Source organism: Triticum aestivum, chromosome 5A, assembly GCF_018294505.1.
Source record: "Triticum aestivum cultivar Chinese Spring chromosome 5A, IWGSC CS RefSeq v2.1, whole genome shotgun sequence".
Classification (NCBI taxonomy): domain Eukaryota; kingdom Viridiplantae; phylum Streptophyta; class Magnoliopsida; order Poales; family Poaceae; genus Triticum; species Triticum aestivum.
In genome coordinates, this window is record NC_057806.1 from 30,126,068 (window position 1) to 30,198,156 (window position 72,089).

At 44.6% G+C, this 72,089-nt stretch overlaps 1 protein-coding gene and 1 long non-coding RNA gene across 5 annotated transcripts; one reads left to right on the plus strand and one right to left on the minus strand.

Moving 5' to 3' along the window:
• Positions 1 to 28,179: 28,179 nt before the first annotated feature.
• Positions 28,180 to 30,907, minus strand: LOC123102104 (uncharacterized). 4 transcript variants are annotated; one of them, XR_006448749.1, is made up of 6 exons: positions 30,561 to 30,906; positions 30,066 to 30,213; positions 29,711 to 29,962; positions 29,013 to 29,587; positions 28,769 to 28,838; positions 28,181 to 28,652 (listed from the first exon to the last, which is right to left on the minus strand). It is a non-coding gene; the product is annotated as an uncharacterized lncRNA (long non-coding RNA). The 4 variants fall into 4 exon arrangements; XR_006448747.1 differs by having other exon boundaries at positions 28,180 to 28,652; positions 28,769 to 29,587; positions 30,561 to 30,907; XR_006448748.1 differs by lacking the exon at positions 28,769 to 28,838 and having other exon boundaries at positions 28,183 to 28,652; positions 30,561 to 30,905.
• Positions 30,908 to 38,578: 7,671 nt separating this feature from the next.
• Positions 38,579 to 40,175, plus strand: LOC123102106 (heavy metal-associated isoprenylated plant protein 35). Its single transcript, XM_044523387.1, has 2 exons — positions 38,579 to 38,869; positions 38,968 to 40,175. The coding sequence occupies exons 1-2, from the start codon at positions 38,782 to 38,784 to the stop codon at positions 39,891 to 39,893; spliced, it is 1,014 nt and encodes a 337-aa protein (XP_044379322.1). The 5' UTR covers positions 38,579 to 38,781; the 3' UTR covers positions 39,894 to 40,175.
• The last annotated feature ends 31,914 nt before the right edge of the window (positions 40,176 to 72,089 follow it).

Consider the following 72,089-nt stretch of genomic DNA (forward strand, 5'->3'; position numbering starts at 1 on the left):
GTCCCAGTCCCAGTCAAGCGATGAAATCCATGTCGCGCGTACGTAATTACGCACTGAAAATACCATGGACATAGGCGGGGGCACGATCAGGGCACGTCCCACAATGCGGCTTAACCACCCTAGGGGCTGTATATCTTTATCATTTCTTTTCTCTTTCAGGGCCTAACTCTCTGGAATCCCTTTCCGGTAGTATGATTGCCGGACACATTACGGGAAGCAACAACCAAGGCGGCAAGAAGCTAAGATGTACACGGGAACCCCCAGGTGGTCTCTAATAATAATACCCACTTTCTACTATCCATATGCAGCTTGCCCTTGGATAGGACATTTCGAATAGTCCTACTTTCTGCTTATTGCACTACTTGTACCAGTATGCTTCGACGTATTATTTAAATAACAATGCATAGCATTAGTCTATTATTGCATTATCCATTCTTTTTTCCTTTATGTCCATTTACGACAATCCGCACCCGTAAATTCGGGTACGGTCAGTACGCCAGGGGCTTTCGTTTACCTCATAATACGGCGCGAGAAGTCTGAACACTTTCGACAGTGTGGCACCCCGAACTTATAGCATTATATGCATCAGCTCCGAATCATGTCTTGGGTCAATAGTTGGGTTTGCCCGGCTCCCATGCTTTGGTGCCTTACATTCCGCTATATCGGCTAAGGTAGCGGTGGGAGAACTACTGAGATTGTGTCCCGGTTCTTCCGGACGAGCACCTCAGTAGAGAAAGCCGAAAACTGATTGTCATGATAAGGCGAGAGACTGGCCGCTATTCGAGAGGTCTCAAGTCCTTAAAGACTTTTTCTGCTTCGGGCGAGGAGTCGGCCTTGTCCGGCTTAGGCATGTATAGCGCCCCAAATTCGGCCTTCCGAATACCAGGGGCTTCACCAAAATTTAAAATTGTAGACTTCTATGGCTAAGTGAGAGTGATAAAGCATTATAGTCTGATTGCCTGGTTCGTTGCGCTGAACACCTCCCTTGAAGGACCCAAAATTGGGGGTAAAGAGTGCGCAGGTTTATCCCAAACACCCCAGTACTAGTTACATGGGGGCAGAAGCCAATGACTGGCCAACTCTTAGATTTTGTAAACGGCCGCACAGAAGGTAATATTTTAAGTTCAAAAAGCGTTGCATAGCGCAGATGAACTTGTTTCACATTACAGGATCACACAAGCATGTTCATTCAAAAATCACATCCCTGGCACATTCATCCGCCACAAGGCGGGAACCCTTTAGGACACTCTCATAATACATCTCGGGGCAGCGATGCTCCTTGCCCTCCGACGACCCCTCCCTCACCAGCTTCATGGGTCCAGCTTTGCCCAGTGCACCTTCGCCCGGGCAAAAGCTCTGCGCGCACCCTCGATGCAGGTGGACCACTTTATGACTTCCGTGGGCAGGCATCGACGAGCCACCCCACCAGACCGAAGTAGCTGCCAGACAGGGGCTCGCCAGTCCACATCTGGACTATAAGGCCCCTCATGGCTTGTTCGCCCGCCTTGTGAAGCTGGACCAACTGCTTCAGCTAGTCGCTCAAGGGCACGGGGTGTTCGGTCCCAGTAAACTAAGACCAGAACAACTTCTCCGTCGAGCTCCCCTCCTCAGCTCGGTAAAACTCTGCGGCATCCAGTACACTGCGGGGAAGATCTGCAAACGCTCCTGGAGAGCTCCGAACTCGGGTAAGAAAAAGGAAAGTTTCCTTCACATGCTTGCTTTGCATAATGAATGCCTTACCCGCGGCTATCTTCTTCACCACATCAATCTCCTGGAGGGCCTTGTGGGCTTCAGCCTTGGTGCCCCGGGCGCTTTCGAGCGCCTTCTCAAGCTCGGACTCTCGCATCTTAGAGTTAAGCTCCAAGGACTCGTGTTTCTTGGCGAGAGCCTTGAGCTCTTGCTGCACCTCGCCCACTCGGGCGTCTTGTTTATCCCGCTCAATGCGCTCCTTGGCCGCTTTGTCTTCGGCCTCAGACAGTGCCTTCTTCAGGGTCGCCACTTCGGTCGTGGCCCCTGGAAAATTCATGATGATCCTATTACTTTACACCCGAACTACTTTTATTTTATATAGACAAGGTATTGCTTACCTTTGCTCTCCTCGAGCTACCTCTTGGTAAGGCCAAGCTCGTTCTCGGACCGCTCCAGGTCCTACTTCAGCGCAGAGACCTCCGCGGTACGTGCGGCAGCGGCCAGCAGTGAAGCCTGCACATACACATAGATATATTCTGATTAGACTCCTGGGTCATCATTTGATCCTCTATTCGGCCTTTCTACTCGAACACCGAACAGAGCATCAGGGGCTACTATCTATGCAGCAATATTTTCTTATATTTTGATTGCTTACCTCAAAGCCTGTTAGGAGGCTGGCGCAAGCTTCAGTCAGTCCGTTTTTGGCGGACTAAACTTTCTTGATCATCGCACTCATGATAGTACGGTGCTCTTCATCGATGGAAGCGCCGCGAAGCACTTCTAGCAAGTTGTCCGGTGCCTCTGGATAGACAGAGGACACCGGCATGGGCGGGGTCGCCTGCCGGAGTCCGGAACCACCAAAGATTCCGGTGCAGTGTTCAGCTGGGGGCCGAACCTGGAGCCCATGGGAGTCCAGCTCCCTTTGCGCCCAGGGTCCGGAAGTCGCCTCGAGGCGCCCCTAGGACTACCTCCCCTTGGCCCGGCGCCTGTTGAGACAACACCTCGATGTTGTCCACAGGGCAAGGGGTGGAGGCGGTCGGAAGAGAACCGTTGTTCATATCCGACGAGTCCAACGAACCGCTCGACGAAGATACGTCGAGATGAGCTCGGGATGGACTGCATAATCATGTTTGGCATGAGGAGAAGCAGTGCAGTAAAACATACCATGAATTACTATGGTGTCCGGATACTTACGACTTCGCCAGGGGCTTGACCCTGGGTAGCCACTCGCCGCCGCTGTAGGCGGCCATTGTGGAGCAGTCCGGAGGGAGGGTCCAGCCCTTCTTGGACCCTTCGGCCTCCCCGGTTGGTTCGGCCTTCCTTTTCTTGTCTCCCTCAGCTGGGGGGATAACTTTCCTCTTCCTCCTCCTCGTTTTCGTGGGAGGAGGACGCGTCGGAGTTATCGGACGATGAGTCCGATACAACCTTGCGCCGGAGACCCTTTCGGGTCCTCGCGGCCTTCTTCTTGGCCTTCTTCACCGGCACCTCGTAAGGTGCCGGAACCAGCATCTCCGTCAGGAGAGCATCTGCAGGATCTTCTGGCAGGGGGGCAGGGCAATCGATCTGCTCCGCTGTCTTCATCCAGTCCTGTTAAAGGCATGGAAGGGTTAGGTCCTGGACATGATTAAACTGGGGCAAATGGATACCTTGTGAAATATAAAAACTTACCGGATTGGCACGGCGCTTTGCGCTAAGTCCGCGGTCCTCCGTGAGGGAAGGAGGTACCTCGGCGCCCTTGAACAGGACCCTCCAGACGTCCTCGTGCGTCGTGTCATAGAGCTCTCGCAGCGTCTGGTGCTTGGCCGGGTCGAACTCCCACAAGTTGAATACCCGTTGTTGACACGGGAGAATCCGGCGGAAGAGCATGACCTGGACCATGTTGACGAGCTTGATTTTCTTGCTCATCATGTTCTTGATGCAGGTCTGGAGTCCGGTCAGCTCTACCGAGGAACCCCAGGACAGGCCCTTCTCTTTCCAGGAGGTGAGCCGTGTGGGGATTCCGGATCAGAATTCGGGGGCCACCACCCAGTTGGTGTCGCGCGGCTCGGTGATGTAGAACCACCCCGATTGCCACCCCTTTATGGTCTCCACATAGGAGCCTTCAAGCCAGGTGACATTAGGCATCTTGCCCACCATGGCTCCTCCGCACTCTCCTTGCTCGCTGACCACCACCTTTGGTTTGACATTGAAGGTCTTTAGCCACAGGCCGAAATGGGGCTTGATGCGGAGGAAGGCCTCGCACACGACGATAAACGCCGAGATGTTGAGCATGAAATTGGGGGCCAGGTCATGAAAATCCAGCACGTAGTAGAACATGAGCCCGCGGACAAACGTGTGGAGAGGAAATCCTAGTCCGCGAACGAAGTGGGTAAGAAAAACTACCCTCTCATGGGGTTCGGGCATAGGGATGATCTGCCCTGCATCTGGCAGCCGGTGCATGATATCTGTGGCCAGATATCCGGCTTCTCGTAACTTTGTGCTGTTCTCCTCCGTGACGGAGGAGACCATCCACTTGCCTCCCGCTCCAGACATGCTTGGAGTGGTTTGAGAAGAAAGACGCGAACTTGGGCGCTGGAGCTCGAGTGTGCGAGAGTGGGTAAGCAAGGAGGAAGAAGGCGTGGGTGAAAAGAGTGAATCCTAACCCTTTATAAGGGCGGAAGAGCCAATGCGCCACCCCACTTGCCTAGAAAAATCGCTTATTCCCCAAGCGCCGTAATTGATGGCGCGGTTGGGTTACCCATGTCCGTATTGATGAGAATCCCATAATAAGGGGAACACGATCTTTGCTTTGACAAGACGTGTCAAGAAAACCGCGTCACGATATGTGCGGTGCTGGTTGAGAAAAACGGTTCGAATGATGACCGGGCCATGGCGTGATGTCATGCTATCAAAACATGTCAGCAGATTAGATTTGTGGAAATATTATTCTCTCTACGGTGGTATGTGGAACCTGTTTTGCAGAACCGAACACTATCCTTGGGTCCAAAATCTTCTATGGAGTATTCGGAGGAGGAACCCATCTTGCAATGCCGAACTCGTCGTCATTGAAGCCTGGTTCACGGGCTACTGAGGGAGTCCTGGATTAGGGGGTCTCCGGACAGCCGGACTGTTGGACTATGAAGATACAAGATTGAAAACCTCGTCCCGTGTCCGGATGGGACTCTCCTTGGCGTGGAAGGCAAGCTAGGCAATACGGATATATAGATCTCCTCCCTTGTAACCGCCTCTGGGTAACCCTAGCCCCCTCCGGTGTCTATATAAACCGGAGGAGTTAGTCCGTACGATAACATACAATCATACCATAGGCTAGCTTCTAGGGTTAGCCTCTACGATCTCGCAGTGGATCAACTATTGTAATACTCATATCATCAAGAACAATCAAGCAGGAAGTAGGGTATTACCTCCATCAAAAGGGCCCGAACCTGGGTAAACATCTTGTCCCCCGCCTCCTGTTACCATCCGTCTTAGATGCACAGTTCAGGACCCCCTACCCGAGATCCGCCGGTTTTGACACCGACAACAGGTTTCCAATCTATTTTATTTTGCAATCTTTACTTTCAATCTATATCATAAAAATACCAAAAATACTTATCTTATTATTATCATCTCTATCAGATCTCACTCTTGCAAGTGGCCCTGAAGGGATTGATAACCCCTTTATCGTGTTGGTTGCGAGGTTCTTATTTGTTTGTGTAGGTATGAGGTGACTCGCGCGTGGTCTCCTACTAGATTGATACCTTGGTTCTCAAAACTAAGGGAAATACTTATGCTGCTTTACTGCACCACCCTTTCCTCTTCAAGGGAAAACCAACGCAGTGCTCAAGAGGTAGCACCCACCATTATCAATACTTCATGTATATTCATAATATTCAGTTTGCTTTATCATATTCTTGCTCGTTCTTCGATTGCTTGCAGGAATAGACCTTCATGGTCAGGCTGGCCGTGCTTCCGGCATCGTCAGTAGCCTCAGGAGATTGGTTTAGAGAATGCTAAGGTGCAACGTCGTGCACGTTTGTAGTCGGACCATCAAAGTCTACTCCACCAAATCGATAGTTATTATCTCATCGAAAGATCGGGACACCCTCGCCTCTATCAAGTGGTATCAGTTTTCAGGTTGCTCGGTGAGAATTTCCAGTTTTTCCTATATTAGATTTATTTTCTTACCTATTGTCCAAGAAAAAGCCACAAAAAAATTTAGATCTATTCATCCTTTGTCCAAGCCAGTCTAAGCATTTGCAATTTTCTTTTCATTGCTTGCATAGTTGAATTATCGGTTGCATCATCGTGTCGACTTGCTGGTCTTAGTGTCTAGTTCATTTAGAGTTTCGAGTTCTGTTCACATTAGTCACGCCGCCGCTGCATCGTTATCCCTTCCGCTATCCACCACCCATCCATCAATTTCCACCACGTGCTACCCACCGTTCATTGTCATAATCATAGTTGAGATCGTTCGCATCTTCACTTGATCCAATCTGCATCTTATCTAATTTGTTTTGAAAAGAGGGAGAGAGAAAAAAGCCAGAAAAAAACAAGAGAAAAAAGTAAAAAAAAGTCAGAGAAAAAAGAGAAAGAAAAAGGAAAAAAAGTGTGAGGGAAAAAAAGAGAATAAAAAAAACAAAATTTGTATCTATCTAGACTCAATCTCGTAGTTGAATTCGGATTGGAATCGGTTTTATGCACTGTTTAGTAAAACAGGCATAACTTCCTCATACGAAGTCCGTTTTGGCTCCGCGAGTACTCAAATGAAAGCTAGCGACGAGCCACATCTAAATAGTTGCAGAAGCTAGTTCAATATTTGGCACCTCAAAATCGGCTTGCCCTCGAAGTTCACAAACACAAATTATTTCAGTTTTTCAAGCCAATTTTAGAATTTTTTTACTCCTCATATCAACTCAAAATTGAGTGATTCCTTTTGCGTTTGAAAGCTTGAGGTAATACCATTCTTGAAAAAAATTATCAAAAAATTAGCACAAACTTTTCCAGAGGAAAGTTGGAGAGAAAGTTGTTGATATATCCTGCTTGGCTGTTATTTCCATCATTATCTTTACGGCTATTGTGATCTTCACTTATATTTTGCTGTCCAGAGCTACTTCATATCCTTTATTGGTGCTAGTTGTGCTACGGCGTGAGCTCATTAGTGTTATAGGCTCGTGTCTCTAGTCCGGTCTAGCCTAGGACCAGCAAAGTAACATCGTTGAGCGTTTATTCAACATTGCATCTCTGAATTGATTATTGCTAATATTTTGCTACCATATATTTAAGCCTTCCAAGATCCACATATTTCTACACCGTATATACATACATTCCCCTGGCAATCGCTTTACTCAATCTTCAGAGTTATTTGACACTGCTGGTTGCTTGTCACCAGCTGCTGCTTGGTAAGAACTTGTAAGATATTGATATTTGCTTAACTATGAGCGCTTTACCACCACACCCCAGTAGTTCATAGGAACATTATTCTTGAATTTTGTTTCTTGTTTCTACTAATCATGACAGGGTTTGAAGATAGAAGTTCTTGGACGACGGATACATCTTCACCATCACAAGAGGTGAGACAACACACACAAGCATATAATCAGGTTATCTCTTTACCATCATTTGAGGGTAGATTTAATCCTGCTATTTATCTAGCTTGGGAGCTAGAAGTAGGACAAGTTTTACTCACCATGATTTTTCTAAACTTGAGAGAGTACAAGCTACCACTAGAGCATTTACTGGTTTTGCTTCTGTTTGGTGGAGTGTACATTGTAAGAAAAACAATGATCACCAACCCACAACTTGGAATGTTTTGAAAGCTGTAATGAGACAACAATTTTTTCCTCCTTACTATTATCGTGAATTGCTTCGCAAATTGGAACAATTAAAACACAGCAGTAACACTGTTCATGCTTACTACCAAGAGTTCAAATCTTATATGCATCATTATGACATAGAAGAATCTGAGGATGATACAATGAATAGATTTTTTGGTGGTTTGAACCATGATATCCGTGCAAGATTTCACTATATTCTTCATTGCATTACTGGTATGTATGTTCGTGCTTGTACCTTTGAGAAATAGATATAGAAGGATGCATTGGGTGACTACAACAACTATTATTCTAGTTCATGCTCACCACCGCCGGTTGGTTCCTCCACCGTTGCACCTACTAGAGCAGCCCCATCTCGGATTGTGAGCGCGACATCACCTCAAGAGAATGGTACATTGTCAATGTCCGTACCTACATCAACTACGTCTTTGCGACAAGGTAACAGGAAAGGTATTGACGATATAACTTCACATGAGAATGATGCATGCCTAGTTAACTTGAATGCATCATGTGTTGAGTTACCTCTTGATTTGAGCATACCACCTATTTTAGAGAATCTTGTTACTGTCATGAATGTGTCATGTGATCAAACAACTGAAATACCAACAATTTTTAGTGCACCCATTGAATTAACTGTTGATGCAAAAAAACAATGTTTCATCATTTTGATATGACCTCTAATTTTGGCGATGATTCTATGTCCAATGAATTATTGCATGTTTCCTTATTTAAGCGTGTTGTAGCATGTAAATTTGATGCAAGTAAGGTTTATTCACCAATGTTGGGATGGTTTAATGATGAACATTGTCAATCTTTTGAAATGAATAAGAGCTTCACTTATATGTGCAAACTGAGTTGCAATATTTTCATGCCCTCTACTTCTTGTGATAATTTTTTAGCTTTAGATTTTATGAACTATGAAAGTTACTCATGTATACATGTGTCATATGTGCAAAAATAAAGGGAGATAAAAATGGATGACATATACATATACAACATGTACACCTAGTCTCTTTTGTTAGCCACATTTTAGATTAAGCAACGCCGATGACGGCTTTCTTTTCAAGAATGGGAGGATGATGAGGACATAACTACCTTGGATACAACCAAAAATATTGCATATATGTATATTTGTGAGGTGATTTCTAATGCAAACTATGCAATAATTTATTTATGTCATCCAGGACAAAAATACTTTAGAGACTTTTGTGTCATGTCTAATTGCAGGTGTATCAGATATTTGTACAATCCACATATGAAGATAAGGGAAAAAGAGAACTTTAGGTGATTTTCAAAAGGTCCTCTCACGTCACTTTTGGGCCAAGAGAAGATAGAGTCCAAGTCTCTCACGTTCTGAATTCAGATTCGGACTTCACAGACATACCTGACTCAAAACTCCAACAACTTTTTCATACGGACTCCGAATTGGGTGATTCTTTTTTTTTGAAAGTAGATTTCGTGCTCTTTATAACACAGGTGGATTCACCTTCAAATTCTTCGGAGTGTTGATTTATGGATGAAACAATCTGACGTTGTAGCAGAATTCGAGTCAAACTACAAGCCCAAAGGTGTTGCATCACCCCCACTTGGGTCCATGAGCCTTGTACGACCTAGGGTTAGTTTTAGGCTGCATTGGGACGTCCTCCCACCTCTTTGGCTGCCACTCCTTGCTTCTATAGAACTAGATCCATCTAGTAGCTTTTTCCTTGGGATTTGTTTAGTTAAAAGTTAGGCATTGCAACTTCGTGTACTTCGTTTGCATCCAACGATCAGACCAAGACCGCTTACGGATCCCCACCATTATCAATACTTCATATATATTCATAATATTCAGATTGCTTTATCATATTCTTGCTCGTTCTTCGATTGCTTGCGAGAATAGACCTTCGTGGTCAGGCGGACCGTGCTTCCGGAAACGTCGGTAACCTCAGAAGATTGGTTTAGCGACTGCTAAGGCGCAACGTTATGCACGTTTGTAGTTGGATCGTCAAAGTCGACTCCACCAAATCGATAGTTATCATCTCATCGAAAGATCGGGACACCCTCGACCAAAAATATTGCATACATGTATATTTATGATGTGATTTTTAATGCAAACTATGCAATAATTTATTTATGTCATCCTGGACAAAAATACTTCACAAAATTTTGTCTCATGTCTAATTGCAGGTGTATGGGACATTTTTACAATCCGCATATGAAGATAAGTGAAAAAGAGAAGTTCAGGTACTGTTCAAAAAGTCCTCTCACGTCACTTTTGGGCCAAGAGAAGATAGAGTCCAAGTCTCTCATGTTCCGGATTCAGATTCGGACTACACAGACATACCTGACTCAAAACGCCAACAACTTTTTCATGCGGACTCCGAATTGGCTGATTCTTTTTTTTTTTTGAAAGTAGATTTTGTGATCTTTCCAGCACAATTTGATTCACCTTCAAATTCGTCTGGAGCGTTGAGTTATGGATGAAACAATCTGACGTTGTAGCAGAATTCGAGTCAAACTACAAGCCCAAAGGTGTCGCATCACCTCCACTTGGGCCCATGAGCCTTGTACGACCTAGGGTTAGTTTTAGGCTGCCTTGGGATGTCCTCCCACCTCCTTGGCCGCCACCCCTTGCTCCTATATAAGTAGATCCATCTAGTAGCTTTTCCCTTGGGTTTTATGTAGCTAAAGGTTAGCCATCGTTGCAACTTCGTGTACTTCGTTTGTGTCCAATGACCAGACCAAGACCTCTTCCGAAATCACACTTTTATCAATACTTCATCCATATTCGCAATATTCAGATTGTTTATTCATATTCTTGCTTGTTCTTCGATTTCTTGGAGGAATAGACCTTCGTGGTCAGGTTGATCACGCTCCCGTGTGGTCAATAACCTCTCCGAGTTGGTTTACCGATTGCTAAGGCGCAACGTCATTGCATGTTTGTAGTCGGATCGTCAAAGTCGACTCCACCAAATCGATAGTTATCATCTCATCGAAAGATCGGGACCCTCGCCTCTATTAAGTGGTATCAGTTTTCAGGTTGCTCGGTGAGAATTTACAGTTTTTCCTAGATTAGATTTATTTTCTTACCTATTGTATAAGAAAAAGCCACAAAAAATTTAGATCTATTCATCCTTTGTCCAAGCCAGTCTGAGCCTTTGCAATTTTCTTTCCATTGCTTGCATAGTTGAATTATCGATTGCATCTCGTGTCGAGTTGCTGGTCTTAGTGTCTAGTTCGTTTAGAGTTTCGAGTTCTGTTCACATTAGTCATGCCGCCGATGCATCGTTAGCCCTTCTGCTGTCCATCACCCATCCATCAATTTCCACCACGTGCTACCCACCGTTCATTTTCATAATCATAGTTGAGATCGTTCACATCTTCGCTTGATCCAATCTGCATTTTTTCTAATTTGTTTTGGAAAGAGGGAGAGAGAAAAAAAGACAGAAAAAACGAGAGAAAAAAGTAATAGAAGTCAGAGAAAAACAGAGAGAAAAGGGAAAAAAGTGTGAGGAAAAAAAGAGAAGAAAAAACAAAATTCGGATCTATCTAGACTCAATCTCGTAGTTGAATTCGGATTGGAATCTATTTTGTGCATTGTTCAATAAAACAGGCATAACTTCCTCATACGAAGTCCGTTTTGGCTCCGCGAGTACTCAAATGAAAGCTAGCGACGAGCCGCATCTAAATAGTTGCAGAAGCTAGTTCAATATTTGGCACCGCAAAATTGGCTTGCCCTCCGAAGTTTACGAACACAGCATATTCCAGTTTTAAAGCCCAGTTTTATAAATTTTTGACTCCTCATATCAACTCGGAATTGAGTGATTCCTTTTGCGTTTGAATACTTGAGTCAATACCATTATTGAAAAAATTTATCAAAAAATAGGCACAAACTTTTCCAGAGGAAAGTTGGAGAAAAAATTGTTGATATATCCTGCTTGGCTGTTATTTCACATCATTATCTTTACGGCTATTGTGATCTTCACTTATATTTTGCTGTCCAGAGCTACTTCATATCCTTTATTGATACTAGTTGTGCTACGGCGTGACATCATTAGTGTTCTAGGCTCGCGTCTCTAGTCTGGTATAGCCTAGGACCAACACAGTAACGTCGTTGAGCGTTTATTCAACATTGCATCTCTGAATTGATTATTGCTAATCTTTTGCTACCATATATTTAAGCCTTCCAAGATCCACATATTTCTACACCGTGTATACATACGTTCCACTGGCAATCGCTTTACTCAATCTTCAGAGTTATTTGACACCGCTGGTTGCTTGTCACCACCTGCTGCTTGGTAAGAACTTGTAAGATATTGATATTTTCTTTACTATGAGCGCTTTACCACCACATCCTAGTAGTTCATAGGAACATTATTCGTGAATTTTGTTTCTTGTTTCTACTAATCATGACAGGGTCCCAAGATAGAAGTTCTTGGACGACGGATACATCTTCACCATCACAAGAGGTGGGACAACACACACAAGCATATGGTCAGGTTATCTCTTTACCATCATTTGAGGGTGGATTTAATCCTGCTATTTATCTAGCTTGGGAGCTTGAAGTTGAATAAGTTTTTACTCACCATGATTTTTCTGAACTTGAGAGAGTATGAGCTACCACTAGAGCATTTACTGGTTTGCTTCTGTTTGGTGAAGTGTACATTGTAAGAAAAACATTGATAACCAACCCACAACTTGGAAAGTTTTGAAAGCTGTAATGAGACAACAATTTTTTCCTCCTTACTATCGTCGTGAATTGCTTCGCAAATTGGAACAATTAAAACAAGGAAGTAACATTGTTTATGCTTACTACCAAGAGTTCAAATCTTATACGCATCACTGTGACATAGAAGAATCTGAGGATAATACAATGAATAGATTTTTGGTGGTTTGAACCATGATATCCGTGCAAGATTTCGGTATGTTCCTCGTTGCATTACTGGTATGTATGTTCGCGCTTGTACCTTTGAGAAACATATATAGAAGGATGCATTGGGTGACTACAACAACTACTATTCCAGTTCATGCTCACCACCGCCAGTTGGTTCCTCCACCATTGCACCTACTAGAGCAGCCCCACCTCGGATTGTGAGCGCGACATCATCTCAAGAGTATGGTACATTGTCAACGTCCGTACCTACATCAGCTTCGTCTTTGTGACAAGGTAATAGTAAAGGTATTGATGATATAACTTCACATGAGAATGATGCATGAGTAGTTAACTTGAATGCATCATGTGTTGAGTTACCTCTTGATTTGAGCACACCACCTATTTTAGAGAATCTTGTTACTGTCATGAATGCGTCATGTGATCAAACAACTGAAATATCAACAATTTTGAGTGCACCCCTTGAGTTAACTGTTGATGCAAAAGAACCAATGTTTAATCATTTTGATAATCACCTCTAATCTTGGTGATGATTCTGTGTCCAATGACTTATTGCATGTTTGCTTATTTAAGCATGTTGTAGCATGTAAATTTGATGCAACTAAGGTTAATTCACCAATGTTGGCATGGTTTAATGATGAACATTGTCAATCTTTTGAAATGAATAAGAGCTTCACTTATATGTGCAAACTGAGTTGCAACATTTTCATGCCTTCTACTTCTTGTGATAATTTTTTGGCTTTAGATTTTATGAACTATGAAATTTACTCATGTATACATATGTCAGACGTTCAAAAATCAAGGAAAGTAAAAATGGATGACATATACATATACAACATGTACACCTTGTCTCTTTTGTTAGCCACATTTCAGATTAAGCAACGCCGAGGACGGTTTTTTTTTAAAAAGGACAATGATGAGGACATGACTACCTAGGATACGACCAAAAATATTGCATACATGTATATCTGTGAGGTGATTTCTAATGCAAACTATGCAATAATTTATTTATGTCATCCTGGACAAAAATACTTCACAAACTTTTGTCTCATGTCTAATTGTAGGTGTATGGGAAATTTGTACAATCCACATATGAAGATAAGTGAAAAAGAGAAGTTCAGGTGTTGTTCAAAAAGTCCTCTCATGTTGCTTTTGGGCCAAGAGAAGATAGAGTCCAAGTCTCTCACCTTCTGGATTCAGATTCGGAATACACAGACATACCTGACTCAAAACACCAACAACCTTTTCATATGGAGTCCGAATTGGGTGATTAATTTTTTGTTTGAAAGTAGATTTCGTGCTCTTTCCAGCACAATTTGATTCACCTTCAAATTCGTTCGGAGCATTAAGTTATGGACGAAACAATCTAGCGTTGCAGCAGAATCCGAGCCAAACTACAACCCCAAAGGTGTTGCATCACCTTGATACGTCTCCAACGTATCTATAATTTTTGATTGTTCCATGCTATTATATTATCTGTTTTGGATGTTAATGGGCTTTATTTTACACTTTTATATTATTTTTGGGACTAACCTATTAACCGGAGGCCCAGCCCAAATTGTTGTTTTTTTGCCTATTTCAGTGTTTCGTAGAAAAGGAATATCAAATGGAGTACAAACAGAATGAAACCTTCGGGGGCGTGATTTTTTTAACAAACGTGATCCAGAGGACTTGGAGTGGACGTCAAGCAATCAATGAGGCGGTCACGAGGCAGGGGGCGCGCCCTCCCCCCTTGTGGGCCCCTCGTTGCTCCACCGACCTACTTTTTCGTCCTATATATATATTGACATACCCCGAAAACATCCAGGAGCACCAAAAAAACTCTATTTCCACCGCCGCAACCTTCTGTACACAAGAGATCCCATCTTGGGGCCTTTTCCGGAGCTCCGCCGGAGGAGGCATTGATCACGGAGGGCCTCTACATCAACTCCATGGTCCCTCCGATGATGTGTGAGTAGTTTACCTCAGACCTACGGGTCCATAGCTAGTAGCTAGATGGCTTCTTCTCTCTCTTTGGATCTCAATACAAAGTTTCCTCGATTCTCTTGGAGATCTATTCGATGTAACTCTTCTTTTTGCGGTGTGTTTGTCGAGATCCGATGAATTGCGGGTTTATGATCAAGTTTATCTATGAACAATATTTGAATCTTCTCTGAATTCTTTTATGTATTATTGGTTTATCTTTGTAAGTCTCTTCGAATTATCAGTTTGGTTTGGCCTACTAGATTGATCTTTCTTGCAATGGGAGAAGTGCTTAGCTTTGGGTTCAATCTTGCGGCGCTCGATCCCAGTGACAGAAAGGGAAACGACACGTATTGTATTGTTGCCATCGAGGATAAAAAGATGGGGTTTATATCATATTGCATGCGTTTATCCCTCTACATCATGTCATCTTGCTTAAGGCGTTACTCTGTTCTTATGAACTTAATACTCTAGATGCATGCTGGATAGCGGTCGATGTGTGTAGTAATAGTAGTAGATGCAGGCAGGAGTCGGTCTACTTGTCACAGACGTGATGCCTATATACATGAACATACCTAGATATTCTCATAATTATTCGCTTTTCTATCAATTGCTCGATAGTAATTTGTTCACCCACCGTAATACTCATGCTATCCTGAGAGAAGCCACTAGTGAAACCTATGGCCCCCGGGTCTATTTTCCATCAGATAAGTTTCCAATCTATTTTATGTTGCAATATTTACTTTCAATCTATATCATAAAAATACCAAAAATACTTATCTTATTATTATCATCTCTATCAGATCTCACTCTTGCAAGTGGCCATGAAGGGATTGACAACCCCTTTATCATGTTGGTTGCGAGGTTCTTATTTGTTTGTGTAGGTACGAGGTGACTCACACGTGCTCTCCTACTGGATTGATACATTGGTTCTCAAAAACTGAGGGAAATACTTACGCTGCTTTACTGCACCACCCTTTCCTCTTCAAGGGAAAACCAACGCAGTGCTCAAGAGGTAGCAGACCTCCACATGGGCCCATGAGCCTTGTACGACCTAGGGTTAGTTTTAGGCTGCCTTGGGACGTCCTTCCACCTCCTTGGCCGCCACCCCTTGCTCCTATATAAGTAGATCCATCTAGTAGCTTTTCCCTTGGGTTTTTTGTAGTTAAAAGTTAGCCATCGCTGCAACTTCGTGTACTTCGTTAGTGTCCAACGACCAGACCAAGACCATTATGAAACCCCACTTCTACCAATACTTCATCCATATTCGCAATATTCAGATTGCTTATTCATATTCTTGCTTGTTCTTCGATTTCTTGCAGGAATAGACCTTCGTGGTCAGGTTGATCGCGCTCTGGCGTGGTCAATAACCTCTCCGAGTTGGTTTAGCGATTGCTAAGGCACAATGCCATTGCACGCTTGTAGTCGGATCGTCAAAGTCGACTCCACCAAATCGATAGTTATCATCTCATCAATAGAACTAATACCACTTGATAGAGGCGAGGGTGTCCCGATCTTTCGATGATATGATAACTATCGATTTGGTGGAGTCGACTTTGACGATCCGACTACAAACGTGCACGACGTTGTGCCTTAGCAATCGCTAAACCAATCTCCCGAGGTTACTGACAATGCCGGAAGCACGATCAGCCTGACCACGAAGGCCTATTCCTGCAAGAAATCGAAGAACGAGCACTAATATGATAAAGCAATCTTAATATTATGAATATATATATATATGAAGTATCGATAACGGTGGGGATCCATAAGCGGTCTTGGTCTGGTCATTGGACACAAACGAAGTACACGAAGTTGCAATGGCTAACTTTTGACTAAACAAATCTCAAGAAAAAAGCTACTAGATGGATTTACTTATATAGGAGTAAGGGAGGCAGCCAAGGAGGTGGGAGTACGTCCCAAGTCAGCCTAAAACTAACCCTAGGTCGTACAAGGCTCATGGGCCCAAGTGGAGGTGATGCAACACCTTTGGGCTTGTAGTTTGACTCGAATTCTGCTGGAATGTCAGGTTGTTTCATCCATTACTCAACACTCCGGCAATTTGAAGGTGAATCTAACTGTGTTAGAAAGATCACGAAATCTACTTTCAAACAAAAAAAGAATCACCCAATTCGAAGTCCGTATGAAAAAGTTGTTGGCGTTTTGAGTCAGGTATATTTGTGCAGTCTGAATCTGAATCCAGAATGTGAGAGACTTGGACACTATCTTCTCTTGGCCCAAAAGTGACGTGAGAGGACTTTTTGAACAGCACATAAACTTCTACTTTTCCCCTATCTTCATATGTGGATTGTATAAATGTCCCATACACCTGCAATTAGACATGGCACAAAAGTCTCTCAAGTATTTTTGTCCCAGATGACATAAATAAATTATTGCATAGTTTGCATTAGAAATCACCTCACAAATATATATGTATGCAATATTTTTGGTTGTATACAAGGTAGTCTGTCCTCATCACCATGCCGCCATCTATTTATATATATAGAAGTAGTAGTCATCCATTCGTGTGTCGGGTGCGCGTGCGACTTGGACTTAGACTTGGATCCAGCTTCACTGGATCGAGCTAGTAGATCAAGTAGGTAGGGAACAACTTTGCCGAGCACTTGTTGTCCGCTATTGTGTTGTGTTGTGATAATGGTGAGACTAAATCCAATCAAACCCACTAGTTGTGCAGATATATAGAAGATTTTCTTAATGGGGGGCACCTCACCATATTCCTCCACTCCATTCACCACGGCGGAAAGATGTACTAGGTATACCAACGAGCGGATCCAGGCAGTGGTGGAGCAGGTGCCACAACTAGCCAGTCCAATCTAACCCACATGTGAGCAATCTGATTATTTTCATCCAACGATTTTGTTCACATCAGGCAGGAAGTAAAGAATCAGTCTCATCTCAGAAAGCAGGGGTTGTATGACTGCAAAACTCTGTATTCCTTTTGCCATATCATTTGCCATGTAGTACAAGAAGATCACACCTTAGGTGCCATGCCGGCCTCTCCACAAAATTGTGAGAACCAGTACTCCTCTTCTTTTTTCGAAAAGGGGGGACTCCTAGCCTCTGCATCAGAACGATGCATACATCCATCTTATTAAACAAATAAATAGTTCCAACAATGTCTTAAAGTCTCAAAATGAAAATAAAGAAGAGCTCACACAGAGCCAAAAAGTACTAGAAGACAAACTAGCCAAACGAAGGACGCCATAACCGGCTGGCAAAAGAGAGATAGGTAAACTAATTGCCTATCCTATTACATGACCGCCATCAAAACCGGTTGAAGATATCCCGTGCTACCATCTCCCAGCGGATAGATCCAGTAACCAAACGCTCCCTAGCCTCCATCGGAGTGAGTAGCGACCACAAATGGATCAACATCGTGGCTCAGAAAATAACATGCAAAAAATGAATGTGTGTTATCCTATTAAAAACCAAATCATTTCTGCAATTCCAGACTGCCCACAATAAAGCACAGACTCCTATGCGAATATGTCTCGCTGTTTTAGGATCTATCCCGTTAAGCCACGTTCCAAATAACGTGTTGACAGAACTCGGTGGAGTAATATTAGAAGCAATATGGAATGTCCGCCATAAAACTTTGGCTAGCGGGCAATCAAGAAAAAGGTGTTTGATCGTTTCATCCTGATCACAGAAACTACACCTAGTAGGTCTTGTCCAATTACGCTTTGTCAAATTGTCCTTAGTTAATATAACTTGTTTATGGACAAACCACATAAACACTTTGATCTTCAAAGGGACTTTGACAGCCCAAACATGTTTGGTACTAGGAATCGAGCTTGAGTTGATAACATCAACATACATTGATTTAACTGTAAATACTCCAGACCTAGTAAGCTTCCCGGGTAATTCATCGGGTTGTTGAGAAAGTTGAACCTCCATCAGTCTACTTACCAAATGGAGCCATTCTTCCCAACGATTGCCCACTAGCGTCCTTCTGAACTGAATATTAAGGGGGTGGATTGAAGTACCATTTCAACGAACACCTCACGTTGTTGAACAATACGATACAGAGACAGGTATTGAATGGCTAGGGGTGTCTCTCCGAGCCAAGTATCCTCCCAGAATCGTGTAGTAACACCGTTACCAATAATAAACTTTGTCCTGTTAAAGAAGGTTAGTTTGACTTTCATCAGCCCTTTCCAAAAAGGTGAGTCAGTCGACCTTACTGTCACCTAAGACAAAGTTTTGGTGTGAAGATACTTGCTGCGGAGGATTTGTGCCCAAGTGGCATCAGTCTCACTCGATAGCTTCCACAGCCACTTGCTGAGAAGACATCTGTTCTTGACCTCAAGATTCTCAATCCCAAGACCCCCTTGGTACTTCAGTCTATAGATGATATCCCATTTGGCAAGATGGTATTTTCTTTTTAGTTCATCACCCTGCCAGAAGAATCGTGATCGATAGAAGTCCAGTCTTTTCCTAACTCCAACTGGGACTTCGAAGAACGACAAAAGAAACATAGGCATACTCGTCAGAACCGAGTTTATCAGAATTAATCGGCCTTTGTATGACATGAGCTTGCCCTTCCAGCAACTCAGTTTCTTTTCAAATCGGTCTTCGATGCACTTCCATTCTCTGTTTGTCAGCTTACGATGGTGGATTGGTATTCCTAAGTATGTGAAAGGTAAAGCCCCCAATTCACACCCAAACAATTGCCTATATGCCTCTTGTTCGTCATTGGCTCTACCAAAGTAGAACAACTCGCTTTTGTGAAAGTTAATCTTTAATCCGGTCAATTGTTCAAAGAGGCATAACACCAGCTTCATATTTCTCGCTTTGGCCAAGTCATGCTCCAGAAAGATAATTGAGCTCTTTAATAGCCCAATAAGCCTTATGTTCTAGTTCAAGAGGTAAGTGACATGCTTTTCCATAAACCATTTTATACGGAGACATACCCATAGTATTTTTATATGCAGTTCTATAGGCCCATAATGCATCATCAAGTTTCTTGGACCAATTCTTTCTAGATATATTAACAGTCTTTTGCAAAATTAATTTGAGTTCTCTATTACTCAATTCTACTTGACCACTAGACTGTGGGTGATAAGGCGATGCAGTTCTATGATTAACATCATACTTAGCAAGCATTTTACGGAAAGCACCATGAATAAAATGTGAACCACCATCAGTCATTAAATATCTAGGGATTCCAAACCTCGGAAAAATAACTTCTTTAAGCATCTTAATAGAGGTGTTATGATCAGCACTAGTAGTTGGAATAGCTTCTAGCCACTTAGTAACGTAATCAACATCAACTAAAATATGTGTATATCCATTAGAGGCAGGAAATGGTCCCATATAATCAAAGCCCCAAACATCAAATGGTTCAATAACAAGTGAATAATTCATAGGCATTTCTTGACGTCTACTAATATTGCCAATTCTTTGACATTCATCACAAGATAAGACAAACTTACGGGCATCCTTGAAGAGAGTAGGCCAATAAAAACCGGATTGCAATACCTTATGTGCAGTTCTATCTCCAGCGTCGTGTCCTCCATAAGCTTCGGAGTGACACTTGCGTAGGATTTGTTCATGTTCATGCTCAGGTACACAACACCTAATAACACCATCTACTCCCTCTTTATAAAGATGTGGGTCATCCCAAAAGTAATGTCTTAAATCATAGAAAAACTTTTTCTTTTGCTGGTATGTGAAACTGGGTGGTATAAATTTAGCAACAATGTAATTAGCATAATCAGCATACCATGGAGCAGTATAAGAAGCATTTATGACATTTAATTGTTCATCAGGAAAGCTATCATCAATAGGTAGTGGGTCATCAAGAACATTTTCTAACCTAGACAAGTTGTCTACAACGGGGTTCTCAGCTCCCTTTCTATCAATAATATGTAAATCAAATTCTTGTAGCAAGAGAACCCATCTAATAAGTCTAGGTTTAGCATCTTTCTTTTCCATAAGATATTTAATAGCAGCATGATTCGTGTGAATAGTTACTTTAGAATCAACAATATAAGGTCTGAACTTATCACAAGCAAATACAACTGCTAAGAATTCTTTTTCAGTAGTAGCATAATGTCTCTGGGCGTTGTCTAGAGTTTTATTAGCATATTGAATAACATTTAATTTCTTATCAACTCTTTGCCCTAGAACAGCTCCTACAGCATAATCACTAGCATCACACATAATTTCAAAAGGTAAATTCCAATCAGGTAGCTGAACAATAGTTGCAGAGATTAATGCTTTCTTAAGTATTTCAAAGGCTTCTACACAATCATCATCAAAGACGAATGGTATATCTTTTTGTAATAAATTAGTCAGAGGCCGAGAAATTTTTGAGAAGTCCTTAATGAACCTCCTATAAAATCCGGCATGACCAAGGAAGCTTCTTATACCTTTGATGTCCTTGGGACACGGCATCTTTTCAATAGAATCAACTTTAGCTTTATCAACTTCAATGCCTCTTTCAGAAATTTTGTGCCCCAAGACAATACCTTCATTAACCATAAAGTGGCATTTCTCCCAATTCAAGACAAGGTTAGTTTCTTCACATCTCTGCAAAACTCGATCAAGGTTGCTTAAGCAATCATCAAAAGAGGATCCATAAACGGAGAAATCATCCATGAATACCTCACATATCTTTTCACAAAAATCAGAAAATATAGCCATCATGCATCTTTGAAAGGTAGCAGTTGCATTACATAAACCAAAAGGCATACATCTATGAGCAAAAGTACCGAAAGGGCAAGTAAAAGTGGTCTTAGATTGATCATCAGCTGACACAGGTATTTGGGAGAAACCAGAATAACCATCTAGAAAGCAAAAATGTGTATGTTTGGATAATCTTTCTAGCATTTGATCAATAAAAGGTAAGGGGTGATGATCTTTTTAGTAGCCTTATTTAATTTGCAGAAATCAATTACCATCCTATAACCTGTAATAATTCTTTGCAGAATAAATTCATCTTTATCATTAGGAACGACAGTAATACCTCCCTTCTTAGGAACACAATGGACGGGACTTACCCACTGACTATCAGCAACGGGATAAATTATACCTGCCTGAAGGAGCTTTAGTATTTCTTTTCTTACCACTTCTTTCATCTTAGGATTCAGTCGTCGTTGGTCATCAATAACTGGTTTGGCATCTTTCTTCAAATTTATTTTGGTGTTGACATAGAGTGGGACTAATGCCCTTAAGATCATCAAGAGTATATCCAATAGCAGCACGGTGCTTCTTCAGAGTTTTCAATAATTTTTCTTCCTCATTCTCTGAAAGGTTAGCACTAATAATAACATGATATATCTTATTTTCACCAAGATAAGCATATTTAAGAGTATTAGACAATTGTTTAAGCTCAAACACAGGATCACCCTTGGGTGGAGGAGGATCCCCTAAGATTTCAACAGGCAAGTTGTGTTTCAGAATAGGTCCCTGTTTAAAGAATACTTCATCTATTTCCCTTCTTTCATTCATAAACATATAATTTTCATGATCTAGAAAATATTGTTCTAAAGGATCACTAGGAGGTACGGCAATAGAAGCAAGACCAATAATTTCATCTTTACTAGGCAATTCCTCTTCACGGTGTTGTCTACAAAATTTAGAAAAGTTGAACTCATGAGACATATCATCTAAACCAATAGTAACAACATCCTTTTTAAGAAGGGTCTACCAAATATAATGGGACAAAAGCTATCTTGTGGGGAACCAAGAACAAGAAAATCAGCAGGATATTTATTTTTCCCACACAAGACTTCAACATCTCTAACAATCCCAATTGGTGAAATAGTATCTCTATTGGCAAGTTTAATTGTGACATCAATATCTTCTAACTCAGCAGGTGCAATATCATGCATAATTTCTTTGTATAAGTCAATAGGTATTGCACTGGCACTAGCACCCATATCACACAAGCCATGATAACAATGATCTCCTATTTTAACAGAAATAACAGGCATACCTACCACATCTCTATGTTTATCTTTAGCACAAGGTTTAGCAATTCTAGCAGTTTCACCACAGAAATAAATAACATGCCCATCAATATTATCATCCAAGAGATCCTTAACAATAGCAATATTAGGTTCAACTTTAACTTGCTCAGGAGGTGTATAGGTTCTAATATTGCTTTTACGAACCACAGTTGAAGCTTTAGCATGATCTTTTATCCTAACAGGAAAAGGTGGTTTCTCAACATAAGCAGTAGGAATAATAGAATCATTATAAGTGATAGTCTTTTCTTCAACTTTAATAGGTGCAGCTACTTTTACTTCAATGGGAAGATGATATTTAAACCACTTCTTCTTAGGGAGGTCAGCATGAGTAGCAAAAGATTCACAGAAAGAAGCTACTATCTCAGAGTCAAGTCCATATTTAGTGCTAAATTTACAGAAAACATCGGTATCCATAAAAGATTTAACACAATCAAACTTAGTTGTCGTACCTGACTTCTTACCTTCGTCGAGATCCCAATCTTCAGAGTTGCATTTAATTCTTTCCAATAAATCACATTTGAATTCAATAGTCTTCATCATAAAAGAGCCAGCACAAGAAGTATCGAGCATGGTGCGATTGTTATCAGAAAGCCGAGCATAAATTTTTTGGATAATCATTTCTCTTGAGAGCTCATCATTGGGGCATGAATATAACATTGATTTAAGCCTCCCCCAAGCTTGAGTGATGCTTTATCCTTCGCGAGGCCAAAAATTATATATATAATTATGATCACGATGAACAAGATGCATAGGATAAAACTTCTGATGAAATTCCAATTTCAACCGTTTGTAGTTCCATGATCCCATATCATCACATAGCCTATACCATGTCAATGCGTCTCCCTTCAACAATAAAGGGAAGACCTTCTTCTTGATAACATCATCGGGCATACCTGCAAGCTTGAATAATCCACAAACTTCATCCACATATATTAGGTGCTCATCAGAATGTAATGTCCCATCTCCTGAAAAAGGATTAGCTAGCAGTTTTTCTATCATACCCGAAGGAATTTCAAAGCAGACATTTTCATTTTTAGTAGGTTCAGTAGGTTCAGTAGGTTGGGGAACAACTCTTTGCTCTACTGGTTGGGGTGAAGTTACCCCGAACAAGCCCCTCAGAGGATTACTTTCCATAGTAACAAGTGACAGTAAATTTCAGCACACTATATAAATTTTTCCTTACCAAATTCCACCTACCAAAGACGCTTCACTCCCCGGCAACGGCGCCAGAAAAGAGTCTTGATGACCCACAAGTATATGGGATCTATCGTAGTCCTTTCGATAAGTAAGAGTGTCGAACCCAACGAGGAGCAAAAGGAAATGATAAGCGGTTTTCAGCAAGGTATTCTCTGCAAGCACTGAAATTATAGGTAACAGATAGTTTTGTGATAAAATAATTTGTAACGAGCAACAAGTAACAACAGTAAATAAAATGCAGCAAGGTGGCCCAATCCTTTTTGTAGCAAAGGACAAGCCTGGACAAATTCTTATAGAGAGAAAAGCGCTCCCGAGGACACATGGGAATTATCGTCAAGCTAGGTTTCATCACGATCATATGATTCGCGTTTGGTACTTTGATAATTTGGTATGTGGATGGACCAGTGCTTGGATGTTGTCCTTACTTGGACAAGCATCCCACTTATGATTAACCTCTATTGCAAGCATCTGCAGTTACAACAAAAGTATTAAGGTAAACCTAACCATAGCATGAAACATGTGGATCCAAATCAGCCCCTTACGAAGCAACGCATAAACTAGGGTTTAAGATTCTATCACTCTAGCAACCCATCATCTACTTATTACTTCCCAATGCCTTCCTCTAGGCCCAAATAACGGTGAAGTGTCATGTAGTCGACGTTCACATAACACCACTAGAGGAGAGACAACACACATCTAATCAAAATATCGAACGAATACCAAATTCACATGACTACTAATAGCAAGACTTCTCCCATGTCCTCAGGAACAAACGTAACTACTCACAAAGCATATTCATGTTCATAATCAGAGGAGTATTAATATGCATATAGGATCTGAACATATGATTTTTCACCAAATAAACCAACTAGCATCAACTACAAGGAGTAATTAACACTACTAGCGACCCACAGGTACCAATCCCAGACTTGGAGACAAGAATTGGATATAAGAGATGAACTAGGGTTTGAGAGGAGATGGTGCTGGTGAATATGTTGATGGATATTAACCCCCTTCCGATGAGAGGATCGTTGGTGATGATGATGGCGATGATTTCCCCCTCCCGGGGGAAAGTTTCCCTGGCAGAACAGCTCCGCCAGAGCCCTAGATTGGTTCCGCCTCGTGGCGGTGGAGTCTCGTCCCGAAAGCTTGCTTATGATTTTTTCCTTAACGAAGGAATCCATATAGTATAAGATGGGCATCGGAGGGCCACCAGGGGGCCCACGAGGCAGGGGGCGCGCCCAGGGGGTAGGGCGCCCCCCCCCCCCCCCACCCTCGTGGCCAGGGTGTGGCCCCCCTCTGGAACTTCTTGCACTCAGTATTTTTTATATATTCTGAAAATGACTTCCGTGAAGTTTCAGGACTTTTGGAGCTATGCAGAATAGGTCTCTAATATTTGCTCCTTTTCCAGCCCAGAATCTCAGCTGTCGGCATTCTCCCTCTTTATGTAAACCTTGTAAAATAAGAGAGAATAGGCATAAGTATTGCGACATAATGTATAATAATAGCCCATAATGCAATACATATCGATATAAAAGCATGATGCAAAATGGACGTATCAGGCCCTTCCATGACCTGATCGGCGTCGCCGCCGTTCTCCGGTGAACAACGCGATGGACCATCTCCTTCCTCTCGCCCGCGTGAAGCCCAACCCTCGCTGGATCGTCCACCGGCAAGACCTTATCGACCATCGTGGCTACCCCGTCTTCGTCATAACCAGAGTTGAAAAACTCACAAATCAGATCTGACGGAGTCGGCGACGTAAGTGAGGCCGACGGATCCTCTCCGTCACCGTCCACATCCTCCTCATCCGATCCGGCCAACGCCCAGAACCGGCCGCCGACGCACGAGCAAGCCATAGTTGTCGAGGGCAGCGTCCCGGCGATCGCCGCCCTGGTCGCCCACGGAGTCGCCTGCGTCCGCGCCCCCATCCAGTTAGCCAGGTGTGCGCGGCGGTGCTGTTCCTGGCTCACTAAGTGAGGTCCTTCCAATTGGTTATCTGATAGGAGTAATGACGATAAAGAATGACAATATCCTATCTGAGGTGGAATGCTTCCAGTAAATTGATTGCTACTTAGATCCAGATGTGACGGAAGAACAAAAGATCCTACTTCGAGAAGGTTGAAGGGATAGAACCACTTATTATTTGATTGTTGACTCCTCTTCTGTCCTGACAAATTCTTGAAAAAAGCAGCAAGACCCAATCCGGTCAAGAATTCTTACCGTGACTGCTCTGAGGAGGTTCTTGTTCCACCGGTACCCACAAGTACAAAAATATGTGGTACCCACAAGTACAAAAATTGGCAATTCCGGTGGCATTTCCACCCTTGTGCAGTTTTTGCTTTTGTCTTCAGTTGTAGTTTTCCTACTCTGGGTTTTTATTTGCTTGTGCAGATGGAGGCTTTTGCATCGCTTGATGCAAACCTGCAGAGTTGATTCACCCACTCGCAGCTAGTGAGTGTCGAACCTTTGATCTCCATGCGACTTGGACTTGGGACGCCGGGCGACGGGAGGAGGAAATGATTTCCCTGTGACCGTTGTGAGGAGGTTTGTGTCTGAGACAAGCATATGAACACATCGATGCCTCCCTTGGTAAACAATTTTGGTTCCAGATTTCGGTTGTCTTCCCGTCACCAACCCTGATCAAGCCTTGCAGCAAAACATCTCTACCCTCAACGACACATCGCCAAATCTGGGATGGGCTACTTCCAAGTTGTGCATGTAAGGTATTTGTATTAGGATAGTATTTTGCTTTCAATATTTTGGCACTCAAAGTATCTGGTTGCTGCAAAATGCCTATCTTGCAAGGAGAGAGAGGTTGAACAATTATATATCCTGAAATCCTGGACCAACGTGTTGCCTAATGAGACCGAGATATAGATACTTATTGTTTTTGAGCTAGAGAGTTACATGGGCAGGCCCCTTGTAGCTCCTCACCTTGTTTTTCTGGCTTGTGTCTTTGTTTTTTTTACTTCGGTTTTGTTTGCCCGGTTTTCTTAGGGTTTTCTATGTATTTGTTTGACCGGTTTTTCTTAGTTTTTATTCTTTTTTGTTTTCTTTTTCATATTTTTCTCGTTTCTGTTTTCTCCCTTTTCGTTTTTATTTTTCCTTTTTGTTTTTAAATCTATGAACTTTTTTCTGAATTCATGAAATAAGCGTACCTTTCTCAAATTCATGAATGTCTTTCAAAGCCGTGATTTTTTTCCATGAACTTTGTATGAATCCGTATTTTTTTCTCAAATTCACGGTTGTTTTTCAAAGCTACAAACTTTTTCCAAATTAGTGGGCATTATTTTTATTGGAGGGGACGGTGTTGAGGTAACATACTTTTGCATTAATTTTATTTCTCATGCTATTGTAAACGACTTGTCCATCATTTGAGGAATAAAATGTTATTGCTAGCTGTAAAAAAGACATACTTTTTGCGTTGGAAATCATGTGGGTTCGACATATTGCCAGGACACAGGTACCCAAAATATGGTGCGGTACAAACAGGTCACGAACACAAAGCATTCCGCTGAAACGTGTCACGTATGAGTTGACGCCACGTCCATCAGACTTTAATAAACACATTAGATCAATAAAGTTGCAGCTGGGATAATCATGTGCACTTTGGTCACTGCTCCCTGATAATGAAAATCACACACACGGGATGAGGTATGAGGTAAGAAGCGGAGGGCAGGCAAACAGTGTGATAATAAGCTAGCGGCTAGCGAGCTAGGCCGTCAGGTGTGCAGATATAAAATTACCTGACGGAGGTACATGACAGCCGACCTTCAGATATCACGACTGGATCTCATGTCTCACCCATCCATCCATCCAGTGGTACGTGTTTAAGTAATTTGTCAAACCCTAGCTATGCTATGCTTAGCCTAGGCATCAAGGCGAGCGAATTACCGTGCCTAATTAGACGATCGATGGACGAGACGGATAAGATTCATGTGTCGTAAAAGCTGGCGACAGGGACAAACGGGCAGGTCAAATCTCCACATATCCTAGTCAACTCGGCGCCCTTTTGGCCAAACTCTGAAAATACCGGCTGGATGTGCGCCGCAAACAGTAACAGTTGGAAGCTTATATTAATCAATGGGCGGTCTAAAAACACCAGAGGTTTTAAATAAGTCACCAATTTATAAGTCAAAAAATAAAAAAAAGTGACTTATTTTATCAAACAGACCCAACTTATAAATCACCCCAACTTATAAGTCATAAGTTGCTCCACCCCAACTTAAAACTTATAAGTCACCCTATTTTGCATGGGTCTCATCATCTTTACATAAAAAAGCAAGGTGAGAAGGTGTGCTCAGATGACTTATAAATCAGGTGACAACCAAACAAGCATGACTTATAAGTCACTAGTTGAAGGCACGTGCTTTGCACGTGTGTGTTGTTTAAAAAGAATTGTACAAACAAGAAAACTTTAAATACAAATGAAGCATTTTTTGTATGGAGTTTTAGCTTTCGCAACCTCTTGCCCGGTTACAATGTTGATGAGCAAATTTGATTCTTATATTTTCAAAACATGTCAAGAGTAATTTTGCTTAACACTTGACAAACTTGCCGTTAATATTCTCTTTTTTTGTGAGTGACAGTTAATATTCTCAAAAATGCAAGTCACATCATGGGACCAAATTTTATTCAAAAAATAATCATTTGCATGCTTTCTAAATAACTTGGACATAGATGGAATGTAATGCATTCTACCATGCATATCCAATATGTAGGGCTTCACAAAAAAAAAGAAATATGTCGAGCGGAGTTCCCTTCAGAAAAAGAAAAGAAAAACTGTCGACCGGAGCGGCACCGCGCCGCCGCCCATCTTCCCGTCTCTGCCTCCGCGACCCGCCGAACACCGACCCGAGGACTGCGACGGCGCCGTGGCAGCGCACGACCCAGACATCCGGCAATAGTGCTCGGCTCGCCCAGACCAACTATCATCAACAACCTTGGCGGCGCTTGAATCCGACAGCCATGCCCGCAAACAGCACACGCCGGCAGGCCGCACACTTCACGTCTCCACGGCTCTTCCGCTATTGAGCTGGCGAGTAGCACCGACCAGCATCACTGCATCAACATACGGTACTCAGCAGGCAGCAGCACCGTGAGTACTTCAACTTCTCTGAATTTCTGATTTTATCCAATTAAAGAATGAAGAGAAGATCGATCAGTGTGAATTATCATTTACTTTTTAAGTGCCAATTAAAGAATGAAGAGAAGATCGATCAGTGTGAATTGTCATTTACTTTTTAAGTGTGAAAATTTGTTGATTTGTAGGCTCCAAACATACAGAAACAAGTCTGGTGATTGAAATATCTGTACAAAAGAAAGTTCTTAGAGCTAAACTGTAATTGTTTCCATGTTCTTTCAATGCAACTAAATTATTAGATGTTGCCACTTATTAATAACAGTTTGTAGGTTCGTTGTCATCATTGTGAATTTCCATGTCTTATATTTGTATCTTCTGCAGATGTTATGTCGAGGAATCACCATGGCGAGATCCCCTTTGCTGCTAACCAGGAACTTGAGAATTGTTTCGATGCTGAAAAACTATGAAGTGAGAACACTTTGAAGTTTGATGTGCAGTTGATGCTGGATCATTGCACTTCCCCTGTTGAGTTCGAATCTGATTCTGCTAACTCTGATGTAGCACCAGCAGGTAGAAGCTACAACATCTGTGCTGATGTTCGTAAATTTCCTTCTTGATTTATCTCCTGTGTAAGTTCCTGAAAATTAGTAGAGGGTGCAGTGCGCTGGCTCATGGTGTTGCTGCCCAGGCGCATCAGATTAGTATTAGTAATCATTAAAAAAAAGGAAACTGGTTTGTGCCCACTTATGTTGACGAAATGTTTCTGTTGTATGTCAAAACAGGAAAATGTCAGTATCTTGCATATACTTCTGAAGCCCAATGGCTATCATAAAAAATTGATATGTGCTCACTTATTTTGATAGTAGATATCTGTTAATTAATTATGTATCACAACCTTGTTTGCCTTTCGAAGACCCTACTTGACTAAATACTGAATCATGCTTCTCATAGATTGAACTGGCCCCGACTTCCTTTCCTGTAACGTTGGTTCAAATTTACCCCATCAAAAAATTATACATCATATAATAAGGAGGTAAACGAAGATTCAACGGTCATTCATAAAATAAGAAATGTATATTTTGTCGATTAGAACTGTTACCTGTCATGCATGTGTTCTTATTAGCTACTGAAATTCTCTGTTCTGATGCTGGTTCTGTATTGGTACAGCTTGCACTGCACACACGCCTCATTCTCTTATACTCACGATTCCTTCGCAAATAGGCTTCCCTCTAATATGGAGTCATTTGCAGATATCTATCCCGGTCGCGGTAACGCTTACGCTGGGTAGAATTCATTTGCATAACACTTTTGGTTTCAGCTAAAGGACCACTCTGCTCTCCAATGACAGCTACTATTTCCCCACCAAACAAAACATACAAAAGACTCGTAGTATTATGTCAAGGGAAAAGATCAATAAGGATAATAATTAGATATCGGGATAATAAAAAACATACACTGGTTCCCTTTTGGTGAAGTCGTAGGATGAACATTTGTAATATCTCTGGAAGGAAATCGTCCTTCCATCTTGTAGATTTTACTGGATGGCTCGCGGTTATGGCTTCGACTATTGAATTTTATAAGCTAGTTGTTTTCAACCACAACCTACAGCATAACCATTGGACCATTTTTTAGGCTGCCAAATCTGAATACGTAAAGCACATACAAATTTGCAAATAGATATGAGACATGAACAGAATAAACACGTGGTTTACTTTCAGATAGCACTGCCTTTATAGTCTACCCACAAATAGTAGTTTGGACAAAAACACAAACACCTTGTGTGCAAGAATAGTAGAAAAAATTAGCAAGCTACATCCACACCAGTGGAACTGTATTTCAATCATCGTTAGCAAGAAGAAGCACTTGCCTAACATTCTAATCCAAAAGAATCATAAAAAAAATCAAAAGGAACAGATTAGGATGGACCACGCAGAGAAGGATTAGCTCACCCGTGGTCAGTGGCAATATGGTCAGCTGGCCGCTGTAGAAGGATCTCCAGCTCACGAGAGACTGGATCCACCAGGAGTAAGAAAATTCGAAGCACCTCAGAGCTTGCAAGGAGACCGGGGGTGGAGCTGCAATCTGGGATCTGGAGGTGATCCGGCGGTGCTGGGGTGTGGACGGAGGGGGTGGACCGACGGAGGTGGTGGTGTGTGATGCACGGGCTAGAAAATTGCGTATAGAGCATCCACGGGAAGCTTCGGCCGATCAGCGTGAGATGAAATGGATGAGGTTTGGCGGGCAATCCACTTGCAGGATCGAGGGGTGGAGGAAACCGAGGGTTGTGGAGTTATCTGGAAGGGACGAATGACTTTCAGGTTTGGCGGGATTGCGTGGCTGGCGAATCCGTGTCACATGAGCCGTTCGATGTAATAGAATTGACGGCTACAGATGAATTCATCCTCTGGCTGGCGGGTAAAACAGGGGAGAAGAAGGTAGATTCAAATTTTCAAAAAAACGTGTACTATAGTAGTAGAGACTAGTTTTAAGTCACCCGACTTATAAGTCAGGTGACTTATTGAAACCAAACAAATCCTAAATGTCGCAATTACTATATTACCGCGGGTGATATTATGAGTGGATCGATGTGGCTCCCAAGTCCCAAGTGCCGCCGCTGACCCTCTGCTGGGGACAAATCTGCGTGCGGGCACTGTGGTTAAAGTTCCGTCCGTAATAGCTATAGGAATATGATCTGACCTTCTTTTCTTCTAGAATGCGCATTGATGTGTGTATCATATAGTATTAAAAAAGAAGAGGGGTCAATCGATTAGAGCAACTCCAACGCGGCGATCCATTTCATCCGTCGCCGTCCGTTTAAATCGCCGCGGACAAACGTGATGGCCCAACCCGCTGACTCATTCTCAAATGGCGTCCGCGCAGAGCCATTTTCAGCCCAAAATTGGGGCTAAAATGCATCGACGCGGATGCGCCGCGCATCCTCTCAGTGTCCACCCTCTGCTCCCCCGTCGGCGACAACCCTAGCCACCATGGGGATCTTCTCCGGCAAGAACAAGGGCAAGAATATGGTGCGTTCTCTCGGTGTCCACAGCGTCCCCATCTGGCGGCCGGCCAACTACCTCCCACATCTTTATTAATGACACGGGATGACCGCGGGCCCATGCGTCAGCAATGGCGGGCGGCCTTTTTTAATCCTAGTGTGCGGGATGAGGGGAGGGGGGCGTGCTCATCCTATTCCAGACGCCCGTCCCCAACTAGCCACCCTCTGCTCTCTCGTCGGCGACAACCCTAGCCACCATGGGGTTCTTTTTCCGGCAAGAACAAGGGCAAGGCCCCCGTGGGCCCTTCGCGCGCGCTCCCCCAGCCTCCGACGGCGTCTTCCCGCCAGCCACAGCATCGCATTAGTGTCGAAGTGCACCAGGCGAAGTGGCACTGGGAGCACTGCATCCCCCTCCCCTACCCCGACGCCACGCTGCCACACGACTTGCACTTGGATCCGGAGAGGATTCCAGTGCAGGCGGTGCCACGGGCGGCGCGGGCGCACGCTGAGGAGGTATGGCGTGGCACCAGCGGCAGCAGCTGACGCCGGAGCAGCGCCTCAACCCCACGTACGCATAAAACTCTCCCGATTGGGAGGTCTAGTTCGCGTTGGAGCATGAGGAGCAGCGTCGGTGTGGCGTCCGCGACGTGGAGGTTGGCACCCTGCCTCCCCTCGTCGTGCGCGACGAGGACCAGGAGGTGAAGGACCAAAGGAAGGAGTGGTCTGGTCTCTAGATGTTGGGCTTCAGCGCGGGGCCGACAAATTCACTGTTTTGATCATTTTGGTTAACTTGAGCATAATATGATCCTATGTGCAAAAGTTTTTTGGAGCTGATCATTTTATACCGTCATTGTCTTTGGCGGTAAGATAGCACATCCTACCACCAATGCTTTTGACAGTAGGACTTACTTACACTATCACGTCCATTCGATGTGAAAAGACCCTACAACCATGGTCTTTGTCTGTAGGCACATGCATGCAATGATAATAGAGGCACGCATGCAATAAAACAGAGATGAAGACCCTACTGCCATAGGCTATGGCGGTAGGGTAACACATCGTACCGCTATAAGCCATGGTGGTAGGATCTTTTTACGCATAAAATGGATGTGACAGGTAAGTCCTACCGTCAAAGGCCTTGACGGTATGATATATTACCCAATTGTCAAAGACAACGGCGATAGAAAAAAAAATCAGATCTGAAATAATTTTGCACCTAGAGTCAGATGCTGCTAAACCAATGAAAAAGGGTCTAAACAGTGAATTTGGCTGCGCGGGGCATTCCCCTTGTGTGTCCCAACAGAACTAGCTAGGTTCCAACTCACAACAGAAAGAAAACAGAACTACTAGCTAGGTGAGCAACAAGCTGCGGTTGCGAGAGTCGAGAGGCAGGCAGGCAGATGAGATCCACTGCTAGCCAACGACTTGGCGCGCAAATGCTAGCGTCAAGGCCGCAATCTCTGCGGCGAGCAATCCTCTCTTTTGGCTGCTGCTACTAGCTGGCTCCTACGTAGGACGTAGCTAGGACTAGTAACCGCACTATGTAAGGCGCAGCCCGCAGCGTGGTGTCTGTTGGCGCTGACGCCGACGCCGCGGGGCGTGGAAGCGCAAACAGTCGAGAGGAGACCATCCATTCCATGGATCCTATGGGCACTGTCAGACACGTGTTTCTCCCCTGGATCGATCATTACTGCAAGAAGAGGAAAAAACTTGACAAGAATTTGTGATGGTGCCGAATTGTATTCGATAGCTCGTTGCGTACAGGTGCTTGCTTGAAGCTTGGTCCGTCGTGATCGGCGAGCTGCACCATCAGATCACGGTGATTGAAGCTTGCGTGCATGGCAATGGTTGTGTTTTTACCTGCTTTGCAGATGCCTGGCTAGGTCATGCTGCATCCGCGTTTGGGACAAGTGCATGCATGATTGATGCACGAAGGCCGCGATCAAAACCCTCGGTTTCAGATCAAGAGCTCACGGTGAAGTCCCCGATCCATCGAGAGTACGTCTACCCGGCTAGCATTTGGCGTTGCAATGCGTCTGCCAAGCGCGCATCTCTGACGGAGACATGCATCAATAGTCGATAACATCATATTATCACGGAGGAAATAAGATCGATTGTTCGATCAATAATATGATATAAAAGACAAAAATGAGGTAATAATTGATCCGGCCGGGCGGGCGGCCCATGCAGCACCGCTGCACGGGCACGGTATGGGGACGACGTGGCGTCGACGTGGAACGTACATACAGCACCTAGAAACAATTAAAGCTATGAGATGACATATGTACGTGCATGAACCCGATCGGTCGGCATGCCGTCCATACACGCAGCAAACATGGAAGTATGCATGTATACGCAATGACGCGAGTACGTACGTATGGCTGCCGCCTTGTTCGGTGTTGCATCCCGGACGATTTGTTTAACGTTATCCTGCCGCGCCGTCTCTGCTTCAATTTTGGCGGTTTCATTTCTACTTCTATTCTACGTGCGGTTTCTTTCTTTGACCACCAACATCAACATGGTTGCTGCTTTTCACCAGTCAGGATGTAAAAAAACACAAGTCGTATGGTGCAGTGAGTGCGTGGTCCTTGGCGACAAAACCGTAGCTGCTCCTCCCACGTGGCCGGCACACGAGCGTGGGGCCCAAACGTACCACTGCTGCTGCACCATCCGGCGTGGTTTCCCTTCCCTTGGCCAAGGGTGGCCCAAGGCCAAGGGAGGTGCATGGGACTGGGAGGGAAAGGAAAGGACACACATGCATCTCGTTTTACATTCCCCGTCTCCGTCCGCCAACCGCACGCACGGCCGCCGGCTGACTCACTTAATTTTGACCCGGCAAAGCACGAGGAGGTCCGGCGCATATCAACCATGTCATCATGTCGTCATGTCATCTATATATCCGGCTTGGTCTGTTTTTTGTTTTCTGTTTTCGAACAAAGCTTGGTCACGCATGAATGCGAGGAGAGGGAGACGTGCCCTTCTCCCCCTTTGAACAAAAAACTCCAACTAACAAAACAAGAGCCGCCAGTCCAACAGTCATTAATTTCCTAAGCACCCCAGTCCACCACAGAATGCTACGTGCCCATCGGAGCCACAAAAGGGGAAGCGATAGAGTGCAACAAGTTGCTGATGAGTGTGTAACACTAATGCTACGACTGAGTGCACCTCATGAATCATTCATCTGCATCCTGATGCTGGTGTTTCAAGAAAAAATACTACTCTCTTTGTTCCTAAACATAAGTCTTTGCAGAGATTCCACTACGAACCACATACATATGTGGATGCATTTTAGAGTGTATATTCACTCAGTTTGCTTCGTATGTCGTCTATAGTGAAATCTTTAGAAATACTTATATTTAGGAACGAAGAGACTACTACGTAACAATCATGCAGGCGGAGGCAGGCGGCTGCTCGTCACGCAACACATGAGTCCAACAAGACGTAGTACAAAGAAAGAGACCAAAGAGATGGACAGTTTATTATCTATCTGTCAGATAAGAAAGAAAGAAAACATGTGGCTGGCTCCCCACTCTCCAAAGGCCAGGATAGAAAGCTTGCGGCTGTGAAAAATAACTCTGCGCCACCATGGATGGGATCCACCGAAAACGCCCTCCCGGTCCAGGCCGGCCTTGGAAGTTGGAACTTCTCGCCGTCACGGATGGCAATCAGCGCTGTCCGTCCGTCTTGCTTGCGCTGATGCTGCTAGCACAGCACCAGTACTGCCGCTCCTCCATACTAGCTGAGGCCGTATGTACATCTGTCTCGGCTTCATCGAAATCGCAGGGCCCAAGGATAAGCAAAGCCTTTTTCCTTCCTCATGAAAAATGTGCATGTAGTAGTGCGGCCTAGCCATGGTGCAGTCCAACGTCTCATCATGCTTCTCCAAAGCTACTAGTACTAATATTTCAAAAGCTAATAATTCTTCCAAGGTCGTACTACTTTCGTCCTGGTTTATTCGTCCTCATTATACCATGTGTTAAATTTTGATCATATATTTAACCAACAAAATGTTTATGCGCGTCATAAGAAAGTATATCTTTGAAAACTATGTTCAAATATAAATCCAACAACATAATTTTTGTTGACATGCATTAATATTTTGTTAGCTTCATATTTACTCAAAATTTGTTACAAATTACGGAAGGGGCCAATAAATCAGAACGGATGTAGTACTACCATTTCTATGCTCCTGCCAAAGGTGGACCTGCGTCCTCCACCACGAGTCTCGCACCAGCGCGGATGACGTAATCGACAGCCAGTCTACCATTTCTCTACCAAGCAAAAAACAAAGGTAGCAATAATTCAGGGATGAACCTTTCCACTTTTAAAAAATAAAAATATCGAGAGTACGTCAATGGCGCAGGCTTACGGCAGATTCCACTTCCATCTTTTCACTTCATATTCATGTGCATAACCATGCGGCTATCTTTTTTATTTAGAGCCTTGAGATTCCACGAAATCAGCTTCTAGTCAACTATTCAACCTCTCCCGCGCCCTTAATTTAAGTATGCATTTAATTTTGACTCCATTTCCCACCGAGCGTCAAATTTTACGACCAGAGGAAACCCAGCCCATCAACGTGATTGTGCCAGTTGCCCCACAAAAAGCTCAATTTTCACTAGGACACACTAGCCCATCAACGTGATGTATTTTGAAACAAAAAGATTATAATACCAGAAAATGTCATACATGAACTTTCACAAAATGACCATGCATTAGAAGTAAACTTGTCATATCATGAAACAAAACAAGGAAACTTAACAAATTATTCTACAAAAGCACCGGAAATCTAATTCGGCTCTTGGGAGTATATGCTCCCGCGCATCAAAAATGCTTTTTGCAAATGTCAAAAGAATTTGAGAAAACATGGATGGGCATCACTCAAATGCTACCTGCAATTTTAGGGGAAAGCTTAAGCATCTTGTACTGTGCAAAAAAAAGTCAAACGCCAAATGTTACCTCCAAGTGTTGCACTTAATTTTCTTTAAACACCGCTATCCCGCTTCACATGAAAATTATGAAGCACCCTTGGTATACTAACAAGAACATCTAGAGAAATAATCATGATTTTTAAATTTAAGGGAAAGCTTAGGCATTTTGCGCTGTGCAAAAAAAGTCAAATGCCAAATGTTATCTTCAAGTGTTGCACTTAATTTTGTTTAAACACTGTTATCCCGCTTCGCATGAAAATTGTCAAGCACCCTTGGTATACTATAATAGCATGAAACAATAAAAAATTATTGATAGGTTGCAGATGTATCATGTATCGCTCTAGGTTGTGGCAGTTACATACTGAATCTCATCTAAACATCCATCGCTACTCCATGCCTACACTTTAATACAATTGCCTTTGTTCAAGTTACTCTGCTTGCTACACAAGTGCTACTTGTACCGTTACTATTGCTATCATTGCTACCATATTGTTGTGCTACTACTAAACTGCTGCAAGGAAGTGATTCACAGGTGTGGTTGAATTGACAACTGAGCTGCTAAGGCTTATAAATATTCTTTGTCTTACCTTGTGTCGAATCAATTAATTTGAATCAAATACTTCCCTCAAAGACTATTTGGACCCCTATACTTGTGGGGTCATCAATGAAGTACCGAGCTTAGGGACATGGTGTTTTTTAGCTCAAGCTCAAATGAGCTCGAGTGAACAGTAAAATCCGAAAAAAATTAAAAAAACTTCTGACTTTTTTGGTGCAAGCATTGACAAAAGTTCTCAGTGCTCACAAAATTTCATCACGAAATAACATTCGTGGAAGTCATACAAAAAAATGATCCTCCAAAAGTGTTATTTTCGAAAACATTTTGTGAATGTTTCCACCAAAAATGTTCACATTTTTTTGAAATATTTTACATTTTTTTTGGATTTTACTATTCATCGCGAGCTCAAATGAGCTCGCGAGCAGAAGATGACTTCCACTAGCTTAGTTGTTAATGTTATATGCTTAGCTAATTTTTATACGCACAATATGAAATTGGTGGTGTTGCGCCAACATGGCATGTCATTGGTGATATATATTTCTAGTTGTGTTGGACACGTGGCACGCCATTAGCACATAGTTATTGCTCATGTGCGCACAAACGCCATCAGTAAAAATTATCACTCACGCTATATTGGTGGTGTTGGGTGCCAACGCCACCAAGGCTCTTTTTGCCACACCACTACTAGGCTTTTTCTGCATCAGTGCTACATGAAACTCATGTGAAATATACCCAAGATAATTGTCTTTAGGGATGGAAGAGTTTAGAACAAATGGGGAGGTTTGTGATGTGAGAATTTGTGCACATTGTGCATTGTACGGTAAATCGTAAAGTAGAAAAGAAATTGCAATTCAGTTAGAAGATTTATTTTTGTAAAATTTAAGTATGAAAAATTCTAAAACAAAGAAGAATTGCATGCATTTTGATGTTTCTGTGTATGATGCATTGTAAATCGTGAAGTAAAAAAGAGTGTCATTTCATTCAGAAGAGAAATATATGAATAGTTAAAGCATGAAAGGTTTTAGAACAAACGAGAAACCCTTGTGTTTTGGGGTTTGTTTATTGTGATTAAGCTCAACCATGAAATATTTTCAATAGTACATGTGGCAGAATTTGTTGTTGTGCAGATGATATCCAACGGTCAATAGTGTCCGAATTTGCTATATTTGCACCGGCAGATTGGCTTCATCCAAAGACATATTTTAAAAATTACACATATGCTACAGAGCGATCATAATCATTGAAGAGCGTTTTGATGGCAACTTTAGTTATCGCGTGGATGTCAGTACGATAAATTTTGATGAAAAACAGAAGTGCAGTGGAGTTGCCGTGCTCGACCGACCAACATAAATTGTCATCAAAATCACTCTCAAATATCATGCTCCCAACAATACGGCCGCCGGAACGGATACCTAGGAACGGAACGGATACGCCGCCGCCGCCTGGGTACTAACAATACGGCCGCCGCAGCAGAGCACCCGGCCGGCCCACATGTCAGCGGCCATGTGGTCGTACTCCATCCCCGCGTCCACCTCTATAAGTTGAGCACCGCATCTGCTGCCTCCCCTGAGCTCCCAGCGTCCTGAGAGGAGAGCCACAGACTCGAGCGCCCCCCCATCCTCATCCTGCTCCCTAACCAAGAAGCGAGACGACGGTGACCAGTCCCCAGAGCGCACTCCCACACCATGGATCTCCAGACCTTCGTGCTGAGGGTGACCATCCACTGCCATGGCTGCAAGAAGAAGGTCCGGAAGGTGCTCAAGAGCGTCGAAGGTACCAGCGTCGCCCTCCTTAATTCTCCTCCCGCCGCTGCATTTTCGGCTTAATTAGCTTACTAAGTGGTCGTCGCGCGTTTTGGTTGGGGTGCTCAGGCGTGCAGGACGTGAAGGTGGATGCCCAGCTGCACAAGGTGATGGTGACCGGCACCGTGGACGCCGAGACGCTCATCAAGCGGCTGCACAAGTCGGGCAAGCAGGCCCTGCCATGGCAACACACGCCTGCCAAGAATCCCGACCCTGCGCCGCCAGCCCCAGCCGACGCCCCCGCGCCGGCCGGGGACGGCAGCAAGGATGCTGCTGTGGCCGACAAGAAGCCGGCGGAGCCTGTGAAGGAGCCGCAGGCCGACAGCTCGGACAAGAAGCCGGAGCAGGAGACGGCCCCCGAGAAGAAGCCTGAGGCGGAGAAGGAAGCAGAATCTGAGAAGAAGGCTGACAAAGAGGAGGAGGCAAAACCAAGCGACGAGGCAAAGCAAGACGGCGGCGAGGGCGAGCCCAAGGCAAAGGGCGCCGAGCCCGCGAGTGAGCCCGCTGCCGCCGCAAAGGAGGCCGGCGGCAATGACGAGGCCGAGGCGAAGAAGAAACAGAGCAAGCCCAAGGACGCCGATAGGTCCCTGTCCCATGCGCCGATGCACGCGCACCACGAATTCAACCCGTACGGCGCGCCGCAGCCGGTGATGAGCTACAACATGGCGCAGCCGAGAGCGAGCGTGTCCCACTACGCGCCGCGGCCGGAGCAGGGCTACTCGCTGCAGCAGCAGCAGGCCGGGTACTCCTCCTCCTCCATGATGCAGCACCCACCGGCGCCGGCGCAGCAGGCCTACTCCCAGCAGGCGCAGCCAATGCAGCAATGGTCGCCGTCCTACCTCTACATGCCGTACCCGCACGCGTCGCCGGAGTCCTACTACCAGGACTACTACAGCCCGCCCGGGACGCACGCGGCGCCGCCACCCCTGCCGCCGCTCCAGGACTCGTACCGCCTGTTCGACGACGAGAACCCCAACTCGTGCAGCGTCATGTGATCGATGGCGGCTCCGGCCACCGCCGGAAAAGTAGCCAGAGGCGGCCTCATAATCGTATCGTAATAGAGACCTCTCTGGTTGTAGGTAGAGACAGTAGCTTGTTACTCTCTTCGATTGGGAGGTCAAAGCTCTCCTTGACCAATCCTTTTTCTTTTTCTTCTTCTTCCTCTTTAATTTCTTCTTCTATTATTGCTACTATTACTGTTCTAAATAGAGCATGTAATTGTAATGAGAGAACCTTTACATGTAGTAGTAGCATCAATGAGATCTTCCACCCTACTAGTACCACTAGCATTTTGTATAATCTAAAAAGACATGAGAGAGAGAAACATAAAAGATAACACGGATTATATATTATACATCTAAAGAATCTTCTCTAGAGGAATTAATTACTCAGTCCCGTAATATGCGTTTTTGACACTATTGTAGTGTCAAAAACGCTCTTATATCACTGGACGGACGGAGGGAGTAGTAGAAAGGTCGTGGTCTGTGCTCCAATCCAATCATGCATGTCTAGAGGATATCCTTGCCGATTCTTGTGGCCAGCTCCCGAGCAGCCTCTGACGATCGATGAGGCCCAATCACCTTCCCTTTGCCACCGATCAAGTTTAGCACGATAATGATGTTTAATTAATTAGTGTGATGGCTCAGCAGCCCAACTTGTTTAGGTTGGTGCTCGGGGTGAGGCCAAGCTGGCCGGTTTGTCTGAAGCCTTTTCATATAGCTCATCGGTCGCTCATGCCGAATGGTGTGGTGCTGGCCGGTTTGTTTGAAGGCTCTTGAATATAAGCAAGAGGGCTGTGCTTGCCCACATGTTAATGATTTGATTTACCCATGCTGATCTCAGCCTGGGTGATCATGCATGATTTATATATAATGCTGGTACAGTAATAAGATACTGTTATGCTCATTAGAGTCAGCTAATCTGGTTTCATTATTGTGGGTTGCGGGGGTACCATATATATAATAATGGAAAGGTGGTGGACAAATCGTGCCTTGCTTCGTTGTTAGTTAGCCACTGGGGACGGATTAGGACAATGCATGGAGGTATAGAGAGAGAGATGCAGGACAGATGGTGCACATGGCATGCCGAGCACCGAACAGCTAGCGAAAGGTCCCTTACATTTCGCAAGTTTTGATATATTTTTCTGCATTTTATTTTGGGGCGAAATAAAATGTGATATGCGAAATGTCTTGCACGAAGATGCTCTCCATCCATCTAATAGTACAAATAGCGCCAAAACATTGCATACATAATGCCTGGACAGCGGTTCAGGTAGCGAAAGAGCGTCCACCGCTACCCACCCAGTTCATCATCATCATCGTCGTCCACGAGCATCGTTCGGTTCAACGCCGTCTGGATTCTGATCGTGGCACGCGGACAAGCGCAAATCCGAGCCATGGGGCCACTGAATCCATCCCGTTTCGGTGCACATTCGGCACGCATCACTGCTTCCTTCCTTCCTTCCACAGCGTTTATCTGCTCGTCGTCACTGGCGCTGAATGGGTGTGGGTGTGGGTGCACAGCGAGTGGTTGGCGCAATAGGCTCGGCCACCATGCATGTTTCCTGGGATGGAATGGACGCAACTTTCTTTCCAATTTCACCTCTCCGTCTTCTTTTTCTGCGCGCGCTCCCCTTGATTTTTCTCTCACTGTCACACCCATGGAAAATGGACGCTCTCGTGTATATATGTACGTACAACACTCTACGTGTCATAGCGTCAGTTTCCTTGGGCCGCCCGCGCAAACGAGTCAGGTCAAATCCGCTCCCCGAGAAACTCGAAAAATGTTGAAGCTGCTGCTGGAATGGCAAAGAAGATCCTTGGAAGCAATCTCATTCTTTTTCTTCACTTTCCGTGGCTTGCATCATGCCAGCCACCACATGCTCGTGAATCGATGTGGTTGAATGGTTAGAGGTATTGTGGTATTCTCAGCCCATCAGGGTTTAAATCCTGATGCTCGCATTTATTTCTCGATTTATTTAGAATTTTCGGTGATGCGCATTCAATGAAAGGAGACGTTTCCGTCTACAACGAGATGCCTACTGCGATTTTATAAATTTCGAGATGATATGCCGGCTCAGTCTTTCGAAGGTGCTCATAGAGGTAGGGTGTGCATTCATAGGAATGAGTGTATGCGTGTGTATGTGAGCGCTTGCGTCTGTACCGTGTTAAAAAAACCATCACATGCTCCACCGGCGCCATTCCGGGCCTCCGATGCACGAATCATCTTGGTTTCGGTTAGAGCATCTACATCCGCCAGACGCTAAGAAAAACTGAGATGGACGGGCTCCTCATGTCGCTCCTACACACTCGAAGCAACCGACACCTCTCATATCCAATCCAAATCTGAAACGGATATGGGATGGCTGGGCGCGCCAGGTGGGTCCACCATGTTGGGTTGACAGCGGGTTCCCACACAGAAACCCATCAGTTTGACGGGCTTCTCCTCCGGGGCGGGTGTGGACGTATTCATGCCTCCGCGTGGCACCGTTCCAGCTCACCGTTCGAGGGCCAAAGTCCGGCTATTTAAGCCGGACAGCGACCCCCAACCCTAGCCGCATCCATTTCCATCCATCTCCTATTCATGTCGTCACCCCTATATTCACTCGCCGTCCGCCGATAGCTATGACCCGACAGAAGGCGACGACATACGCCATGCTCACGTCGGAAGCGGCGCCTTGAGCTATTTGAGAAGATTCAGGCGTGGCACGAAGCTCGAATCAAAACCGGCCTGCCTCTGGACTCGCTGGAGTCGGGCAAGGAGGAGGCGGAGGCAGAGGTCGAGGCAAAGCAGGATGCGGCGCCGGAGGAGGACGAGGACAACGACGCAGGAGAAGCATATCCGGCGCCTCCGGCTGCGAGCTTTGCCATGGCAGAGTACGAGGTGGCCCAGGCGGAGGATGCAACGAAGCAGTAGGCCATCCTCGACTCCATCCAGTCGGAGGCTGAGGTGGAGGCCAACCGCCGCTTCCTCTGCCAGCGGGGCGCAAAGTTCCATGAAATCTTCGCCGGGATAGTGTCTGACGAGGAGCTGAAGATGCGGCAGGAGGCCATCCACCCAGAGATAGGGCCGTGCGGCATTGCCGGCATGGAGGCCGTTGGCATCTTTGACGATGGCGAGTACTGTAGGCTAGCTTAGGTTACCTATGTAGTACATAGATTTTATTTTGCATGCTTTGTATGGATTTTAGGTATCTAATATGAGGTAGTTGAATGCAGCGAATTTTTTTAGGATGACTGGTTACTGCCCGCGGCTGGGTCTGCGCATGCATTGTATAGGGGTCAAATTTGCCAAGTCCGGCTCTAGGTGCTCAGAGCATCTAAAACCGGGCGCCTCAAACCCACCTCATACGTGAGCCGCCCGGTCACTAGTAGACCATGTTTTTTTTACCTAGACGCCCCCCTCAAACGGGCCTCATACGCTCGGTCTGACCGGCACCCCTCATATCCAGCCCAAAAATGGGGCAGATATGGGGGCGCCCGGGTGCGCCCGGGCACACCCGCCACGTCGGACCCGGCCCATGCTGCCCCCCGACCCACATAAATTCCTCTTCATTCGCTCGTCGGACCAAACCGTGGCCACTTCACTCCCCTCCACTCCACTCCTCTCCGCCACCTAAGCTCGTCTCAGGCTCCTTTCACTCGTCTCCGACATGGCGGGCAGCGCATCTGAGTCCCTCACCTCCAGATCCGTCAACCCCGAGCTCATCCCACGCGGGAAAATTTCTAGTGCTACAGGAGCACCTAAGTGTAGGTGCTCCAGGAGTTCTCCAACCGTTGATTTCAGATCCAATGGTCATCTATGGATGTGTTGGAGCTGGACCAAATAATTGGACTTCTGAGGGTTTTTTGGCAAATATGTGTCAGGTCGCACTGTGGCCTTTAGATCTCTGATCCAATGGCTGAAAAGCTCATGGAGCACCTCCCGTAGCACTGGATACTTCCCCCATCCCACACGACCTTGAGGAGAAGACGGTCGTCCGGCTTGCGCTCTGTCGCGCCCGGGGGGAGGCCCGTGCACGTCACCGGTCGAATTCCTTCCATCGGGAATCCATTGCGTCCACCCAAATGGTGCACGGATTTGGCGATAGGCCAGCCGTAGATGCCTTGCCGGAGGTCGTGCGTTTTGTGTAGCGTCTGAACACGTTGGGGGACGCACAACCTTTCGTTGGCTCTCCGAGTATGGGGATGCACCATGGGCGGGCCCGCCGTGCAAGGCACCAGGCGTGGGAGGTGGTGGTAGACGTCGGCGAGGCGAAGTCGCATTCTCTGGCGTCCCGTATGGCGCATCAGTCCGGACGCCGCAACCGCATCGTCGTCAACATCCGCGGTTCGTCCCAAGACAGACCTGTCATCGATCTGACGTCCACCGACACCGTTCGGGTTCTGGGCCCCCACGAGGAAGAGTAGGACATGGGAGACGGCGGCCCTTGAGTCCCGTGAGCCGGCCCGTGTCCCATGCCCTACTCTACCTTGCCGGCTACCAGACCAACACTCTGAGGAGCGTAGCGGCTGCCGTACATGGCCAGGGCGGAGCCGGACGAGGGGGAGCATAATAGGGCGAGCTCCGCTTAGATTAGGTTTTATGTTGCATGTAATAATATGGATTTGAGAGTTCTAATTTGAGGTATTTGGATGTGAAATGCATTTTTTAAGAAGTGACCGGTCAGTGTCCACGTCCGCGGACATTTGAGAGATTGGATTTGGCAAGTCCGGTAGTCGCAGAAACCAATAAAAAAAAGAATATACAACGAGGAACAATAGCATCATCATCATCATCCAAGGTATTAGACCTATTCCAATGCATGGGTGCTTAGATGAGGTGCTAAGTGCATTAAAAATCTTAGAACTAGTCCCCCCAATGCATAGGTGCTTAGTTTTTGTAGCTAAGCTTCCCTCATAGAATTGTTTAATAATTAATCTCCTTCATGTATTGGTTGATAGTCACTTTACATAGGTTCACATGCTTAGCATCGTTTCTTTTTGGGGTCACCATAATGCTCTCTCTCCTCTTTAATTGCTTTGCCACATCACTATTTTGCCTATGTGGCATCCTTAGCACCTGTATACCTTAGAGCATTGGGAAGGGCCTTAGCGGTTTGGGCTAGTTTCGCCTCATGACTGTTAGTTGGCGCACGCCTTTTCCGGGGCTCCGTGGCCGTCCAGTCCAATAACTAGCTAGCTACTAGTAGTTTGGAATCATGAAAAATATGCGTTGGAAGTTGGAACTAGGCCAAAGTTCACGTGTCTCATGATACTGTCTTGCGTGGAAATGGAAATGGGGCAAGAGAGTAGCCGTAGCAAATGGAAGAATCTCTCGCAACTTTCTTTTATATTTCTGATGATTGAAACAAATCTCTCACAGCTTTCATGATTAAGTTTCATGACTTCCTTTTGATTCAGCCGGAGTTATCTCCTAGCCGTGGCGCGCCAAACAACACCCCCTCAAAATATGACTCCCAACTCCCAAGTGAGTACCAAACGCTGAAATCACATGATTTTGGACCTGTGCTGGTCTACTAGCTGTCAAGGAGAAGAAGAAAGAGGAAGAGTTTTGGTGCGTGGGGACATCGGCCAGAATGATTTGCCACATACTTAACCGGCTGGTCCCTCCCAAATGCACATACTTAGCTTTCTGCACCGGCTTTTATTTGTACTAAGTACTTTCTCCGTTTTTATTTAGTTCACGTATTAGCTTTGGTCAAAGTCAAGCTTTGTAAACTTTGATCAATTTTATAAACAAAAATATTAACATATACGATAACAAATCAACATCATTAGATTTATTATTGAATGTACTTTCACATGATATAAATTTGTTATGGTAAATGTTTATATTATTTTCTATAAACTTGGTCAAACTTTACGAAGTTTGACTTCAGTCAACTCTAATATACGGAGTAAATAAAAACAGAGAGAGTACTATAGTAACTAAAGCGATGATCACTCGCAATTCAAGTACTATACTAACTAAAGCGATGATCACTCGCAATTCTCTGGCTCCGAAAAAAGCCGAAACCTCGCAATCTGCTAGAAGAAGACCCATACGTGGCATCCCTGTCGTAGACGCCTTGCACGCCACAAATGTTTCCGCTGTCTTTAGCATGTGCGGAATATTTCCACCAGTGTAATTTTTCGTGATTTGGCTTTCAGAATCGTTCGTGATGTTGAGAACACCCTAACAATAGGTTGTGCGTGTAACATCGGGATGATTGGTCGATCACGATGTCTGAGTAGGAACTCTGTTTCAGATTACTACTGTAGCAGAAATGCTTGGAGTGGAGGTGGAGCTGAATTTTGTATGACAGTTTTTTCTGTGTGTACGTCTATAACGGTTAGAGCAGCAATTCTAGCGGAGTTTGTCATGCTTGCAATCGCCATATTGGATATGAAAAACGTTTCATATGTATATGTATGTGAAGGCCATGACGGTTGTGTGCAAACACATAGTCGCCATAATGTGGCTTCCATATCTTTTTTCTGCGCATCAACTCGATAGTTCCACACTCGACTTAAGAGGTTAAAGCAGAAATGCAAAATAACATTGCATCATGAAGTTGTTACACATGGGCAGAAAATTCGATTAACGGCATTTTCATACAAGTAAACTGATAACTCTTCACATATTGGGAGAAGCACTGGTTTCCTCCATCAATTTCTTTTCTTCTTCTTTCTTTCCAAAAGAAACCGTCAGGTTCTCTCGTCTTTTTCTTTCTAAAACAGGTATATATAACTCAAGTCTTTCCTAACCAAGCACTACAGAGGTCATAGAGATGAAGCAGCAGGTAAGATGTACTTCCTCCGTCCGGAAATATTTGTCATCAAAATAGATAAAAAAGATATATTTAAAACTAAAATACATTTAGATACATCCCCTTTTATTCATCTTGATGACAAGTATTTTCGGATGGAGGAAGTACGTATCTATTTCCCGAATGAAAAATAGAAGACGAAGACGAACGAGGAGAATGAGAAAGAGTTTGGGGGCTGGAAGTTTTGGTAGGAGATCCTTTCAGGGATGAATCTTGAGATGGATGGGCGTGCATGCATATTCCAGAACAAGAAGTGGTATGGTAGGTGGCGACTTTACGCCTGATGAAAAGAGGCACAGGGCTGACATGGAGCCGTGTAGGCGGCGATAGCGAACCACCTGCCTCCGATCCATGACTGGCGGCCACGATGGACGGGAATGGAATAGATGGACCTTACTTTCTTCTCCCTGCCTTAACAATTAAATTTGCAAAAGGACCTTTTAGAAAGAGATCTTGCCGGGGTTTTGGCCGATCGGAGCCCTCTGTTTTGTGAGCCTGCTCCCTTCTTCCTGGCTGTCTTCACGAGTCTTAGTCCAGAAGTAAAGCAAGATCAGAAACTGATGGGAAGATTTTACTACTATCATTATGCATTTTTTACGTTGGGCCTAGAAAGCCACGACTTGATCAACGAGCGAGATGTGTCGACTTTTGAATTCTTCGCTTTTCAAAACTTCACAACCTTTTTAAAGAAAAGTCAACAACTAGTGCTCAATGCCTGCGACTCAGCTCACCTGGGTTTTTTTTACAGAAAGTGACCTGGCTTTAGTGAGCTAGAAAGGAAAAATGGCCACACGGGCGAACAACCAAAAGCGAACTATTATTGGGCCGCGGGCCGCGTAAGCACGCGAGCGTCAGCGTGCAATCGGGCACTGAAGGCACTGCATAGGTGCTCCCACGGTAGGTCGAGAGCTCCTCTTCGGCGAAATCATTAATTAAGGAGCACTTTTTATAAAAATGCCACTTCCACCTCCCTGGGTTGTGACAAGTGGTGTATTACATGTGCGCCATTTGTCGCAACCTAGGAGATTTTTTTTTCATAGATTCGTTTATTCAAAATATTTTATCTCTTAAACCATGTATCCAAATTTCAAACCATTTTCATCATTGGATTCCTCGCGCCGAGATCTTCACAACTAGATCCCATGTTTGATAGATTTTGATGAACTTTTTCTTCATGAAAAAAACCAGACAAAAACCAAACACTTTTCAATCATATAGCTCATCGCTCATGCCGAATGGTACTGGCCGGTTTGTTTGAAGGCTTTTGAGTATAAGCAAGGAGGTTGTGCTTGTCCACATGTTCATGATTTAGTTTACCCCCGCATGCATGCTCATCTCAGCTTGGGCGATCATGTACGTATGATTTAAATATAATACTAGTACAGTAATAAGATATCAGTATGCTCATTAAGCTAATCTGGTTTCATTATTGTGGGTTGCGGGGTACTATAATAATGGAAAAGTGGTGGACAAATCATGCTTTGCTTAGTCGTTGGTTAGCCACTGGGGACGGATTATAGGACAATGCATGGAGGTAGGGCAGACTCCACTGGAGGTAAGGCAGTCTCTGCTAGCAGTAGTAACATTTTGTATAAGCTAAAACATGAGAGAAACATTTATTAAATAGTCAAAAAATTTGGTTTAGTATTTCTCCAGTGGACGTACGTAGTCCTACTGCTCAAGAGGAGGGAGAGATAGATGCACAGACAGATGGTGCACATGGCATGCCGAGCACCGAACAGTGAAATGTCAGGAACATCTTGCACGAAGATGCTCTCCATCCATCTAATACTAATAGCGCCAAAACATTGCATAGATAATGCCTAGACAGCAGTTCAGGTTGTGAAAGAGCGTCCACCGCTACCCACCCACACCAGGTTCTTCTTCGCCTCGCCCTCGTCATTCACGAGCATCGTTCGTTCATTGCCGTCTCGGTTCTGATAGTGGCACGCGGACAAGTGCAAATCCAAGCCATGGGGCCACTGAGTCCATCCCATTTCGGTGTACATTCCGCACGCATCACTGCTTCCTTCCACAGTGTTTTCTCTGCTCGTCACTGGCGCTGAATGGGTCTGGGTCTGGGTGCACAGCGAGTGGTTGGCGCAATAGGCTCGTGCACGGATACATGTTTCCTGGGAAGGAATGGATGCAACTTTCTTTCCATTTTCACCTCTCCGTCTTCTTTTTCTGCGCTCCCCTTGATTTTTCACATGTGGTTACCCTGTCACACCCATGCAAAATGGACGCTCTCGTGTATATGTGTACATACAACACTCTACGTGTCACCGCGTCAGTTTCATTGGGCCTCCCGCGCAAACGGGTTAGGTCAAACCCGCTCCCCAAGAAACTCGAAAAATGCTGAAGCTGCTGCTGGAATGGCAAAGAAGATCTTTGAAGCAATGCCATTCTTTTTCTTCACATTCCGTGGCTTGCATCATGCCAAGCACCACTTGCTCCATCGGCGTCATTCCCGGCCTCTCGTGCACGAATCATCTTGGTTTCCGTTAAAGCATCTACAGCCGCCCGACCGGTAAGAAAAGCTGAGATGGACGGGCTCGTCATTGTCAGCGCCCACAAGGACAGAGCGAGTCATCCAGAAGCGCGAGGTGACGAGGACTCGACTCGTGGGCCAGCAGCCTCGTGGCCCACTCGCATTGACGACTTCCCCAGTGGCTTGCAGGCCCAGACTAGGCCCGTTAAGGGTGTACGCTGATATATGCGGTGTGTGTGCGTTGCGTGGGGATTGGGAAAGGAGTTGGTGGCTTCGGCCATGGCTAGTGTGTGGCGTGCGTGAGCTTGTGCATACATTCATGGTGAATTAGCCACAGATCTGAGATCAAATACAAGTTATATCCTCACATATGGTATCAGAGCCGTTCCATCCTGGAGATTCCCCACCACCCACACCGCACCAGATTCAGCAAATTGCGATGGCGGCAGGTCATGGAGGGGTTGTCGGCAGAGGGGCGCAACATCCACGAGCTCGTCAAATCCGCCATCTCCGATGATCTTGATCAGCGCCTCAAGGTACACAACGAAGACCTCCTCAAATCCATGACCAAATTGCTCCAGGAATCGACCAAAACCTTGGATGGCCTTATCACGGCACGCGTTGATGGTGCCCGCTCCGAGCTCCTCCTCGATATCGACCAGATCCGCGTGGAATTGGAGCGAGGGGACAAGGCCGACGGTGACGGTGACGGCCGGATTGGAAGGCCCCCCTCATCAAGCAGAGATGCCGGAGAAGGCCGGGACACGTTCCTTCCTGGAAGGCCCCCCTCATCAAGCAGAGACGCCGGAGAAGGTCGGGACACGCTTCTTCCTGATTCTCATAGAGCTGAAAGGTTCAATAAGTCCAAGGCCCACATCATCTACGTTCCATCTCCGGCCAGGAACGGACGTGAATTACCTTCTCCTCGTGAGTTTCAGTCTCCTCGTGATCTCATTACACTGGATCAGGGTGAGCAGTACAGTTCAGAGCCGAGAGTTGAGCTGCCGCGTTTCGATGGCTCGAATCCCAGATTGTGGCAAGCGAGATGCGAGCACTATTTCAAGCTATGGGGCACGCACCACAGCCGGTGGATTTCGTATGCCACAGCTCAATTCGAGGGGGCAGCTGCTCGCTGGTTGGAGTCTGTACAGAGGAGAACAACGGGGTTACAGTGGACTGAATTTTGCAATCTCCTGCAATCGAGATTTGGCCGCAACCAACACCAGAATTTGCTGAGGAAAATGTTCAGAATCGGTTAGACTGGAACTGTCAAAGAATATGTAGATCAATTCTCTGAACTGTATGACCAACTCACTGCTTATGAGATCAATCCCGACCCACTACATTATACCACCAGGTTTATTGATGGGTTGAAACCAGGAGTCCGTATGGCCATTGCAATGCAAAAACCCAGAGATTTGGACACTACATATGAACTAGCTCTGCTACACGAAGAGTTGGGGGAAGTGTCATATCACCAAGCCAGTCCTATGACAAGGAGGAGTTTTGCATCAGCCGGACAGTATGCTTATAAGTCCAAGAATGCAGAAGAGCGACGACCATCTGATACTCACTAACCAGCAACAACAGAAGATAAGTGGGTATCCTTGAGGAACTTTAGGAAAGCAAAGGGGTTGTGCTTCATTTGTGGTGAAAAATGGTCCAAGGACCATCAGTGCAAGTCTACTGTACAGCTACAAGTTGTTCAGGAACTCATTGAGCAACTACAAAGCCCTGCTACCTCCCTGGATGAATCTGACAGTGATACTAACAATTTGATAATGCTATCAGCAGCTGCTGTAAGTAACAGTGCGTCGAAGTTGTCCGTCACCTTACCAGTACTTCTACAAGGTGTTGAGCTCAGGTTCCTAGTTGACTCTGGAAGCACTCACTCATTCTTGGACAATTCTCATCAGCATGTGCTTCCAACCGTAACTGCAATTAAGGCCGTCTCTGTCAAGATTGCAGGAGGAGGGAAGTTGAGCTGTACACAGCAAGCTAAACACTGCCAATGGAGTTGTCAGAGTCAAAACTTTATGCACAATTTCAGAATCCTAACTCTTGGGGGCTATGATGGTATTCTGGGCCTCGACTGGCTAGCCAAGCATAGCCCAATGTACATCGATTGGGAACAGAAATGGCTCTCCTTCCAGTATAAAGGCACTGTTGTTACCCTACAAGGTGAATTACCTGAAGAGTGTGCATTCACTGTCATGGCAATTTTCCAAAACAGCACTGCTGGGAACAGTGAGCAGTTACTAGAGATACAAGCTCTATTGGACAAATATGCTGAGGTTTTTGTTCCACCAACTAGTTTACCTCCCAGAAGACAATATGACCACAATATTCCCCTGATACCTAGAGCTCAGCCAGTGTCCATTCGGCCATACAGAATTGCTCCTCACCTGAAGGTTGAAATGGAAAAACAGGTAGCAGAAATGTTGCAGGGAGGGTTAATTCAAGTGCTTAACAGCCCTTTCTCTTCTCCAGCACTAATGGTCAAAAAGAAGGAAGAAGGATCTTGGAGGTTGGTCATAGACTTCAGACATGTCAATGCACTCACAATGAAAAGCAAATACCCTATCACTGTTATTGATGAGCTCCTAGATCAACTTGTTGGTGCTTGTTGGTTTTCTAAATTGGACCTCAAAGCAGGATACCATCAGATCAGACTTGCACCAAGAGAAGAGTTTAAAACTGCTTTCCAGACACACACTAGTCACTATGAATTCACGATTGTGGCCATGGGGCTGACTGGAGCTCCTAATACATTCCAAGGGGCAATGAACACAGATCTAGCTCCAGTCCTGAGAGGTGAGGATCCCTGTGTTGTATGTTTCTTTGATGATATCCTAGTTTTCAGCAAAACTCTCAAGCAACATCTCCTACACTTGGACAAGGTCTTGTGTATTCTGCTAGAGAAACAATGGAAGGTGAAACTCAGTAAGTGTGATTTTGCCAAGCAAGAGATTGCTTACCTTGGTTATGTCATAAGTGACAAGGGGGTTTCCACTGATGCCAGTAAAATCACAGCTGTTAAGAACTGGCCAACTCCTACTGATGTGAAGCAGGTTAGAGGATTCTTGGGATTAAATGGGTACTACAAAAAGTTTATCAAAAACTATGGTGTGATTAGCAGACCCCTGACTGAATTGTTGAAAAAGGGGGTTATATTTGTGTGGACTCCTGCTACTGAATTAGCTTTTCAAACACTGAAGCAAGCTATGATTCATGCTCCTGTATTAGCTCTTCCAGATTACTCCAAGCAGTTTGTGGTGGAAACAGATGCATGTGAAGTGGGTATTGGGGCTGTTCTCATGCAGCAGGATCATCCAATTGCATTTGTCATCAGAGCCCTAGGTCCTAAGAACAGAGGTCTTTCTGTATATGAGAAGGAATACATGACAATATTACTAGCTATTGAACAGTGGAGACCATACTTGCAATTTCAGGAGTTCATTATTAAGATAGATCAAAAGAGTTTGGTTCATCTGTCTGATCAAAGATTACACACCCCTTGGCAGCAAAAAGCACTCACCAAAATGATGGGCCTCAACTATAAGATCATGTATAAGAAAGGATCTGACAATTCAGCAGCAGATGCTCTTTCTAGAAGGCCTCATGCAGATTCTCAGCTGCTAACAATATCATGTGCTCAACCCAGTTGGATAGATGAAGTTGTTAGGAGTTACACAAATGATCCTAAAGCACAAGAGTTACAGTGCCAACTGACCCTGCAACCGGGCTCCAAAGATAAAATTCAGCTGGTCAATGGGTTAATAAAGTACAAAGGTTGCATCTGGGTGGGTAATGACAACACCTTGCATATCAGAATTTGCCGAGCTTTTCATAACACACCTTTGGGAGGGCACTCTGGTTTCCTAGTTACGTATAAGAGAATTCGTGCTATCTTTAAGTGGGTTGGTATGAAGAAGGTTATTCAGCAGTTTGTGCAATCTTGCTTAGTGTGTCAGCAAGCGAAACCTGAGCGTGTGGCTTACCCGGGACTGCTATCACCATTGCCAGTACCTGCCAAGGCCTGGGAAACGGTGACAATGGACTTTATCTCAGGATTACCTCCTTCAGGCCAGTTTGACTGCATTATGGTCATCATCGACAAATTTACAAAGTATGGCCACTTTGTTCCTATCAAACACCCCTACACGGCCCAGAAAATTGCCGATCTCTTCCTGGACAATGTCTATAAGCTTCATGGCATGCCGCTGTACATTGTGTCAGACTGGGACCCTGTCTTTACCAACAATTTTTGGCAAATTTTGGTCAAGAAGACTGGAGCTGTCCTTAACATGAGCACTGCATACCATCCGGAGACTGACGGTCAGACCGAGCGAGTGAATCAACAGGTTGAGTGTTTCCTGAGATGCTTTATCAGTGCCCACCCCAGCAAGTGGTCCAAGTGGCTTCCCCTGTGTGAGTTCTGGTACAATACTAACTGGCATTCAGCTCTCAACAAATCACCGTTTGAAGTTCTTTATGGACATAGCCCCAGGTATTTTGGGATATCAGCTTCAGATATGGTTGCTCCAATTGATTTGCAGTAGTGGTTGGAAGCCAGGGAGGTTGTGCAACAATCAGTTCGAGAACACTTGTTACGTGTTCAGCAGCGAATGAAATGCCAGGCTGACAAACATCGCACGGAGAAGACATTTGAGGTGGGTGACAAGGTGTTTCTCAAGCTCCAGCCGTATGTGCAATCGTTAGTGGCGCACCGGGCGAATCATAAACTTGCATTCAAATACTTTGCTCATCCTGGAGAAAATTAGAGAGGTGGATTACCGGTTGCAATTGCCAGCAGCTAGTAGGATCCACCCCGTCTTTCATGTCTCACAACTGAAGCGCTTTGTGCAACCACAGTACGAGGTACTTGATTCGCTCCCTGGTGCTGATGCTCATCTCCAAGTCCCTGTTAGATCCAGCAGGAGAGCATTCGGCGATCGGACAATCGTTCCGTGGCTCAAGCCTTCATCCAGTGGAGTGGTGGAGATGCATCTATAGCAACCTGGGAGGACAAGGACTCCCTTCGCCAGTTGTTTCTGCGTGCCCTGGCTTGGGGTCAAGCCGGTTCTGAAGGAGAGGGGGATGTCAGCGCCCACAAGGACAGAGCCAGTCATCCAGAAGCGCGATGTGACGAGGACTCGACTCGTGGGCCAGCAGCCTCGCGGCCCACTCACGATCGACGACTTCCCCAGTGGCTTGCAGGCCCAGACTGGGCCCGTTAAGGGTGTATGCTGATATATGCGGTGTGTGTGCGTTGCGTGGGGATTGGGAAAGGAGTTGGTGGCTTCGGCCATGGCTAGTGTGTGGCGTGCGTGAGCTTGTGCATACATTCATGGTGAATTAGCCACAGATCTGAGATCAAATACAAGTTATATCCTCACAGTCATGTCTGTAACACCCACAATGCGGCTATATCTCTCACGTGTCAGAGCACGACTTAGAGGCATACCCGCATGATAGTTTTGTCGCAAGAGGGGTAATCTTCACACAATCCCATGTACTGAATAAGAAAGGGATAAAGAGTTGGCTTAGAATCACCACTTCACATAATACATAAATAATTCATACATCATCCAAATACACTCAAAGACCGACTACGGCCAAATCCGAATAAATAGAAAGATACACCCCAAATGCTATATCCCTGATTGTCCCAACTGGGCTCCACTACCGATCATCAGGAAACGACACGTAGTAACGACCCAGATCCTCGTCGAACTCCCACTTGAGTTCGCTAGCATCACCTGCACTGGTATCCTCGGCACCTGCAACTATTTAGAAGTATTCGTGGGTCATGAAGACTCAGCAATCTCACACCTGCGAGATCAAGACTATTTAAGCTTATGGGTAGGAGAACATAATGAGGTGGAGCTGCAGCAAGCACTAAGCATATATGGTGGGTAACATACGCAAATGAGAGCGAGAAGAGAAGCAACACAATGGCCGAGAAGCTAGAAGTGATCAAGAAGTGATCCTGAAACTACTTACGTTCAAGCATAACACAAGGCCATGCTCACTTCCCGGACTCCGCCGAAAAGTGACCATCACGGCTACACACGTGGTTGATTAATTTTAATTAAGTGTCAAGTTCTCTACAACCGGATATTAACAAATTCCCACCTTCCACATAACCGCACGCACGACTCTTGAAAGTTTATATCCTACATGGGTGTCCCAACTTAGCCCATCACAAGCTCTCGAGGTCAACGAAGGATATTCCTTCTCCCGGGAAGATCCGATCAGTCTCAGAATCCCGGTTACAAGACATTTCGACAATGGTAAAACAAGACCAGCAAAGCCGCCCGATGTGCCGACAAATCCCGACAGGAGTCGCACGTATCTCGTTCTCAGGACACACCGGATGAGCACTCTGTACAACTAAAACCAGCTCTCGAGTTTCCCCGAGGTGGCGCTGCAAAGGACTCTAGTTCGGACCAACACTCAGAGGAGCACTGGCCCCGGGGGGAGGGGGGGTTAAAATAAATACGACCCTTGAGTCTGCATAACCCAAGGGAAAGGTATAAGTGTTAGGTAGGAAAATGGTAAAACCAAGGTTGGGCCTTGCTGGAGGAGTTTTATTCAAAGCGAACTGTCAAGGGGTTCCCATAACACCCAACCGCGTAAGGAACGTAAAATCAAGGAACATAACACCGGTATGACGAAAACTAAGACGGCAAGAGTGGAACAAAACACCAGGCATAAGGCCGAGCCTTCCATCCTTTACCAAGTATATAGATGCATTAAAGTAAATAAGAGATAATAATGATATCCCAACAAAGTCTGTCGTGGTTTTTTCACGACAGATGTCCTCGTGAAAGGACTTAGTCGTGGAGCCATCGCGACGGGTTAGCTTAAAGGGGTTAAAGCAGACAAGGGACGCGGGGAGTTATACTGGTTCGGCCCCTTACAATGAAGGTAAAAGCCTACGTCCAGTTTGTGACGAAATTGCTAGGGTTTCGATGACCAGGGAGCGGATCCGCTTTTCCTGGCTTTTGAGTTATCGTTTTTTGTCCCTAAACCGCCGCCGGGTCATCCCCTTATATACAGAGGTTGACGCCTGATAGTTTACAGAATCCCGAGGCCGGTTCATAAACGTGCATGGCTCGGTTTCTACCTTTTCTTGCCTTACAACATAAGTTACATATCATATGACAGTTTATGTATATGGGCCCTAATCCACTTTTGGGCCCTGGTGTTAAATCTCCTCCATAAAGCGCCATACTTCTTGTCTTCATGGGCTTCAAACATGACTAACTCATTGTGGGCATAACCGGCCCCTCATGGCCGGTTTATACCTACTAGTAATATCTCCAACATTAGGCCCCAGATTGATTTGAACTTGTTCATGTCAATCTTCAACACTTAGAAAAATTCCTCCTTCCGCACCTTCGCATAAATCTTGTAAACCGCCATGACGTCATCTTCCAGGTTCGTAATAAACCGCCATGACATCGCTTGCTATTAAAAATTAAATATACCTCACCTTTATTAATGAGCCTCCGACAATCGAGGCGACCGCTCTGTCACATATCCAACTTTTGGGCTCCTCGATTTTCGCGTCTGTCACTTATCCTTTCACCTTATAAATAAGACCGCGGGGTGGGGGGGATCCTTTTCATTTTTCCCGTCTTGCCTCCTCGCTTCTTCTTCCTTGTGCCGACCTGACCCTTACGCGCAGCCGTCATCGTCAAGCTCCGCCCTCGTCTTCACCTCCGGCCGCTGCATCAACCTGATCGTTCCAGAAAAATGCGGCGCGCCTCCGCTGCTTCAACAGCTTCGGTAAGTTTCTCTTCCCTTCCTATGTAGATCCGCTAGGGTTTGCAAGCTCTTCTGTGTTCTTCGCTATTCCTTACGGATTCTTCATAGTTTCTCCACTACATCCTCTTTTGATATAAAAGAAGTATGAACTCACGTGGTAGCTGTTTCGTAACCATTTTAGATGCCAGCAGATCCCCTTTACCAGTACAAAGGCCTCCTTTAAAACTGATGAACTCCTCTGTACTGGTTTTTTAGGTCTAGACTTATTTTCCTTTTCCTGACATGTGGTAGATCCAAAAATTCCAATGTGAAACTTGTTGTTCCTCACTTAGTCATTTTTGCTTCAGATCTGTACTTTCATTGTCTGCGTGGGCGGTTTATCCTTTAGAAAATAATCTGCCATATGCCATTAGTCCCCTTGTAAACCGCCAATCGCTTTATTATTTATAATAGCATCAACCTCTGGTTTAACAATCTTGCATGCTTGAATACCTTTCCCTTAATCTGCTATGCTTTATGCCTGTCTGTCATGAACCTTAAACCGGCATTCGATCTTTTTCTAGCTTTTCATTTGAAATGGCCAAACAATTTTATGCCTATAAGTGGGTCCCTTCCCGGGTTACCGAGGAGCAACTAGATGGATGCGTCAGAACTGGCATTTTATCAAAACAAAGCGAAATCCACTGGTGAGTTCCCAGTCCAGAAAATCCTCCTACCCCCAAGGATGGCGAGGTAGTGGTATTCGTTGATCACATGAACCATGGTTTTAAACCGCTCGGATCCAAGTTTTTCCGTGATGTGCTTGCCAGCTTCCAGATCCACCCTCAAGATATTGGACCCAACTTCGTGTCCAATATTTGCGACTTTCAAGTGTTTTGTGAAGCCTATCTGCAAGAAGAGCCAACTGTTGAATTGTTCCGGGATTTTTTCTATTTGAACCATCGTACTGAATTCGTAGACGGGCCCAACACTGAACTTGGCGGTGTCTCCATTCAGAAAAGGAAGGATGTCAGCTTCCCTCACGCCAAACTTCACAGTCATCCTAAGGATTGGAACTAGACTTGGTTCTACCGTATGGATACTTCTCCTGAAGATGAGAACCCTCTGTCGGGTTATCGTGCTACCGGCTTACCAACACACACCCATTTCCGCAACGGCTGACTACCAAGGAACGGGCCACATACGCACCACAACTCGCCAAGTTCAGAGCTTTCATGGCTAACGGTTTGACAGGAGTGGACTTTGTTCGTTGCTGGATATCTTGGAGTATTTTACCGTTAAGCTGCCGCCCCAGTTTAATGTTTGAGTACACAGGGGACTCAAAAGACTCTCAATGTCATATTGATATTCAGCTAACAGAGGCTGAAGTTACTGAGTCTGTTAAGAAGATGCCGAATGAATCGGAAGCTGTCTGCAGTAGGACCGGGTTAAGTCCCTTTTGTACATTGAATAAACCGCCAGCTGTAAGAATTGCCTCACTCTTGCTTTGTACTTGATATTCTTAACTGTGCAATCGTTTATATCCTCTGTCAATCTTTTAACAGGGTGACGACCCATCTTGGAAGAAGAAACCTCAAGATAAACCGGCCAAGACCCCTCGACCTAAGACGAAGGTTGTCAAGAGACCTGCCAAGAAGAAGGCAGTTGAATCCACCGGTTTGAACCTCGATGATGATCTTGATAATCCGGCCTCAGAGGTAGAACTTGACTCTCTTGGTTCGTTTTTCATACACCTCATTGACAATGATTATTATCAGGATGACGCTGAAGGAAGCCAAGCCAGTGACGTAGAGGTAATTATCCTTTCCTCTGGTTCAGACCCTCTGCCAACACAAAAAATCCGTCAAGCAATCCGGAAAGTAAGATTTTCTCACCCCTAGCTCACTTGGACCCACACTTTCTTTTGAAGAAGCAGCAACACGAAGCTCGCCGCACAAGTCGGCACAACGGCCAAGTAGTCACTTCAGCCAGTTTACCGAACACTCTGGTTCGGAAGCGTCAATATGAGGTCTCACCCACTTCCGATCCTTCTTATCCCAAGGCAAGTTATTTCCGACAACCCTATAATCCGTCCGATTCCAATTATCAAGGAACACCTCATTCATCATCTGGCGAGTCAACGTCCACACAGCTCCCTCCTCTTAAGACTGTTCCTCGGTAAAAAAAAATTAAACTTAATCTTTTGACGCTTCATACTTGCATGTTATAGTGACCTTTATATCTTTTCCTTTCAGGGCCAAGGCCAGACCCAGCAAGAAAGCTCGGGTGAATAAACCGTCTGATGACCATGTGGTTGTGGACCTGGAGAGAACTCCAGAACCGGAATGAACAAATGCTGACGCCATGTTTGATGATCCGCCCCCTCCAGACCATGATTTTGTTAAACAAGCAGAAGTTGATGCAACAGGCTATGCTGATAAACCGGCAAGCCCGGTCCGAACTGATGATAAACCGTCAAGTCTAGCTAAGGCCGCTGATAAACCGTCAACTCCAGTAAAAGCTGCTGGTGATAAGGAAGATGATATTATCATTACTGGCGTTGGCCACACCACCCCTAACAATCCTGTTGCGTTATCAAAGCATAGTGCCAAGGAGGAAATTTCTGCTATGGGTAAAGGCAAATGGAGCACAGACTTGTCAAGCTATGCCCACCTCAACGCCCAAGAACTTCATTCTAGTTTTTTAAACCGTCTGTACACAAACCGTGACTACGAAGCCGGTTTAGTGAATATGATGAAGGAGCGTTATGAGGTAACTACATAACCTTTTCTCTCTTATGTCCAATTTCAAGTACCAACTCCAGTAGCCCCCAAGGGCTGATTTATGATGCCAATCTAAACCGGGACTTTGCAATATCTCAACTCTGCATGCTTATCCTCCAAGGGTCGGTTGATCTTTTTAAGATGAACCGGTGCTTTCACATTGTAATCCTGTAACTTTCGCCTGTGTAGCTCCCAAGGGCCGGTTTATCTTTCCAAGCTAAACCGGGACTTTAACCAATGTTACTTTGAGCAAACATACATTAGCCCCCAAGTGTCAAGAATAATACTTGTATTGTGCTAGGGACTTGTAAAAAAATTCTGATAATCAATCAAATAGACATTAGCCCCCAAGTGCCAAGTGTATAACTTGTTATGTGCTTGGTACTTAGAATATTCATTGCCACTTCATAATATGTCCTTCTCTTATAGGCTGAGCTGAGCAAAAAGGAATCCCAAACCACTGACCTTCAAGAAAATATCAAATCCCAGCAAGCAGAAACCTCCAAAGCCAAAGAGGAACTGACCAGTGTCTTAGCAGCCATGGAGAAGCTGAAGGAAACTTTTAATAAGGAATAGGCGGATTGGGGCATAGAGAAAACCGCATTGCAAAAGAGGGCTGAAGACGCAGAAGCAACCCTTAAACCGGTGGTTGAAGAGCTGACCGGTTTAAAGCGACAGATAAATGCCATGACCGCTGCTGTGTTTGGTACGTCTCTGAAGGAAATATGCCCTAGAGGCAATAATAAAGTTATTATTTCCTTATATCATGATAAATGTTTATAATTCATGCTAGAATTGTATTAACCGGAAACATAATACATGTGTGAATACATAGACAAACAGAGTGTCACTAGTATGCCTCTACTTGACTAGCTCGTTAATCGAAGATGGTTATGTTTCCTAACCATGAACAAAAGAGTTGTTATTTGATTAACGGGATCACATTATTAGAAGAATGATGTGATTGACCTGACCCATTCAATTAGCTTAGCACCCGATCGTTTAGTATGTTGCTATTGCTTTCTTCATGACTTATACATGTTCCTATGACTATGAGATTATGCAACTCCCGTTTGCCGGAGGAACACTTTGTGTGCTACCAAACGTCACAACGTAACTGGGTGACTATAAAGGAGCTCTACAGGTATCTCCAAAGGTACATGTTGGGTTGGCGTATTTCAAGATTAGGATTTGTCAGTCCGATTGTCGGAGAGGTATCTCTGGGCCCTCTCGGTAATGCACATCACATAAGCCTTGCAAGCATTGCAACTAATGAGTTAGTTGTGAGATGATGTATTACGGAACGAGTAAAGAGACTTGCCGGTAACGAGATTGAACTAGGTATTGAGATACCGACGATCGAATCTCGGGCAAGTAACATACCGATGACAAAGGGAACAATGTATGTTGTTATGCGGTCTGACCGATAAAGATCTTCGTAGAATATGTAGGAACCAATATGAGCATCCAGGTTTCGCTATTGGTTATTGACCGGAGACATGTCTCGGTCATGTCTACATTGTTCTCGAACCGTAGGGTCCGCACGCTTAACGTTACGATGACAGTTTCATTATGAGTTTATGTATTTTGATGTACCGAAGGTTGTTCGGAGTCCCGGATGTGATCATGGACATGACAAGGAGTCTCGAAATGATCGAGACATAAAGATCGATATATTGGAAGCCTATATTTGGATATCGGAATTGTTCCGGGTGAAATTGGGATTTTACCGGAGTATTGGGGGGTTACCGGAACCCCCCGGGGGTTATTGGGCCTACATGGGCCCTAAGGGAGAAGAGGAAAGGAGGCAAGAGGTGGCCGCGCGCCCCTCCCGTTCCTAGTCCGAATAGGACAAGGAGAGGGCGCGGCGCCCCCCCTTTCCTTTCCCTCTTCCTCCTCTTTCCCACTTCTCCTTCTCCAACTAGGAAAGAAGGGAGTCCTACTCCCGGTGGGAGTAGGACTCCCCCTTGGCGTGCCCTCCTTGGCCGGCCGCCCCCTCCCCTTGGCTCCTTTATATACGGGGGCAGGGGGGCACCCTAGAACACACAAGTTGATCTTCGTGATCGTTCCTTAGCCGTGTGCGGTGCCCCCCTCCACCATATTCCACCTCGGTCATATTGTAGCGGTGCTTAGGCGAAGCCCTGCGATGGTTGAACATCAAGATCGTCACCACGCCGTCGTGCTGATGGAACTCCTCCTCGAAGCTTTGCTGGATCAGAGCCCGGGGAGCTTCATCGAGCTGAACGTGTGCCAAGAACTCGGAGGTGCCGAAGTAACAGTGCTTGGATCGGTTGGACCGGGAAGACGTACGACTACTTCCTCTACGTTGCGTCAATGCTTCCGCTTCGGTCTAGGAGGGTACGTAGACAACACTCTCCCCTCTCGTTGCTATGCATCACCATGATCTTGCGTGTGCGTAGGAATTTTTTTGAAATTACTACGTTCCCCAACAGTGGCATCCGAGCCTAGGTTTTAATGGTTTGATGTTATATGCACGAGTAGAACACAAGTGAGTTGTGGGCGATATAAGTCATACTGCTTACCAGCATGTCATACTTTGGTTCCACGGTATTGTTGGATGAAGCGGCCCGGACCGACATTACGTGTACGCTTACGCGAGACTAGTTCTACCGCCGTGCTTTGCACACAGGTGGCTGGCGGGTGTCAGTTTCTCCAACTTTAGTTGAACCGAGTATGGCTACGCCCGGTCCTTTGAAGGTTAAAACAACACCAACTTGACAAACTATCGTTGTGGTTTTGATGCATAGGTAAGATTGGTTCTTGCTTAAGCCCGTAGCAGCCACGTAAAACTTGCAACAAACAAAGTAGAGGACGTCTAACTTGTTTTTGCAGGGCATGTTGTGATGTGATATGGTCAAGGCATGATGCTGAATTTTATTGTATGAGATGATCATGTTTTGTAACCAAGTTATCGGCAACTGGCAGGAGCCATATGGTTGTCGCTTTATTGTATGCAATGCAATCGCCCTGTAATGCTTTACTTTATCACTAAGCGGTAGCGATAGTCGTAGAAGCATAAGATTGGCAAGACGATAACGATGCTACGATGGAGATCAAGGTGTCGCGCCGGTGACGATGGTGATCATGACGGTGCTTCGGAGATGGAGATCACAAGCACAAGATGATGATGGCCATATCACATCACTTATATTGATTGCATGTGATGTTTATCTTTTATGCATCTTATCTTGCTTTGATTATCGGTAGCATTATAAGATGATCTCTCACTAAATTTCAAGATAAAAAGTGTTCTCCCTGAGTATGCACCATTGCCAAAGTTCGTCATGCCCAGACACCACGTGATGATCGGGTGTGATAAGCTCTACGTCCATCTACAACGGGTGCAAGCCAGTTTTGCACACGTAGAATACTCAGGTTAAACTTGACGAGCCTAGCATATGCAGATATGGCCTCGAAACACTGAGACCGAAAGGTCGAGCGTGAATCATATAGTAGATATGATCAACATAGCGATGTTCACCATTGAAAACTACTCCATTTCACGTGATGATCAGTTATGGTTTAGTTGATTTGGATCACGTGATCACTTGGAGGATTAGAGGGATGTCTATCTAAGTGGGAGTTCTTAAGTAATATGATTAATTGAACTTAAATTTATCATGAACTTAGTCCTAGTAGTATTTTGCAAATCATGTTGTAGATCAATAGCTCGCGTTGTTGCTTCCCTGTGTTTATTTTGATATGTTCCTAGAGAAAATTGTGTTGAAAGATGTTAGTAGCAATGACGCGGATTGGATCCGTGATCTGAGGTTTATCCTCATTGCTGCACAGAAAAATTATGTCTTTGATGCACTGCTAGGTGACAAACCTATTGCAGGAGCAGATGCAGACGTTATGAACATTTGGCTAGCTCAATATGATGACTACTTGATAGTTTAGTGCACCATGCTTAAACGGCTTAGAATCGGGACTTCAAAGACGTTTTGAACGTCATGGACCATATGAGATGTTCGAGGAGTTGAAGTTAATATTTCAAGCAAATACCCGAGTTGAGAGATATGAAGTCTCCAACAAGTTCTATAGCTAAAAGATGGAGGAGAATCGCTCAACTAGTGAGCATGTGCTCAGATTGTCTGGGTACTACAATCGCTTGAATCAAGTGGGAGTTAATCTTCCAGATAAGATAGTGATTGACAGAATTCTCTAGTCACCATCACCAAGTTAGTAGAACTTTGTGATGAACTATGATATGCAAGGGATAACAGAAACGATTCCCAAGCTCTTCGTAATGCTGAAATTGACGAAGGTAGAAATCGAGAAAAACATCAAGTGTTGATGGTAGACAAGACCACTAGTTTCAAGAAAAGGGCAGAGGGAAGAAGGGGAACTTCAAGAAGAACAGCAAGAAAGTTGCTGCTCAAGTGAAGAAGCCCAAGTCTGGTCCTAAGCCTGAGACTAAGTGTTTCTACTGCAAAGGGACTGGTCACTGGAAGCGGAACTACCCCAAGTGATTGGCGGATAAGAAGGATGGCAAAGTGAACATAAGTATATTTGATATACATGTTATTGATGTGTACTTTACTAATGTTTATAGCAACCCCTCAGTATTTGATACTAGTTCAGTTGCTAAGATTAGTAACTCGAAACGGGAGTTGCAGAATAAACAGAGACTAGTGAAGGGTAAAGTGACGATGTGTGTTGGAAGTGGTTCCAAGATTGATATGATCATCATCGCACACTCCCTATACTTTCGGGATTAATGCTGAACCTAAATAAGTGTTATTTGGTCTTTGCGTTGAGCATGAATATGATTTGATCATTTTTATTGTAATACGGTTATTCATTTAAGTAAGAGAATAAATTGTTGTTCTGTTTACATGAATAAAACCTTATATGGTTACACACCCAATGACAGTAGTTCGTTGGATCTCGATCGTAGTGATACACATATTCATAATATTGAAACCAAAAGATGCAAAGTTAATAATGATAGTGCAACTTATTTGTGGCACTGCCGTTTATGTCATATTGGTGTAAAGCGCATGAAGAAACTCCATGATGATGGGCTTTTGGAATCACTTGATTATGAATCAGTTGATGCTTGCGAACCATGCCTCATGGGCAAGATGACTAAGACTCTGTTCTCCGGAACAATGGATCGAGCAACAGATTTGTTGGAAATCATACATACTGATGTATGTGGTCCGATGAATATTGAGGCTCGCGGCAGGTACCATTATTTTCTGGTCTTCACAGATGATTTGAGCAGATATGAGTATATCTACTTGATGAAACACAAGTCTGAAACATTTGAAAAGTTCAAAGAATTTCAGAGTGAAGTGGAGAATCATCCTAACAAAAATAAAAGTTTCTACGATATGATCGCAGAAGTAAAATATTTGAGTTATGAGTTTGGCCTTCAGTTAAAAACAATGTGAAATAGTTTCACTACTCATGCCACCTGGAACACCACAGTGTAATGGTGTGTCCGAACATCGTAACCGTACTTTATTAGATATGGTGCGATCTATGATGTCTCTTACCGATTTACCACTATCGTTTTGGGGTTACGCATTAGAGACAAATACATTCACATTAAATAGGGCACCATCTAAATCCGTTGAGACGACACCGTATGAACTATGGTTTGGCAAGAAACCTAAGCTGTCATTTCTTAAAGTTTGGGGTTGCAATGCTTATGTGAAAAAGTTTCAACCTGATAAGCTCAAACCCAAATCGGAGAAGTGCATCTTCATAGGATACCCAAAAGAAAATGTTGGGTACACCTTCTATCACAGATCTGAAGGCAAGATATTCATTGCTGAGAATGGATCCTTTCTAGAGAAGGAGTTTCTCTCGAAAGAAGTGAGTGGGAGGAAAGTAGAACTTGATGAGGTAACTGTACCTGCTCCCTTATTGGAAAGTAGTTCATCACAAAAATCTATTCCTGTGACTACTAGACCGATTAGTGAGGAAGCTAATGATGATGATCATGTAACTTTAGATCAAGTTACTACCGAACCTCGTAGGTAAAACAGAGTGAGATCCGCACCAGAGTGGTACGGTAATCCAGTTCTAGAGGTCATGTTACTTGACCATGACGAGCCTACGAATTATGAGGAAGCGATGATGAGCCCACATTCCGCGAAATGGCTTGAGGCCATGAAATCTGAGATGAGATCCATGTATGAGAACAAAGTATGGACTTTGATTGACTTGCCGAATGATCGGCGAGCCATTGAGATTAAATGGATCTTCAAGAGGAAGACGAACGCTGATAGTAGTGTTACTATCTACAAAGCTAGAATTGTCGCAAAAAGGTTTTTGACATGTTCAAGGTGTTGACTACGATGAGAGTTTCTCACTCATATCTATGCTTAAGTCTGTCCGAATCATGTTAGCAATTACCGCATTTTATGAAATCCAGCAAATGGATGTCAAAACTGCATTCCTGAATGGATTTCTGGAAGAAGAGTTGTATATGATGCAGCCGGAAGGTTTTGTCGATCCAAAAGGAGCTAACAAAGTGTGCAAGCTCCAGCGATCCATTTATGGACTGGTGCAAGCCTCTCGGAGTTGGAATAAACGCTTTGATAGTATGATCAAAGCATATAGTTTTATACAGACTTGCGGTGAAGCCTGTATTTACAAGAAAGTGAGTGGGAGCACTACAACATTTCTGATAAGTATATGTGAATGACATATTGTTGATCGGAAATAATGTAGAATTATTCTGCAAAGCATAAAGGAGTGTTTTGAAAGAAGTTTTTCAAAGAAAGACCTCGGTGAAGCTGCTTACATATTAAGCATCAAGATCTATAGAGATAGATCAAGACGCTTGATAAGTTTTTTCAATGAGTACATACCTTGACAATATTTTGAAGTAGTTCAAAAATAGGAACAGTCAAAGAGAGAGTTCTTGGCTGTGTTACAAGGTGTGAAATTGAGTAAGACTCAAAGCCCGACCACGGCAGAAGATAGAAAGAGAATGAAAGTCATTCCCTATGCCTTAGCCATAGGTTCTATAAAGTATGCCATGCTGTGTACCAGATCTATTGTATACCCTACACTGTGTTAAGCAAGGGAGTACAATAGTGATCTAAGAGTAGATTACTGGACAGCGGTCAAAATTATCCTTAGTGGAATAAGGAAATATTTCTCAATTATGGAAGTGACAAAAGGTTTGTCGTAAAAAGTTACGTCGATGCAAGTTTTGACACAGATCTGGATGACTCTAAGTCTCGTTCTAGATACATATTGAAAGTGGGAGCAATTAGCTAGAGTAGCTCCGTGCAGAGCATTGTAGACATAGAATTCGCAAAATACATACGGATATGTATGTGACAGACCCGTTGACTAAAATTATCTCGCAAGCAAAACATGATCACACCTTAGTACTCTTTGGGTGTTAGTCACATAAACGATGTGAACTAGATTACTGACTCTAGTAAACCCTTTGGGTATAGGTCACATGACGATGTGAACTATGGGTGTTAATCACATGGTGATGTGAACTATTAGTGTTGAATCACATGGCGATGTGAACTAGATTATTGACTCTAGTGCAAGTGGGAGACTGAAGGAAATATGCCCTAGAGGCAATAATAAAGTTATTATTTCCTTATATCATGATAAATGTTTATTATTCATGCTAGAATTGTATTAACCGGAAACATAATACATGTGTGAATACATAGACAAACAGAGTGTCACTAGTATGCCTCTACTTGACTAGCTCGTTAATCGAAGATGGTTATGTTTCCTAACCATGAACAAAAGAGTTGTTATTTGATTAACGGGATCACATTATTAGAAGAATGATGTGATTGACATGACCCATTCAATTAGATTAGCACCCGATCGTTTAGTATGTTGCTATTGCTTTCTTCATGACTTATACATGTTCTTATGACTATGAGATTATGCAACTCCCGTTTGCCGGAGGAACACTTTGTGTGCTACCAAACATCACAACGTAACTGGGTGATTATAAGGGAGCTCTACAGGTATCTCCAAAGGTACATGTTGGGTTGGCGTATTTCGAGATTAGGATTTGTCAGTCCGATTGTCGGAGAGGTATCTCTGGGCCCTCTCGGTAATGCACATCACATAAGCCTGGCAAGCATTGCAACTAATGAGTTAGTTGTGAGATGATGTATTACGGAACAATTAAAGAGACTTGCCGGTAACGAGATTGAACTAGGTATTGAGATACCGACGATCGAATCTCGGGCAAGTAACATACCGATGACAAAGGGAACAACGTTTGTTGTTATGCGTTCTGACCGATAAAGATCTTCGTAGAATATGTAGGAACCAATATGATCATCCAGGTTCCGCTATTGGTTATTGACCGGAGACGTGTCTCGGTCATGTCTACATTGTTCTCGAACCGTAGGGTCCGCACGCTTAACGTTACGATGACAGTTTCATTATGAGTTTATGTATTTTGATGTACCTAAGGTTGTTCGGAGTCCCGAATGTGATCATGGACATGACGAGGAGTCTCGAAATGGTTGAGACATAAAGATCGATATATTGGAAGCCTATATTTGGATATCAGAATCGTTCCGGGTGAAATCGGGATTTTACCGGAGTACCGGGGGGTTACCGGAACCCCCCCGGGGGTTATTGGGCCTACATGGGCCCTAAGGGAGAAGAGGAAAGGAGGTAAGAGGTGGCCGCGCGCCCCTCCCCTCCCTAGTCCGAATAGGACAAGGAGAGGGGGCGGCGCCCCCTTTCCTTTCCCTCTTCCTCCTCTTTCCCACTTCTCCTTCTCCAACTAGGAAAGAAGGGAGTCCTACTCCCGGTGGGAGTAGGACTCCCCCTTGGCGCGCCCTCCTTGGCCGGCCGCCCCTTCCCTTGGCTCCTTTATATACGGGGCAAGGGGGCACCCTAGAACACACAAGTTGATCTTCGTGATCGTTCCTTAGCCGTGTGCGGTGCCCCCCTCCACCATATTCCACCTCGGTCATATTGTAGCGGTGCTTAGGCGAAGCCCTGCGACGGTTGAACATCAAGATCATCACCACGCCGTCGTGCTGACGGAACTCCTCCCCGAAGCTTTGCTGGATCAGAGCCCGGGGAGCGTCATCGAGCTGAACGTGTGCCAAGAACTCGGAGGTGCCGAAGTAACGGTGCTTGGATCGGTTGGACCGGGAAGACGTACGACTACTTCCTCTACGTTGCGTCAACGCTTCCGCTTCGGTCTACGAGGGTACGTAGACAACACTCTCCCCTCTCGTTGCTATGCATCACCATGATCTTGCGTGTGCGTAGGAATTTTTTTGAAATTACTACGTTCCCCAACAGTCTCCTCATCTAAAGTTGTCAATATATATTATCTCATCAGTTTACCGGTTTATTATGCTTGCAATGACACATGAACCCTCATTACCCATCTGGGCTCTGACATGCGGATGAAGCCGAAGGCTGCCTATACTCTGATAGCGCAATTATATTCCGGAGCTCAACGGGCCATCTGCACTGCTGCGCATAACAAACCACCTCCAACTTTGATAAAGGAAACCATTGAGAAACTGTCAATGTTGCGTGCCCGTTTGGACGAGTTAAAGAGATCAGGTGCAAGGTCATGTGCGCTGACTGCACTAATGCGGGCTAAGGCATGGATACCAGATCTTGACTCGTCAGATATCAGCAGCGGCTATCCTAGCATAAAAGAGGATGGCTTAGAGTTTAACAATGATGATCTTCGAAGGCTGACAAAGGAAATGCGCCCCATAGCGAGCAAATTGGCTGCAGAAACAGATCTCTATCACTATCAGCCGGTTTATGGCTCTAATCATAAAAGACTTCCTGCACCAACACATGATGTAGAAGATCTTATTCCGCCAATCTTTAAGCACACCTATGCGCCTGATGTTGACCCCTCAAACCTTATAAGTGATGAAGCTGTGTTCCAAGCCTGAACTGGAATCGATTGGGCAACCATTGACTTCCAGCCATTGGGTAGACAAGAGGAAGATGCACCAGCGCAAGACGATCCACAGCCTTCAAGTCAGCCTGGTGACAAGTCATGATCGGAGGCTGGATTAGCCTTCTGCGTACTGCCACACTTTGCCGAAAACAATTATTCTTTTGGGCATTAAAGCGCCTTGTAATAGGCTAGTTTAAAACACTTGGTCTGCTATGCCATCGTGCATACTTAGGCCCTGTTCGGAACTTCCCCGCTCCGCGAAGTTGGGGAGCTGGCTTTTAGCAGCTCCGTCAAATTGAGCTAAAGTCTTGTCCGCTCCCAGAGTGGAGTTAAAGGAGTAGAGAGAAACCGAATGCAGCCTTATTTTGCCTGATACTGTGAATCCACCATGCTTTAGGATATATTATGTTTCATAACCCGTAGCGGTGTTATTCACATTGTTCCTGCATACAAGAAGTTTGAAAGTGTCCTGGCGGTTTACCGCTGGACGGGTCATGATGCCCAAATATATATAGCCGGGGTTTATAACCAAGGCTGTACTTTGAAAATAATCAAAGACGAAAGAAATGATACCTGTGATATTGAATCACACTGTTGGTTTACCAACCTTTTTATATTTAGGGTGATAACCCCAATCTTAAGTATTGATAACTCCTACCATGTTTTGTCGGTTTATGATAAAATCATACCAGGTTATATTAAACACCGGTGTATCCATATATAATACTGGTGACTTGTAGTCAAAACCAGACCGGGTCAATAAACGCCGGATAATAATTGATCATGTACTGACAACTTATCATTGAAAGCCAACCTGGGTCAATGAACGCCGGTTTATCATAAGATATTAAAAATCTCACTAGAGGAGAAAAACTTGTCAAATAAAAAAAACACAAAAAGAACATGCAAGGCTTTTCATGGGCTGCCAGGCCCTAAATCAAGGCTTTTCATGTGCTGCCAGGCCACTGAGTTAAACCATTTTTTGAAGCCTTTTAAGATGGACCTCACATTAACCAATCGTCGTTTTAACTTTGACAAGTTCAGGGTCTATGAGATTGACTTGTCAAACGTTCGGCGGGTCATACCAGGATTACCTGGACGGAGTGGCTTACTTGAAAAGGCAGGATAACCCAGGGTTTTAGGTGAATACACCTAGCTTCCAAGGCTGTCTTGATAGCCTATTGCAAGGGTGTAAGCTTCTTTGTTCTTTGAGAAGCAAAGAGCCCCCAAGCAACATTTGAGCTGTGCTTGATGGGTGCCTATGTTTGAGCTGTGCTGTGGCAACACTCTCTTTGGCCCCACATGATGTCCTTTTGGCCTTAAGCCGATAAAGAGGTGTAGCTATGGTTCAAATACAACCAAGCCCCCAAGTGATTCCCTAGTGGCCTTATGCCAATCAAGAGGTGTAGCTATGGTTCGAATACGACTGAGCCCCCTAGTGATTTCCTTTGATATATGTGCCTTTATAAGCCGGATCAATGGGAAATAGAACTCCGCTTTATAAACAGAAGCCCCCATGTAACCACTCATGATGTAATAAAAACAACAGAGACCCTGCTTTAGCTGAGGCTCCGATTTATTATATTGATCATAATATATACATCATCATAAATATGTACATAAGTAGAGCCTGTGGCTCAAGTATAGTAAGGCCGAAGATGAGCTATATTCCATGGCCGTTGGGTCTTCTCCTCCGATTTACGTGAGTCTTTGTGCTCTCGAACATCGATAAGGTAGTGTGATCCATTATGCAGATTTTTGCTGACCACAAAAGGTCCTTTCCAAGGTGGGGACAACTTGTGCATATCAGTCTGATCTTGGATGAGCCGGAGAACCAGATCGCCTTCTTGAAAAGTTCTGGTTTTAACCCAGCGGCTGTGATAAGGACGCAGGTCTTGTTGCTAAATCGCCGAATGAGCCGCTGCGAGATCACGCTCCTCATCTAACAGGTCCAGTGATTCATGACGTGCTTTCTCATTATCAGCTTCAACATAAGCCGCCACACGGGGCGAGTCATGACGGATGCCACTAGGGAGAACCGCCTCTGCTCTGTAAGCCATGAAGAAAGGCGTGTAAAATGTAGATCTGTTCGTTGTGGTGTTGATACTCCACAACACGGAAGGTAACTCCTCCACCCAACAACCCGGCGTCCGCTTTAAAGGAACCATAAGCCAGGGCTTGATGCCTCTCAAAATCTTTTGATTGGCTCTCTCTGCTTGACCATTAGATTGGGGGTGAGCCACCGACGACACGTCAAGCCGGATGTGCTCACGTTGACAAAATTCTTCCATAGCACCCTTGGACAAATTAGTACCATTATCGGTTATGATGCTGTGTGGGAAACCAAAACGGAAGATCACCTTTTTTTGATGAATTGAACCTCCATGGCTGCATCACACTTACTGACTGGCTCTGCCTCTACCCACTTGGTGA

Coding starts and splice junctions, on each gene's coding strand:
- LOC123102106 (XM_044523387.1), top strand. CDS start 38,782: ATGGATCTCCAGACCTTCGTGCTGAGGGTGACCATCCACTGCCATGGC. Junction 38,870..38,967: donor GGTGCTCAAGAGCGTCGAAG/GTACCAGCGTCG, acceptor TGGGGTGCTCAG/GCGTGCAGGACGTGAAGGTG.